The sequence below is a fragment of the Muntiacus reevesi genome, chromosome 9 (genome assembly GCF_963930625.1).
Source record: "Muntiacus reevesi chromosome 9, mMunRee1.1, whole genome shotgun sequence".
Lineage (NCBI taxonomy): Eukaryota > Metazoa > Chordata > Mammalia > Artiodactyla > Cervidae > Muntiacus > Muntiacus reevesi.
The window spans coordinates 44,275,701-44,343,045 of record NC_089257.1 but is presented as its reverse complement, the minus strand read 5'-3'; the positions used below and the strand labels follow the sequence as shown (position 1 = coordinate 44,343,045).

Genomic DNA, 67,345 nt, shown 5'->3' with positions numbered 1-67,345 from the left:
ATCCTCCAATTGAAAAACAATATTAGAAAAGAGAGGGAAAGAGAGAAAAAATGTAGAGAAAGGAACCCGTGTTGGCACAGCAAGTAAGAAGCAGAGCAGGGACTCTGCCCTGCTAATAACGGACCACACCTTGGCCCCAGGACATCAGGAAAATAGGGCTGGAAGTGGCTACGCTTGCACCACGTGGGCTGGCCCAGCGCTGCCATGAAGGGCTTTGGGAGTCCTCAAACTGTAGATCCAGGGGATTCAGGCAGCATCACAGCAGAAGATGAGGCTTGGTTGCTGTGAGTCAGGCACAACAAGCAGAATGAAAAATGAGTGTTTTCATCTGCCTGAAGCAAGCTGGGAAAATGCAAGGACTGACTCCGGGACCTGGCACTATGGAACACATTTTCAGAATGTCACACAGCCTTGTGGGCATCCTGTTGACTGCCTACCAGTCCCCTGGGTGTTTGCACCATCTAGGCCAGCAGTGTCATCTGGGTGGAGGTTACAGTGGTTTGTTCTTTTCTGGTCATCAGCTGACCAAGACTTTAGGGTCCAAACTTACTGACAACCATTTGATTGGGGATTGGCCTGGACTATAGGCAACTGGGTCTCGAGGTGAGACCATTTTCTTCCTCTACCTTTCCAAGTCACCTGAGGTTGAAAACTTGTTTTAGGCTCAAAAAAAAGTCTCAGACTCTAGCAAGGGGCCCTCACTCTGAGCTTCCATATGCTAGCCTCAGTGACCTCTTCCATTAAATGGGCACAATACTAGACAGTTCCCTCTGACAATGAGTATGGACTCAAACCCACCTCTTGGATTCACTCCAGAGAATCCTTGGAAGGATAACCACACTCTGGTCCATGGTCCCTCCTGACCTGGTGGCCCCATCCTCTGTGGGGCTTTGGAGTCTAAGAAGAGAAGACAGACAAACCTGGCACTGGGAGGCCAGGCCACAGCTTGGTTCCCAACAGGCACCAGGCCCTTGTTGTTCAGGAGAACTGGCTCAGGTTCCTTTCCCAGGCTCAATGGCTGGGAAGAGAAGCAAGTGATGAACCCAGGCCCGTTAGATCATGGTCCATCCAGGACTTGAGTTTGGCTGGGACTGGAAACAGAGGTAGGGGCAAGGCACCAGGGCTGCAGGATCCACTTCCAAGAAGTGTCTTGAGTTTTCCCTTCCATCCTTGAAGATGTCTGGATGGTTCTCCTCATGGGGTTGGCTTCTTCTCCTTCAGCCTGAGGGGTGAAGACAAGGCTTAGTTCTGGGTCTCGTCCAGTCCATGTGCCACATCTGGGGCCAACACTGCATCATGTCAGGATGCCTAGAGGTATTCTAAACAGTTATCCAGCAACTCTGGTATTGGAGGCTAACTTTCTTCTCTACTGAAAAAGGAGGACTAAGTCTCCTCTTTCTTCTCTTCTCCCATCTGCTCTGTTGAAGGGACGCCTCTAAGCTTGTGTCCAAGGAACTTTCAGAAAAGGTCAACTCATGATTCTTCCATCCACCCTCTTAGCATCTTCTATGCTTAGGGCAGTGTGTCAGGCAGTAGAAAAAAAAGATGGGTTGGACAGTTCCTGCCCCCAAGGTCTGCCACTCTACACAGTTGGGGTAAGTGGGGGAGGTTGGGGGGAACACAGACAAGGCATCAGATAAATGCAATAGAGTGAGACAGACATTAAGATGGAAGACTATATATGAAAATGAAATCAGAGCCAGCAACACCTGGATGGGGAGCAAGTTAGGAAAGCCTTTATAGCTGAATTTTAAAAGATGAGTAGAACTTATGCAGTCCTTTCAGTTCAGTTCAGTTCAGTTCAGTTGCTCAGTCGTGTCCGACTCTTTGTGACCCCATGAATCGCAGCATGCCAGGCCTCCCTGTCCATCACCAACTCCCAGAGTTTACTCAAACTCATGTCCATCAAGTCGGTGATGCCATCCAGCCATCTCATCCTCTGTCATCCCCTTCTCCTCCTGCCCACAATCCCTCCCAGCATCAGGGTCTTTTCCAATGAGTCAACTTTTTGCATGAGGTGGCCAAAGTATTGGAGTTTCAGCTTCAGCATCAGTCCTTCCAATGAACACCCAGGGCTGATCTCCTTTAGGATGGACTGGTTGGATCTCCTTGCAGTCCAAGGGACTCTCAAGAGTCTTCTTCAACACCACAGTTCGAAAGCATCAATTTTTTGGTGCTCAGCTTTCTTCACAGTCCAACTCTCACATCCATACATGACTACTGGAAAAACCATAGCCTTGACTAGATGGACCTTTGTTGGCAAAGAAATGTCTCTGCTTTTTAATATGCTATCTAGGTTGGTCATAACTTTCCTTCCAAGGAGTAAGTGTCTTTTAATTTCATGGCTGCAATCACCATCTAGCAAATACATATTCGCTGCCTGCTATGCACTACCATGCCCGGTGCATTATAGGCAGAAGAGCCAACACAAGCAAAGAAGAGCCAGGAGTGGAAACCACAACTACTCAACAGGGCTGAGTACAGGGGATGAGTGAGAGGCTGGTTGGAGGTGAGGCTGGAGAAGGAGTCAGGGGCTTCTCAGCTCATGGGGGGGCTTGCCTATCAGGTTAGGAAGCTTGGAATTTGTCTATCTTTGGGGTAATGGAGACCTACTGAGGGATTTTAGACCAAGGAGTCCCCATACTTGATGAGATTTACATTTTAGAAAGATGACTCTGACTGTTGCAGAATGGATTCTGGGTGAAAGGAGATCGCTGTGGATGTCAGAAAGTCACTGAGGAGGTCAGTGCTGTGGTTCAGGTATAAATCATGGAGGCCCGGACACTGGTGCAATGGAGATAAAGAGAAGCAGGCAGATTAAAAATCATTTAGGGGATTTCCCTGATGGACCACTGGCTGAGACTCCACACTCCCAAGGCAGGGGGACTGAGTTCAATCCCTGGTCAGGGAGGTATATTCCACATGCTACAACTAAGAGTTTGCATGCAACTAAGTCCAACTAACACCTGGTGCAGCCAAATAAATTACTTAATTAAAAAGAAGACATTCTGTAGGACTTGCTTATAGACAGGATAGGAGGGTGACAGAGTGAGAATTTCACTGCCAAACTCCTCCAGGGCCCCTTTTCCTGCTCATCATTGTGCCTCTTCTTCCCAAACTTTCCACGGTGCCCTCTCAAATGCACACTCCATGGTCAATAAGCTTCTCTATATTCTTTACACACTCCATGGTTAATATGCTTCTCTCTTTCTCTCCAACGAAGAGATCGAGCTCTGCCCCAGGGACTTCTTCCTTCCCCTGGAGCTGTCCCAGTGGAAGGGAAGCAGCTCAGCATTGGCAAGACTCCCATACACGCCTATGCTATTTTCTTCCTCTTTCTATGCATGTTAAATTCTTTTCTTTGGCATCAAGCAAATGAGCCATAGTATCCTTATGGCTCTCATCTACTAAACTCCTGATTATGTCCTCACTTGCTGAAGACCCTACTTCAGTCACCCAAACTCAGACCCTAGTCCTCATTCACAACTGCTCCACCTGTGAAGAAATTCCTTAAATTCCAGCACCCTCCTACCTTTATCCTTCTTCATTCTTTCTCACTGCTCTCTGACTTTTTTCCCATCCAAATTGAACATCAAGGTTGACCAACTGAACAATTTTCTTAACAATGGCTTTATTTCTCTGTTCCCTTTAACTTCTATTTAATCTAACCATGGAAAAGAAAATAACAACAACAACAACAACAAAAGCCAACTTTAGGGCAGAGAAAGAGTGTGAGCTTGAGTTAGACATGTTTGAACTCCAGTCCCAGTTGGCCCACTTCCTAATTCTGTAGATTTGAGAAACTCAGCCTTTCTGAGCCTTGTGTGTGGTATATATGTGTATGCAAAATAGGAAAATATGTATCAATCACTGTTCCATAAGGATAGAGAGAGCACTCTAGATATTCCAAGTAGAAGAGGATTCTTTTTTTGCATTTAAAAAATTACTTATTTTTAATTGGAGGATAATTGTTTTACAATGTTGTGCTGATTTCTGCCACACATCAACCTTAGAGGAGGATTTAACAGCAAGGAATTTGTTACAAAATTGTGGGGGAAGTCTGAAGAAGCATAAGAAGGAAAACAGAGTTACCCAGAGACCAGGAAACTACCACTGGTCTTGACTTAAAGGAACAAAAGGCAGAAAAGGTATTGCCCAAAGAACAAGGAGGTGGAACCTACAAATCTTCACTGGCTGCTAATGTAGCTAGAGTCTGTATTGCTGATGCTGCTGTAACAGCCTCCCTGTTTGCTAGGGTGGAGCCACTGCTCCTGAATTTCCTCCTGAAGAGGCCCTGCCAAAAGCAGAGTGACTCTTTCCTTCCTCCTACCTTCTTCAAGCGAGAGTTCCCACTGGCACAATCTAACTGGAACAAAGCGACAAAGGAACCTGAGAAATGTGGTTTTCAGATCTCCAGCCTTGTTGGTACAAGGGAGATTACAGAACAATGGATGTAGGGCTGAGTACCAACAGACAATATTGACCATATATATGTGTCATAACTCTTGGTTGCAAGCTATAAAACCTGGCTCAAAGTGGTGTAAACAAAAAATATTGATCAACTTATGTGACTTCAGGAAAAGGTAAACAAAGGTGTTAAATGGAAGTTATCAAGCATCTGTCTCTCTCCATCCTTTAGCTCTGCTTTTTTTACATTGGCTTCATTCTCAGGCAGGCTTATCCCTTCTGGTGGCAAGATAAGGACCAGGCTTATATTCTACCAGCACCGCTAGCCCAAAAGTTGAAGGAAAATTCCTAGAACTGAGTTTAACTGGCTCAGATTAGTCATGTGCCTATCTCTGAATTGATCATTTTGACTTGATCCTGGATAAGAGCCCAGCACTGAGATGGGTTGTCGAGTTCGAATGATTCCCATCTGAACCCCACAGATTAAGAGTGGGGAGGAGATGGGTCTTCAAAGAAAACTGATGTGCTGTTACCAATCAGAGGAGGAAAAGATGCTGCACTGGTAACAACAAAGGCAACAATAACTTGTTCGTGACAGGATAATACTCATAAGGTTTTCCATATTCTCCATCCAATCCTCCTTCCCTTCCTCAGCTAGAGACTTCAGAAATATTGATATCACTAGGTGTGAAATACCTTAATCTCTTGCCTGACTCCCACCTTATTAATTATCCTATCTACCCTATATCCTCACCCCAACCCTTCAGCCTATAAAGCTCAGGTGTCCAATTCTCTCTGAGCCCTGATCCCACCTCCTCTCATCACCTCCAGGATCTCAATTTATCTTTCATTTTTTTTCTTTCCTTTCAGATCTATCTTCTCTACTTGGTATCTTTCTGTAGTTTATACCCAGGTGGTGCTAGTGGTAAAGAACGCTGCCAATGTAGGAAATATAAGAGATGCAGGCTTGATCCCTGAGTTGGGAAGATCCTCTGGAAAAGGGCATGGTTACCCACTCCAGCATTCTTGCCTGGAGAATCCCATGGACAGAGGAGCCTGGCAGGCTATAGTCCATAGGGTCACAAAGAGTTGGACACGACTGAAGCGACTTAGTATATATGCAGGCGCACAGACCACATTCAAGTCTCTGTTATCTTTAAGGGAAAAAAAAAGATAAAACCAGAATCTTCAACTTTGTACCACTTTTCAGCTACTGTCTATTCTTTCTTCCAACTTTCTTAAAGAGGGATCTCCACTTACTTATCCTACTTCCTCATTTTCATTTGCTTAAGTACTATTGTGGCTTCTGCCTCTATTTTCTGCTAATATAGATCATACAGGGATCCATGACCTCCATATTGCCAAATTCAAAGTATACATTTTTTGACCTTGACCTGTTGGAAATCTTTGCTGCATTTGATGCTGTTGATCACGTCTTCCTCCTTGAATTTCTCCTTCTTTCCTCCCTTGGATTTCTTCCATGATATTGCTGCTGCTGCTGCTGCTAAGTCGCTTCAGTCATGTCCGACTCTGTGCGACCCCACAGATGACAGCCCACTAGGCTCCTCCGGCCCTGGGATTCTCCAGGCAAGAATACTAGAGTGGGTTGCCATTTCCTTCTCCAATGCATGAAAGTGAAAAGAGAAAGTGAAGTTGCTCAGTTGTGTCCGACTCTTCGGGACCCCATGGACTGCAGCCTACCAGGCTCCTCCACCCATCTCTCCTAATCTTCTCTTATTCTGTTTCTTCTCTGCTTTCCTCGGGGCTTCTTTTCCTCTGCTGGCTCCCAAATGCTAGCATTCCCACAGTTCAGTCCTCCATCCTTTTCTCATTCTCTACTTGGTCTTCCTAGGAATGTACTAGAACAGTCCTGTTGAAGAATGGTGTTGAGGAAGTCCTTTCTAGACCTAGCAATTGACTTTTGAGATCCACTGCATATAATATGTAGTAAGATTTTATTCATGGATTTCCCAAATGATAACAACCAATCTGAAGAAAGAGGGTTTATTGTATCAACTACAAGAAAAATTACAATATCAAAGCAATATTTACATGTATTAGTAGAAAAGGTCATCTTTGCTCCAAAAGTGTCTTTGCTGCTAATAGGGTTGCAAGATCTATTCTTCCCTATAGGTGACTTGGTTGCCAAGTCACCTATAAGTGATACAGATGTTCAGCAGGCTGATCTATTAAACCAAACAGCATAAAGTCAGTACTCCTGGTAAATAAGTCTGGATGGATTTGCTTCTCATCAGTTTTTCCTGGTAAGTTCAAGGTAAGAATTTGAAAAATGTGCTGCCTCAGAGGGACCCACATTGGTCAAAATCACACAGAGTATCTGAGATGGCTCATAAGCTACTGGTTGTTCTGGAAACCATCAGAAGGGAGATGAGATACAACATAGAAAGGATGGATGAAGGGTACAGGTTGACTCCCCACCAATCAGGAGGCTTTGCAGAAGTAGGAGAGCAGGGTTTCAGGAAAACTGTGTGTGAATCAAACTGCACTGTATGTATATCTTTTTTTTTTTTAAACAGCTTGGTTACAGCTCAAAGTTTTATTCAATAAACAAAGGATAGTACACCCCCCAGGTGTGAGGGTGAAGAGGGTGGAGATCCCAAAGGAGAGGCCCATATGTACATCTTAACTGCACTGTATGTTTGCATCTTAACTAATTAGATGCCTGTCCCCATCTTCACCATCTACCTGTGACTACCTGAAGAGACATCCCTGGATATTACAGCCATCCTGCTTAATGGGATAGGCAAGACAAGTATTCTGGTGGGCTGTCTGTAATGGGTGCTATTGCTGGATTTCTTTTTCATTTGCTCAAGCAGAAATCTGGAAGTCATCCTTTCCTTCATCCCACCTTAGCCAAGCAATCAATTAATCACTAATTGTTGAGTTCTTTCTCCTGAATATTTATTAAACCTATGCAATCCTCTCCATCCCTAATCCCACCACTATAGTCATCTCCTAGACTACATCAATTGCTTTCTAACTGGTCCTCATCCTGCCAATTTTGCTGTCTTCCTATCTATTCTCTACTTAGCAGCCAGAAGTGATCTTCTGAAATGCAAGGGTGGGACTTCCCTAGCAGTCCAGTGGTTACAACTTTGCCTTCCAATGCAGGGGGTGCAGGTTTGATCCCTGGTTGGGGAGCTAAGATCCCACATGCCTCACAGCTTATATATATATACATGTGTGTGTGTGTATATATATATATACACACACACATAAAACAGAAGCACTATTGTAACAAATTTAATAAAGACTTTAAAAATGGTTCACATCAAAAAAATCTATTAAAAAATTTACCTCTTAAAAAAAGAGGACTGACGCTGAAGCTGAAGCTCCAATACTTCTGCCACCTGAGGCTGGGAAAGATTGAAGGCAAAAGGAGAAGCGGGCAGCAAAAGGATGAGATGGTTAGACAGCATCACCGACTCAATGGACATGAATCTGAGCAGACTCCAGGAGATAGTGAACAACAGGGAAGCCTGGTGTGCTGCAGTCCACGGGGTTGCAGAGAATCGGATACAACTGAGTGCCTGAACAATGACAACGACGTAAAAAAAAAATGCAAAGGTGAATGAACATGTCCCTCCCCTGCGCCAAACCTTTTGATGATTTCCCACTGTCCTAAATTAAAGTCTCAAACCCTAAGCCTAACACCATGGTTCTCCTTAATTTGGCACCTGTCTACCTTTCCAGCTCACCTCATGCCATTCTTCTACATTATCACACCCATCCTGGCCTTCTTGTACTTCTCCTTTGACTTGGAATCATCTTCTCTTCTCCTGGATGACCTCTTTTGCACCTTATCCCCTCACCTAAGTGCCACTTCCTAGTGAAAGTCTTTCCAAATGTCCCAAAATTTAGTCCACTCACATAGTATTCTGTAGCTTTCCTTCAAAACACTCACCACAATTCTAATCATATATTTAGTATCACTTTCCTTCATTATTCAAGCTTCATGAGGGCAGGGACTGAATCTTGTCTCTTGACAAGTTCCTAGCACCAAGGACAGTGCCTCCCACACCATAATTATTTATTGAGAGAGAATTATCAAATGAATGAGGACATCTTTCTTCTTCTGAGTAACTCTCACTCATCTTTCAAAGACAAAAGTCATATGTTATACCCTCCAAGTTGGGTGACAGTCAAATCTGATTCATCTTTGGGACCCTAGGACCTAGCCTGAGGCTTGGTACGTGGTTGGTATATAATAGAAGTTTGTCAAATCATAATAAACTCTTGGCCAGGAGTTGATAATTTCCGAAGTCAAATGATGGGTATATGAGAGTTCATTATACTAGTCTGTTACCTTTCTGTATATATTTGAAAATCTCCATAACAAAACGTTAAAAACATTTATATTCACCTCAAGTCAAGTGAAAGTGTAGTCAAATATGATTTTGAGACTTCTAGTCATGTGTGTGTGTGTGTGTGTGTGTGTGTGTGTGTGTGTGTGTGTGTGTGTGTGTTCTCAGATACATGTACTGGAGAGAATTCTTTTTCATCCCAGTGAAACTTCTTAAAAGGCAAAAAAAAAGGGGGGGGGGTGAGACAATGAGTTTAGATTTTGACATTTTTAGTTTTAGGCACCCCAAAGGCATCTTCAGTCAGTTGCTCAATAATTCGCAGGTACAAGAAATTAAACCTCTGCCTTAGAGGAATGAGTCAGGGGAGGGTTTCTGGATGGTGACACTCCCTCACTGGCTTTGATGGCCTCTGGGTCACTGACCTGACCAGTGGGGACTACTCCACTATCCAGGGAGTCTGCAGTGTTGAGCTCCACCATTCCTTCCTTCACACTTTTCATGTGCATTCTCCCCTTCTTCTGGCCCTCCTGGGAATTTCTGCCAGGGAGCTATTCGTTCTTCACGTCTGCAAGGCCTTGGAGTCACAGTCTCACGTCCAGCCGCAGGGGTAGGGTGTGAAGAAACATCTGGGTTCCAGTTTGTTTCCCCCACTTACCTGTGACCGCAGACAAGTCGCTTTACCTTTCTGAACCTCAGCATCTTGTCTGCAAACTGAGGATAATCAGAGCGGCGACTTCACAGGGCTGGTGTGAGCACGAATGCGTACAAAGGGTTTAACACTGAGCCTGGCACCGTGAAAGCGGTCAATAAATACGAGCTATTATTATCACCAACGCTGTGTCCTCATCGCTTACCACCAGGACGTCAGGGAGTGTTGCCGCAAGAGCCGAGCAGGCGGCCTCCTCCAGCCCCTCCCCGCGCGGCCGCGGCCCGGGCACCACCACCGCCGCTCCCGCTCCAACCTCGTCTGAGCGTCGCCCCGCGGCGGTGCGGGCCAGGGCCCTGCGGGGCGCGCAGGGTGAGTCCGGGGTCCCCTGGCGGAGGGCGGTGCCGGGCTGGGCGGGGGTCGGCGGATGCTGGGGCCGCCCTCTGGGACCTGGGGACCCACCCGGGCGCAGGGATGGCGGCCGGCGAGGGGGCTGGGGACGCGGGGCTCCGCGAGGCCGCAGCGCGCCGTAGGGAGGGGCCCTCTGCTCGGCCGCCGAGGGGCCCAAGATGGCGCCCCTCCCCCACCCCTGCCCCGCGCGCGCCTCCGCCGCTCCGGGCGCGGCCCCGCGGCCCGCGCGCTCCTGGGCGGGGGATGTTGTGATGGAGAAGCTGCCGCCGAGCCTGAGCCCCGCAGCCTGAGCCACCTCCGCCACCTGGGCCTGGGGCCTCCCCGCGCAGGTAGGAGCTGCCCCTGACGGCGCCCAACCTGGGCTGTCGGATCCCTGTCCCCCGCGGCCCGCGGATCCTGCAGCCCGAACCTCGGGGCGGCCTGCGTCCCCCCGGCCAGGCCCCATCCCTGCGGGCGGCCCTCGCACCGCGTATTCCGACCGCCCTCCTGTCCGCTCCTTCCAAGGTCCGACTCTGCTAAGGTCCTCACGCCGTTCCCTCCCCGACCTTTACCTGCTGCCCCTCCGGAATGAATAGGGAGCGAGAATAAGGAACGGGCAGCTGGGGGCGGTCGGGGATGGGGGAGGGGGATTAGGGGGTGGGGGAGGAGTGGTCAAGGACTGGGAAGGGGACTGGGGTGAGGTGGGCCAGCAGGCCGCGTGAATTCCTGCAGGGACCCAGGCCTGAAATCTGTCAAGCCGCATTCTGTTGCCCTCGGCGACCGAGGGGTGTGCCCTGGGGCCGGCTGGCCCCAGCTCAGCCTAGAGGCCTAGCGCTGGCTGGAGCACTCATTAGAAGCAGTTTTCCCATTGTCGATTCAGAGGATATTTCGAATCTATTTTGAACCTGCCTGTGTGTTTCTTGCTTTCCCAGCCCCTTGGAGCCCCAGCTGGCTACACTCCTTAAAGCCAGAACCTCCTCTACGCTTTGATATCTTTATTTCCTCGCTTCCCATTCATTCTTAAAACCACTTCACTCCATCTTCTGTCTCTGGCACCTATGGAAACTGCTCAAGCCAAGGTCACTGGAGACGTCCATGTGGCCAAATCTAATGGCCACTTTTCCTGCACCTCCTTGCCATTTCTTGGTGTCCGTGGTGTGGGTCGACTCTTCCTGAAACATTTTCTGGGTTTCTCTCCTGCAGCCTTGTCTGCTCCTTCTCAGTCTCGTTTGCTACCTCCTCCCCTTTCTTTAGTTGCTGGTGACACTCTTGGTTCTTTCCTAGACTGTCTCCTCTCATTCTGCACTTCCTTCTCATATTTTATTCACTCTCAAGTCTCCAAATTTCAACTGTCAGAAATGGATACTTTCCAATCAGCTACCCAAGCTGGAATCCTGGGCAACATTCTAGATTAATCTCTGTCTCTCACCCTATATCTTATGTCAGCAAGTTCTGCCACATCCACTACCTAAGTATTTTTCAAATTCATTCATTTCACTCCATCTCACCCACTGTTGCCAAACTTAATCTAGGCTACACACCCCTTTTTTTCCTTGATTGCTTTGATAACATACCTTCTTGCTTACTTCCCCTTAATTCTCTGACATAATTTTTCTTTACTAAAAAAAACCTATCCAATCATTTATTCAACAAGTGTGCTTTGAGCACCTAGTATATACCAGTACTGTTAGGCACTGAAGATTAATGATGAGCAAAATACACTATGCTCTTGTTCCCATGGAGCTGATGGTCTAAGGGCAAAGTCAGATAAGAATAAAATTACAGATATAATAAATACCCTGAAGGGAAAGGTGAATGGTATCTTGAGAACACACAGGAGCACAAGCTAAACTGTACTGGAGGGTAGGGAGAGAGGACCGAGGAAGGCTAAGAACATGACATTTGAACTAAGCGGTAAAGAATGAGTAGGAGTTAAGCTGGGAGGGTAGGGAAAGGGAGTTCTGAGCAGAAGGGGAATCGTATGTAAATACCTTATGGAAGGAGAGAGCATGATGTCTTCAAGGAATCAAAAGAAGACCAGTGATGCTGGATGGCAAAGTGCCAAACGTGGAAGGAAGCTGAGCTGGATAATGTAGGGCATATTAAGAATTTTGATCATAAAGCCTTTGTCCTTGGTGTGGACTGTTGATGGTAGTAGATGTAGAACGTTAATCAAATCCAGAAATTTTTCTTGGATAAAAGATCGTTGGTACTTGGCGATAGATTGAATATGGGGAGAGATGGAGAAGGTGGTGTCAATGATGGAATTCCTACTTCTGGTTTATAGAACGGGTTGGATGATCATGTTATTCCATGAGCCAGGATCCTGAAAGGGGACCAGTTAGTGTGTGGGAGAGAAACATGAGTGAGTATGTTGCTTTGAGAGGACTTCGAGACATCCAGCTAGAGATATTGAGTAGAAAGTTGAATGTATCTGTCTGGAGCTCAGATGAAGGTTCCGAAATGGAGGTATACTTTTGGAAATCATCAGTTTGTAGGGGGCAACTGAAGTTATGGGCATGAATGAATACTTGTATTGAATATTGGGTGAGAATGAGAAAACAGCATGAGAATAAGCCATGAGAAACTCCAGCAGAGGAAGATGAGCCAGCAAAGGAGTGTAAGAAACCATCAGACAGTATCAAGAGTGTAGGAAGAAAACCAGGAGATATGGTGTGTGGAAGCCTTGGCCGAAACCTGGATGAGAGGCCATGGTGTCAGATGCTGCTGAAAGTACAACCAGGATGAGGACTCCAAGTATCTGTTGGTGTAAATGACACTGGGGTCATGTTGACCTTGGAAGGAGTTGTTACTGAGGTGTGTCGGGAGTGGAAGCAGGACTGGAAAGAGTTGAAGAGTGAGACCCAGGTGAGGAAATGGCAACTGTGAGAAAAGACGGCTCTTTCAAGAAGTTCATGGTGTCAGGTCAGGAAAGATTCTGTGTTTAAGTTGGGATAGAGTGGATCTCATTGAGGATCCATTGACTACATGGAAGAAAAAATGGATCAACAGTGGTTAAAAAAAGATTCCTAGAAAGGCATGAAAGGAATTTAAATGACAGGTGAAGCAATTGGTTTTGGAGAAAAGGAGAGAAATGAATAGATGCTGAGTCAGTACGTTTTTGGGCCTGAGGATGTTCCTCAATGAATTAGGAGTGGGGGAGGGCGGCGTTATCCTCTGAGAGGGAGGGGTGGTGAAGGGGTTGGTCCAAGGAGAGCTGTGTTCTTGTCTCAGGCAGGTCTTCGCTGATGTCTTGGCTAAAGTAAACCTTGGGATCCTGTAGTACCCATACAATAAGAAGTCAGGCTAAAAAACCATTGACCTTGAGCAGGATTCACCCCCTACCCCTGTGGTTTCCTGTCAGCCCCTTCAGGTTTAGTGGCCACTCTTATCTCCTCCCCTGAGGAGCCTGCCCGCTCCCTGCCTTGAGCCAGAATCCATGTGGCTCCTTCCATCCTTGGAGAGGTCCCAGGTGTGAGTAGCACCAGGAGGAGGGAAGAGGTTGGGTTCTGCCCCCTCTTGAAGATACTGAGCAACTGGTCATTCTTTGACCTTAAGAAATGAAGTGAAGGTGACGGCGCGCTCTTGGGACAGGCACTCAGGCTTCAGCCGTCACAGCAGAACACCCACTTCCCTCCCCCAGTGCTTTCTGCCCCCGTGAGCAGATGGGCAGGGCTGTCCTGAAGTCACCCTGACTCCTCAGAGTCCCAGCCTCACAGGGCACGTGCCCTTCTCAGACCACACCTCCAGATGCCAAGGAGGTCGGTGCCGAGTGCTGAGAAACCCGGCTTCACACACTCCTGCTTCAGAGGAGGGCCCGTCATCCCTGGGATGCTCCGAGCGTGGTGCAGTCATGGGGTCTTTCATCTCCTGAAACTCAGAGGAACAGCCTTTGAGCCAGGATGTCAGTTTAAGCCAACCTCCCCCCTTTTTCCCTAGATCTCAGACCTTGCTTGCCTGGGACCCCATACTACTTCCTTCTCAGGGACCCTTCAGCATTCTCCAGCACCCTCCCTGATTCTCCTTCCCCAGCCCATGGGACCACACAAGCCTGTCTCAGTATCTATTCCCAGTTAGTTCTGAGCTACCTAGTTCTTTGTTCCTCTTACCCCTCCATCCTGACCAGGGGCCCACCCTGCAGACACACGGCACACACTCTTTGGTCATGGAGTGTGAAGTTGAGTAAGACACAGTCTCAGATGTTCCATTGGAATGCGGTGGCGCTGGGCATGGTGAGACGCAGAGGAGGGAATGGGCATGTGAGGAGGGGAGAGGGGACCAAACAGGAAAGACTTACTGCTTAGGAGCTGCGGTGGCTAAGCCAGGTTTTGAAACCTGATCAGAGGTCCTCACAAAGGGAGACAGGATTCCAAGCGGAGGGATCAGTGTAAACAAAGAACCAGGGCTCGGTGGGTGTGACACGTTCTAGAGTCCACCATTCTTCCTGTGGCTGGGGCATAAGCTGAGGAGGAGGCAGGATGGGGAGGGGGTTCGAGGGGTCCCAAGGATTGGCTCAAGGAGGCTCTTGGTGATCTGCTAACGAGCGCAGACTTTATCCTAAAGGCAGCGGTGAGCCATCTAATTTTTTGAGCTGGAGGGTGACACAATCTGGTTTCCATTTTTGGAAGATTACTGTGGTTCTGGATAGAGGCAGAGCCGTTTATTTTTCTCATTGGTGCCAGTGGCCATGAGATTTTTCATCGCCCAGGGGAAGCCATACTGAGCAGACCAGCAGTCAGTTACGTGGGAGGCAGACACATGGACAGGAACCGTTTCTCATTTCTTTCACAGATGTGTGCATGGCATCGTGCTAGGGTCTGAGGAGCTAGAAATGATGGAGAGGTGAGCTATGGCACCCGCCTCACAAGCGGGGCACTGCACCCAGGAGATGGCCAAGCCTTGCCAGGCAGCCTAAACACCTCCCTACAGCCAGTGCTCAGGGTTGAGGGCTCTGCCAAGGAGGCAGGAAGAATTGAGGCCGTGGGTTCAGGGAGACAAAGAGCTTGGGGTGAACAGGGAGCTGAGAACTCTCAGGTGAGAAATTGAGGAGAAAGAACTGCAGTGGAAATGACTGCATTTCCACAGAGGATGCACAGAGGATGCAATGCACAGAGGAAAGCGTTCATTGGAGGCAAACAGTGGGGTCAGTTGCCTGTTGGGGGAGGTCACGTAGGAAGAGAGAACTCTGAGTGAGGCTATCGAGGAGGGGAGGAGAGTGTGATGGGGCCATCTAAGAGGGTCAGGATGCGAGAAAATTGAGTAGTTTGGTGAGGGAGGACAAATTGTGAGGGGGGCATCCAGGGAGTGAGCACATTACTCTGGGGGTCAGAGCAGGGGAGAAGCCTCGAGTGGAAGGTCAGGGAGACGGGGAGGGTGGAATGGGGCTCCGAGGGTGGGATCAATCCTTAGGGTGATGGGGTGGGAAGCCTGATAGGTGGAGAAGGTGATCCACAAAGGGCTTCTGAGGATGCAGGAGGGGGTTCAGGGGGCCAGGAGGGGTGGACTGTCACTGAGGAACTGGTGAGCCCCTCACCAGAAGGGCCAGTGGAGTTTGGTTGGGGCACCGTGAGCAGTGGCTGACTCATGGTAACGTGACCACTGTGTGTTTTCTGAAACTGGCAGAGGGGATGCTCAATGGGGCCAGGGGAGATGGGAGGGCAGACTCATACATTGATTCAACAAGTATTTGTTGAGTTCTTGCTTTGTGTCAGCACTGAGCTAAGCTGTAGGCATACTGCATTGAATAAAAAAAAGGCAAAATCCTCACCACCATGGAACTCAAATTAGAGTCACGAGAAGACAGTCATTAAACCAAGTAAATAATAAATTAGCTTGTCAGACAGTACTGGTGCTGGGGAGTTTGGGGACGGCTGGGAGGGGGCATGGTGGTCTACAGTTTTAGGGTATTCAGGGAAGGCCTCCCTGAAAAGGTGACATTTAGGCAAAGACGTAAGGGGCTGATGGTCCAGATCAAAGGCTCTTGCAGTGACCCAGAAGCACTATAGGTGCTGGCAGAGGAGCTGGTACCCGAGGCGAGATACTTTATAGAGACAGTCCCCAAAATGCAACTTCAACTGGTCAAAGGAGCCTTGAATTGGAGCTTGAGGCCCTTGTTTTGTGACCTGAGGGCTCAGGACCTTGCCCTGGGGTCTTGGTCTGCAGTTCATTCTCTCTTGTCTTCCCAGTCCCTCATACGGGGTGGAGTTGGGGCCCATTTGAGCCCAGTGATTTATGATGAGAGCACAGAGCTCGGGGAGCTCACAGTGCTGGGGCTGTGGGTAGCGGTGTGGCAGGAGGCAGGGAGCAGGCAGTGTCCAGTGTCTAGAACACAGGAGCTAGCGCCTCACCAGCCGCACTCCTGGTACAGTAAGCCCCAGTTGGATGAGTTGGGGGTGGGGATGCACAGAGAGCCATTGTTATGGAGTCTCTGCCATTGGGAGCGAGGGCAAAGCAGGGGCTGGCTGTGCTAGCCCTGGAAGCTCGGGGCTGGGGGTTTGGGGAGGGGGTGGACCTGGTCTGGGCCCGGCTGCTGCAGGTGGCGGTGGAGTGGGTGTGGTGGGGATGACGGACAGGGTGGAGCCCAGTTACTCTCCCGGGATGACAGCTCACAGGACACAGTGGTATGTGCTGGCCTACTGAGCGCAGGGAGCTGAGGAGGTGCAGGGCACGGGCCTGGCGCTGAAGCAGGGGTGTTGCTCTGCTGACCTGGAGGCTCAGCGTGGTCTCCTCTTCCCACTTGCAGGATCTGCTGAGGCCATGTCTGTTCCATCATCCCTGAGCCAGTCGGCCATCAATGCCAACAGCCACGGAGGCCCCGCACTGAGCCTGCCCCTGCCCCTGCACGCTGCCCACAACCAGCTGCTCAACGCCAAGCTGCAGGCCACGGCCGTGGGACCCAAGGATCTGCGCAGCGCCATGGGGGAGGGTGGTGGGCCCGAGGCGGGCCCCGCCAACGCCAAGTGGCTAAAGGAGGGCCAGAACCAGCTCCGGCGGGCCGCCACAGCCCACCGCGACCAGAACCGCAATGTGACCTTGACCCTGGCTGAGGAGGCCAGCCAGGAACCCGAGATGGCACCCCTGGGCCCCAAAGGCCTGATGCACCTGTACTCTGAGCTGGAGCTCTCCGCCCACAATGCGGCCAACAGAGGGCCGCGAGGACCCGGCCTGATCATGAGCACCCGAGAGCAGGGCCCGGACGAGGGAGAGGAGAAGGCGGCGGGGGAGGCCGAGGAGGATGATGAGGAAGAGGAGGAGGAAGAGGAGGAGGACTTATCTTCTCCCCCAGGGCTGCCGGAGCCCCTGGAGAGTGCGGAGGTGCCCCCTGGGCCCCAGGCCCTGGCAGACGGCCCCCGAGAGCACAGCAAGAGCGCCAGCCTCCTGTTTGGCATGCGGAACAGCGCAGCCAGCGACGAGGACTCGAGCTGGGCCACCTTATCCCAGGGCAGCCCCTCTTATGGCTCCCCGGAGGACACAGGTATCTTGTGCAGCTTGACGTGGGGAACGTGGGAGGGGGAGAGGGCAGAGGATGGGTCCCTCCGTACAGTGGCCGGGGTCCTCCTGGGTGGGGGTCACTGAGCCCGTGTCCTCAGTCCTCAGCAGGCCATGCCCTGCTTTTCCAGAAAGAAATGTCCCTACATACTGAGAGTGCTTGAATAAGAGGATAGACCTTTCCGTCACACACCCCCGATGAATGATGGACTGGTCTGTTTATGAGGCACTTACCAAGTACTGGCTTTCTGCTCAGTATTATGGTATTAAATCTGCACGCCAATAGGAGGTAGATATCATTAGTATGCCCATAGTACAGGTGATAAAAAATGGGCCTGGAGAGATTTCGTCCTCTCCCAAGGTCACACACGGGCTTCCCTGGTGGTTCAGATGGTAAAGAATCCTCCTGCAATGCGGAAGACCTGGGTTCCATCCCTGGGTTGGGAAGATTCACTGGAGAAGGGAATGGCTACCCACTCCAGTATTATGGCCTGGAGAATTCCATAGACAGAGGAGCCTGTCAGGCTACAGTCCATGGGTCACAAAGCGACGGACACAACCGAGCGACTTCCACTTTCAAGGTCACCCACAGTGTGAGGTCACAGTAGAACTGGGATCGAAACCAGGTCTAAGTGCAGACCTGAGCTCTTGGCCCTTATGCTGTCACCAATGCCTACAGCTGGACAAACCTAGGTGCCCTCCAGGCAGTTTTGAACAGGCGGCAGCTCCCCACAGAGGTCTATTTGGAAGGATTGGAGTGTTATGTACAGAGTACCACACTGGATGTTGCAAGAGTAATGTTTTGTCAGGAACAGGATATTGACTAAAAGGAAACAAAGGAAGAATAAGAGAATGCTTTGTTGGGATGGGGGGATAGATATTAGGACTCCAAGAATTGATCCTTCAGTGGGTCCCATTTAAAGAAGTTGAGTCTCTGCATTTGCTAGTGTTACATGGAGATGCAGATAGAGCTGAGGAGCAAAGGGCAGAGATAATGGGCTGCAGCCACAAGCCTGTGCTGGATGGTAGTGTAAGGAAAGACTCTTCTCACTCCAGGCAGCAGGCACCTTACCCCAGACTGGGGAACCTTGGCAGGGAGCAGGCAGTTCAGATGAGCGAAGGGCAGCATGCCATCCCCTTTCAAAAAACTTACTAGGGACATTTTCAGTCATATACGAAAATAGCAGAATAATGAACCTGACTTATTACTCATGACCCTGTTTCAACAATTATCAACACATGGCTAACCTTGTTGCATCCATACCCCCACCTGCTACTCCTGGGCCCCAACCTAGGCTATTTTGAAGCAAATAGATCTGTAAATGTCCACTCATGCATTTCTTTAAAAAAAAAAAATTCTTGATTGATTGATTTTTGGCTGCACTTGGTCCTAGCTGCTGCGGTGGGCGTTCTCTAGTTGAGGCAAGTGGGGGCTACTCTCTTGTTACGGTGCTCCTTCTCATTGCTGTGGCCTCTTTTGTTGTGGAGCACGGGCTCTTGGGCGCTCAGGCTTTAGTAGTTGTGGCACATGGGCCTAGTTGCCCTGTGGTATGTGGAATCTTCTCAGACCAGGGATCGAACCCGTGTCCCCTGCAGTGGCTGGTGGATTCTTAACCACTGGACCACCAGAGAAGTCTCCCAACTTGTGCATGTCTAAAATATGAAACACTTTTTAAAAATCCGGGGACTTCTCTGGTGGTGCAGTGGTTAAGGCTCTGTGTTTCCTTTCCAGGGGGGCACAGTTTCCATCCCTAGTTGGGAACCAAGATCCTACATGCATGCTCCTGTCCGCCCCCCACCCCCGTCAAAAAAATCCGAACTACTAAAATCACGCGCACAGAAATTTAACAGTACTTCCTCAATATCACTGAATATTTAGTCAGTGTTGACATTTCCCAGTTGTCTAATGAATGTGCTCCCTGCCCTTTTAAAATTTGATTCATTTCATCAGTATCCAAATAGGAACAGACCTTTTGATGGTACGTCTCACAGTTTCTTTTGATCTGTACCTTATCCCTCCATTTCTATTTTTGCTCGAAGTTTTGTTGTTTCAATTGAAGCCACTGTGTTATGTTGCCCTGGGTTTTCCATGTTGTGGATTTGAACAAGTTCCACTTCCCCTAGATTTCCCATAAACTGGCAGTGAGTTCTAGAGCCTTCATCAAATTCAGAGTTTTTGTTTGTGTTTGTATTTTGTTTGAAAGAACACTTCACAGGTGGTATTGAGTACTTCTACCAAAGACAAAATCTAATTGCCTGTCTTTAGAGGGATGTTAGCGACCGTCAGTGATCATTGCCCAGATCCCCTTTATAGGGAACTGCTGCTACTCCACTCCAGCTGGTTACTCATAGGGTTAGGTATGGGTAAATGTCGTCTCAGTGGAGCCAGTTCTTCAAGGGAAACTGAAAACTAGATGTCGATGTGAAACATACCAATTTCTAAGTGTTAGCAACCAAGTTTGTTTTTTAAAAAAGTACCACACAGGCCAGACAAAGTCTGTCTGAGGCTTACACCAGTCTGCAGGCAGCTTGTTTGCAACCTCTGCCTTAGGGGGTGTCAATCAGGGGCCAAACAATGGAGATCCTGGTTGCTCTGGAGTCCCTGGATGGTCACTATGGTGGTCGCTCCTATGAGCCTTCTGAGAGTGGGAGGACAGAACTGCTCAAGAGCTAGGAAGAGTGTGCCGGGTGTGGGCGGTGACCTCAGCAAGGGAGCTGGTGTGGTGAGAGGATGGGCAAAGATCAAGGTCTGCTGGAGGCAGTGGAGATCGTGAATCTCAGAATAGGCTGCATCACTGCCTACTCTCTTATGACTATTGCTATGACCAGGAAGACCACAGAGGACGTCTGGTCTCCTGTAGGAACGTGGTAGAACTGAGCAAACATTATTTTCTCTTTCCCACCCTAGAATCTCCACAAGGTTGTTAATTGAATGCCGAAGTATATGAATGAATGGATGGATGGATGAATGATGAGTGAATGATGAATGAATGAACTTTCCTACCTGCGTTGGGTTCATACTCAGTGCCAGGTCTTGTCCTAAATGCTGAGAATACATACTACAAGACAGATATTCCTGCCCTCATAGCACTCAGTCTAGTATTTTGACAGAAGTAAATAGGTAGTTTGAGCCCTGGGGTTGAGGAGGTGCAGGAAGAGCATGATAATAGACAGGAGGTGGGTCAGTTTTGAGAAGGGACCTTTACACTGATGCCCAGTAGGTGGTGCCAGGTGAAGTTTGAGGGAATGGAGGCTGGGATCAGAGAGGATAAGGGGCATGTCCCAGGCAGGGAGAGAGACCAGGGGTGTGGGGAGTGGTCAGAGGTAAGGCTGAGAGGCAGGCAAATAGGGGCTCATAAGGTCCTACAAACCTGGTGGAGGAATTTGGTTCTGTCCTGGGGGCAAAGAGAAAACAATTAGCGTATTCAACTGGAGAAGGTTGTTAGCATTTTGGAACAGTCATTTGGGCTGTAGCATGCAGTTCAGATTCAGTTTAGTTCAGTTCAGTCACTCAGTCGTGTCTGACTCTTTGCAACCCCATGAATCGCACCACGCCAGGCCTCCCTGTCCATTACAAACTCCCAGTTTACCCAAACTCATGCCCATCGAGTCGGTGATGCCATCCAGCCATCTCATCCTCTGTCATCCCCTTCTCCTGCCCATAATCCCTCCCAGCATCAGGGTTTTTCCCAGTGAGTCAACTCTTCGCATGAGGTGGTCAAAGTATTGGAGTTTCAGCTTCAGCATCAGTTCTTCCAATGAACACCCAGGACTTATCTCCTTCAGGATGGACTGGTTGGATCACCTTGCAATCCAAGGGACTCTCAAGAGTCTTCTCCAACACCACATTTCAAAAGCATCAATTTTTCGGCGCTCAGCTTTCTTCACAGTCCAACTCTCACATCCATACATGACCACTGCATTTCAGTGCATTGGAAAGGGCTAAATAGGAAGAGGGAGACCAACTTGGGAGGCTGTTGCAGTGACCTAGCTGGACTTTGGGAGTGAGTAGGGGTGGGGAAAGGGAGAGCAGGTGACTACATCTGGCTTAGCCAAGGAGGCCTGTGTGGGTGAGTGAATGATACATGAACCTTTGAGTGCGTGGGGTAGTGCCTGAATGAACTGGTGCAGGAGTGAAAGTGTGCATTTCTAAATAAATGTGTGTTTGTGGAAGCAAGGACCGGGGTGGGGCTGTGCTCAGAGGGAGATGTGCCAAGCTCCAGAAGGGCCTCCCAGATGGTCCGGGGGGAGAGCGGCCCCTCCAGGACAGATCGGAAGGATGAAGCTCTTTGAGGCAGGAAGGTGCCGACTGACAGGGATGGCAGATGGATTGGTGTGTGTGACTCAGTCAGGAGATGGTGACCTGGTCCTCAGGTTCAGGGGTATAAGACCGTTCAGGAAGAAGAGTGTGGCTCTGGGGGATACAGTTGCCCTGGGTGTGGTGTTCTTGGAAGGTTTGGCGGGAAAGCCCTGAAGATGGTGGAGGGTCTCTGGGGAAAAGCGGGCATTCTAATTCCCTAGGGTCTGAGGGGAGAGGAGGCCGGGGGGAGGGAGGCAGTAACGGGTACCTGGAGGCTGCATGGGCAAGAAGAGCCCCTCCTCTGTGAGGCCACTTCATTGGAAGCTGAGGGCGGTGAGGCGCCTTGCCAGGGTGACTCTCGCATCAGGTACACAGTCACCTTGGTGTGGCCACGCCCACTTCCAGCCCTCCTCGCCTGATTGCCCAGCAGCCTGGGTCTGGGGACTGACTGCCTGTCCCTCAGTGCTGCCTCTTGGACCAGTCAGGATTCCTGGTTTCCCTGGTAACGGGAAGCACGTCAGCAGTCTGGGCGCTCCCAGCCGGTCCTGGTGCTGCGGTTGCCGAGGAGACGCTGCAGCCTAGCTGGGCCCTGGCAGGTGAGGGGGGTTGGTTCTGGGAAACCCCAAGCCCAGTCTCAAGCTTGCTGGGGCCCAGCCCCTGAAGCCCACTCTCCCACTTGAACTGCTTGGCAGATTCTGGGCAGGGGCGGGATCCCTGGGAGCCTGGAAGCCACACCCTGTTCGCACGGAGAGCTCTAGGCTTTGCAGGGCCCCAGGTGGCCGGGGTGTTCCCACGAGGTTGAGCCTCCTGTCATCCCTAAGGCTGGGCTTGACTGTGGCACTGAGGTGACTGCTGCGGGGGGGTGGGATGGAGATTCAGGATTGGGGGAGGGGATCTAGGATCAGAAAGAAGAGATGTGAGCAGGGAATGCTGGGGTCTCACAAGCCGTACCCTCCATCCCCACTCCAAGGGGATTCCCTCCCCTTGTGGTCCTGGCCCCTCCATGGAGAGCTCCAGGTGGGGGAGGATCCTGCCTGGCAGGCGCACTGCCCTGGTGAGAAGTGGGTGGGATGAGCTGCTCTCTGCAGCCCAGCACCAGGCTGTGAGCCCAGCTGGCCGGGCTGGAGGGGCTGTGAGGAGGCAGGGTGGAGCAGGAGGGGCTGGGAAGGAGCGCCATGTTCTCCCAGGACTTCTTCCTGGCAATCCTCCTGCAGGACAGTAGCCCAGGTGAGGGACAGCACCATGTGGGGCGGGGCTGACCGGGAGCACAGACGTGGTGGAGGCGGGAGCTGGGCTGCGGGGCTGAAATGGTGTGGCTCTGCTCGGGGAGGGGAGGGTATGTCACAGGTGTGTGGTGTGCATGTGTGCATGAAATGTCTGCACGTGTGTGTGGCAAGAGTCAAGGTGTCTGTGGTATCTGCACACATGTGGCAGAGGTTGACACATGTTGCGTGTCTGAACTTGCATTCACTGTGGGTGTGGTACCCACACATGTTTTGGGGGCATTGTGGAAGTGGTCTCTGCACGCATGTGTGGCAGGGTCTAGAATATACATCTGTGTGTGCACACGCCTTTGTGGATGGTGGCTGCATTAGTGGGTGGATGGAGTTGGCGTGTGTGTGTGTGTGTGTGTGTCCCTGCACATGTGTGTGCACCTGAACGCAATCCCGGCCATCTGTGTGGGTGTCTCCTGTGTGTGCACACCCTTGTGTTTGTGGGGGCTACACAGGTGTGTAGCAGAGCTTGTATATGTTGTGTGTCTGTGTGCAAGTGTGTGTGCAGGCGCTGGTAAGTGTGTGCACTTGAGATATGGATATGTATGACAGGTCATTTGGGGTCACTCAACCTCCTTGCCCTCTCTCCGCCTCCCTCCTTCCCTCTATGTGGCCACATTAGCCAGGAGCAGGGCCCAGGAGGAGACCTGAGTCACATCCCCTGCTAGTGGCCCCCCATGCTGTGACTCCAGACTTCAGGCTCTAGGCAGAAGCAGGAATCTTGTGTTGGAGCCCTTCCCTCACCCCTTCTCCACCACTGGGTCTCAGGAGGGGACTGGGCATAGCACCCACGATTCTCCTTAGGTAGGCAGACACTCACCAAGACCCCCCCCCCCATCCGGCAGATTCCTTTTGGAACCCCAACGCCTTCGAGACGGATTCCGACCTGCCGGCTGGATGGATGAGGGTCCAGGACACCTCAGGGACCTACTACTGGCACATCCCAACGGGGACCACTCAGTGGGAGCCCCCGGGCCGGGCCTCACCATCACAGGGGAGCAGCCCCCGAGAGGAGTCCCAGGTGAAGCCCACAGGCCTGATGGTTCTGACCTGGGGTGGAGGGGGTTGCTGCTGGAGCAAGATGAGCCAGCCACTCCTTGCTCCCATCCCTGTTCCTAGCTCACCTGGACCGGCTTCACTCACGGAGAACGCTTTGAGGATGGAGAATTTTGGAAAGTGAGTGAGGGGACCTCCTTCACGATGGGGGAGCTGGAGAGAGGTCATCGTTTGGGTCCTAATTTCTCTTTCCCCTTCCTCAGGACGAGCCCAGTGAGGAGGCCCCGATGGATTTGGGGCTGAAGGACCCCGAGGAGGGGATGTTGCCTTTCCCAGCTCAGAGCCTCAGGTGAGTGGGCTGGCAGTGGGATGGGTCTGCCTGGAAGGGGCCTTGGGACAGCTCCCTCTTCGGGGACCTGTACCAAGTGTTACCATCTGCCTCCAGCCCGGAGCCATTGCCCCAAGAGGAGGAGAAACTGCCCCCACGGAATGCCAACCCAGGGATCAAGGTGTGTTCAAGGCAATGCCCCTTCCCAAGTTGGGCCCCCGTGACCAAGAGAGTCCTCGGGTCTGATTCTGGGGTCTTTCTGGTCTTACAGCTCCCCAGGTCCTGAGGTTTTGCACTTTCAGCACAGACCCTTGTGTCTGAGCAGGAGGCACTTCAATTTACAATTCAGGCAGCCCTGTGGCTTGGCAGGGGGTCCTTCCTGGCTGGGCTCAGGTGCTTCCTGCCTAGGGGTCTCCTCTGAGACCATCAGGCCTCCTGCCATCCTGTCCTGTTTGTAGAGCCTCTAATGTCCTCCCACCTGCCGTGCTCTGAGTCGGGAACTCCTCTGGTCTCAGCAGAGTGCCCTGTGTCCTGGCTGGGGGCTCTTCTGGGTTTCGACCAGACCCTCTAACTCCCACCCCCTCTTTTGTGTCTGGCAGTGTTTCGCCGTGCGCTCCCTAGGCTGGGTGGAGATGACCGAGGAGGAGCTGGCCCCTGGCCGCAGCAGCGTGGCAGTCAACAATTGCATCCGTCAACTCTCCTACCACAAAAATAATCTGCACGACCCCATGTCTGGGGGCTGGGGGGAGGTGAGCTGGCAGGGTGGCAGGGCGGCGGTGAAGTGCAGAAACTGGGAGAGCTGGGAGAACCAAGCTGCCCCTCTGCCAGGGCTGGGGAGGGAGGTGCAGACCCACCAGGCAACAGTCTGCGAGATGGAAGTGTGACTCTTGATTGGGAGATGGTTATTTAACAGCGATGGGGTTGATGATAAAAGGAGTCACGTTGAACATGACAGATGTGAGCTTTGTTAGAGTGAAGCCTGCAGGGTAGCTGGTCCCTCACCAAAGCGAGGGTCCCAGACCAGTGGCTCACGGGCCTCAAGCTGGAAGTGGCAAAGATCAGCCACCTTCCCGGCTGGGGCACCGCTAAGCATCTGCTTCCTGGGCCTTCAGGGAAAGGACCTGCTGCTGCAGCTGGAAGATGAGACACTGAAGCTGGTGGAGCCACACAGTCAGGCCCTGCTGCACGCCCAGCCCATCGTCAGCATCCGTGTGTGGGGCGTCGGGCGGGACAGCGGAAGGTGGGAGCAGGGCCGGGGCTCTGGGGTGGGGGCTCAGCCAGCAGTCAGAGCGAGGCTCTCCTCCCTAACTCTTTTGTTTGACTCTCTTGTGCTGCCGGACCCAGAGAGAGGTACTATGCCTAATTTACCCTGACTGTTCCTCTCCCCACCCTGGACAAGATGCAGCAAAGCGCCCAAGTCTCCCTAGGCTGTGCTCGCCCACCCTCCCCGACCTCGGCATGCTTGCCTGTCTATCCTCCTGCCAGAGGGCAGTGCCCGCAGGACAGCGACCCGAGGGCAGACGGATGTGGAGGGCGTGGGTGGGCGGGAGTGAGGCTCGGGACTGAAAGTCACTGGGAGACACTGAGGCGCCCCTACCCCGACAGGGACTTTGCCTACGTAGCTCGCGATAAGCTGACCCAGATGCTCAAGTGCCACGTGTTTCGCTGTGAGGCACCCGCCAAGAACATCGCCACCAGCCTGCATGAGATCTGCTCTAAGGCACGGCCCCCTTCGCACCCTGGAGTAGCTGCCACCTTTGCTCTACAAGGACGTGGGTGGGGTCTTTGAGTGGGGAGAGGGTGGGCTCCAGGGTTACGAAACCCTGACTGACCCGCCCTCCCTCTTCCCCCATCCCCTCCGTTCCTCAGATCATGGCCGAAAGGCGCAATGCCCGCTGCTTGGTAAACGGACTCTCCCTGGACCACTCGAAACTTGTGGACGTCCCTTTCCAAGGTCAGTGTCACAACCCCGCCAGGTCTGTCTCAGTTTTGTTGGCAAAGTTGGGGGGACCCAAGAAGAGGCACAAGTTCCTGGGCAGAGTAAAAATAGTTCCTGGGCAGAGTCTCCATAGTAAAAGGGAGACTCAGCACTTAACCTGGTGGTCCAGGGGTTAAGACTTCATACTTCTAATGAGGGGGGTGTGAATTAGACCCCTGGTCAGGGAACTAAGATCCTGCATGCCATGCAGAGTGGCCAGAAAAAAAAAAAGAAAAGTGGAGATTCAATTCTTGGAGTCAAATAAGTGGAGGGACTTTGGTTAAAGGGAGGCAGGGGAGGGGTGGAGGTGGGGCCTTGGCTGTTCAGCTTATGTCCTGGTGGTGGGGACTGGGAAGACAAGATCTGTCCCTGTGATCCTCTTCTTTCCTCCTGCAGTGGAATTCCCAGCACCTAAGAATGAATTGGTACAAAAGTTCCAAGTCTATTACCTGGGGAACGTGCCTGTTGCTAAACCTGTTGGTATGTGTGTCCTTTGTCACCCAGGGGCCACCACCTTGATCTCAAAGCCCTTCCCCCACCCTCTGCCTCCCAGTACCTCTTTTACCAGACCTTCCTCATGCTTGATGTTGCCCTGCTCTTCAGAGCGCATCCCACCTTCTGTGCCTCTGTCCCAGCTTCTCTCTGTGTCCTGGCTTCCCTGAGTGTGAACCAGTGAACCAGGCATATAGGGAGACCCATTCTTGAATCCCCTGGTAAAGCTTTGGTTAGGTTGGGAGGTAGGTCTTCAGTGACTAAAACGCCAGAGCATGCAGGAGCTGTATTTGGTATTACAGCACCAATTATGGACTGTGATCATCTAGAAAGGAAGCAGTGAGCATATTTATCAACATGCTTTGTGTTGGTAAAGTACTGCCTTATATGTCACTTAATTCTTGAGGGTCCTGAGTTTTGGATTATGATGATAGCCATTTTATAGTTAAGCAAACTGAGGGTAGAGACTGTTAAGTTCACTCTGATATTTCTAGTACTTTTACAATACCTGTTATTTACTTGTTCATCCACTTAGCAAATAACTATGAGGCCTACCATCTACCAGGTCCTGAGAGAACAATGGCCCCAGCCCTGCTTTCATGGAGGTTAGAGGAGATTACGGTAGAAAAAAAGACAATTAAATCAAACAGTCACACAAATGTATAATTACAATTTGAGTCATTTTACTGAAAGAAAGTAGCAAGATGCTGTGGAACTGTGTAACAGAGGAGCTTCATTTAGTCTGGGAAGTCAGAAAAGATTTGAGAAAGTGACATTTGAACTGAGGTCAAAAGTAAATAGGATCTAATGTGCCCAAATGGGATGGAGACAGGAATAAAGTTGGGAAAGATCACTCCAGACAGAGTGAAGATTGGTGTGAAGATCCATCATGAAAAGACAAATGTTAGTATTTCAAAGGCATTGAGAAAAGCAGTGCCAGGTGAGGCCAGGAGCTCAACAGCGGTCAGACCCTGCAGGACCTCATAGGCCATGTTTATGATTTGTTCTTCATCCTCAAGTGTTAAGAAGCTATCAGAGAGTTTTCTGGAGTGCACTTGGAATAATCATTTTAATTTTGTGAAGGCTTCCCTGGTGGCTCAGCTGGTAAAGAACTCTCCAGCCAAGGCGGGAGATGCTGGAGATATAGGTTTGATCCCTAGGTTGGGAAGATCCCCTGGAGAAGGAAATGGCAACCCACTCCAGTATTCTGGCCTGGAAAATTCCATGGATTGAGGAGCCTGGTGGCTACAGTCCCTGGGGTCATAGAGTTGGATACGACTAAGCACACATGCACGCACATGGAGAAGGATGTTCAGCAGGTGGAGGCGGACGTGGGGACCTCAGGAGGACCTTGCAGTCGCTGTGGCTGGTGTTGAGAGTATCTTGCACTGTACTGGGGCTGAAGAGGAGTGTGTGGATTCAAAAGGTTATTAGATGATTGAAGTCAACATGCCTTGGTTGGATGTGGGGTGAGGGACAGAGGCCTTAAGGTTGACCCCTGGCTTCCTGGCTTTTGGCACTAACTGGATAGTGGTGCCATTCTCTAAAGGTAGTAGGTACTGGAAGAGGCCAGTTTTGGTTTGGAGATTTGAACTCAATTTTAGGCATGCTCAGTTTGGTGTGTCTTTGGGAAGGTGCGTAGCAAACTCAAATTGGCAGCTGGATTCATAGAGGAGAGGACTGGGCTAGAGATACAAATGTGGGCATCGTTGGGTTAGAGAGGTTATCAAAGCCATGAGTCTGAAGAAGATTGACCCTGGAACGTGGGCAGCCACTGTGAGAAGGGATATTAGGCTAGGCCTGGCTGTGAGCCCCTTCAACATTTAGTGGACAGGGGAGGAGCAAGTGTGAGGTCAGAGGAAAAGAGAAGGCTTCAAGAAATGGTCAGGTGTCCTGCCAAAAGTCACTCGGGAAGAACTCAACAGTATTTGGTGAATGGATAAACAAACACACAAACAAAAGAATGCTCAGGTGAGAGCCCAAGAGATGCTGGACTGAGGACTCTAACCCTGGTCATCTTCAGTTCTCTGCTCTTCCCGTTACACCATGCTGACCGATGATCAGCACCATTATATTCAGTGAGGGAACCCTTCTTAGGGTGGGGATTGAGCTGGGGTGGAAGGAAGGTCTGGATTTGCAGAGAGGAGTAGACTGGATTCAGAGGCACTGCCACAGCTGTGGATCTGGAGGTGAGAAGATGCGCGTAGGAGAGCAGGAAGGCCTTGTGACTCCGCCCTCCCCTTTGTGCTGCTTCCTCCTCCCTTTCACCCTCAAGTTCATGACTCTTCCAGTTGTTGCATCACTCCCTTATCTACCTGCCATTCACGTAGCCTCTCAGTACGGTAAAGAAACTGTCTGCAGCCCCTGATGGATCCTCTGCTGTCCATCAGCTTAGTAGGTCTGCTCTGTAGAAGCCAAGAGTTTCACACGGTAGTCCCTAAACTCACTTTATCATGCTTTATTTATGCTCCACTTTTAACCTGTGCAAGTTTAACATTGACCTCTCCTGAAGCTGCAATATTCACTCGTTAATCATCCATCCATCAATAAATGACTACCTAGTGCTTGATTTGTGCCAGGCACTGGTCTAGGTTCTTGGTATATGTTAATGAACAAAACTGCCTTTAAACCAAGATTCCTGCCTTTAAGTAGCTGTCATTCTTTTCAGAATAGATGGGCAATAAGTAAATTATATAGTATGTTGGAAGGCTACAGTTGAGACCTGAAGCGAAGAGCCTACTCATCAGAAAAGACTATGATGCTGGGAAAGATTGAGGGCAGCAGGAGAAGGAGGCAACAGAGGATGAGATGGTTGGATAGCATCACCAACTCAATGGACATCAGTTTGAGCAAACTCCGGGAGATAGTGAAGGACTTAGCAACTGAACAAGAATAACGGGGGTTGGGAGTTTGGGGCTGGGATCAGGGTGTAGGTTTCAGTCCTGAGCTGTTACCAAATACTACAGAGTCTTTCCAGGTCACCTAGTTCCACTGTTGGCCCCACCTCCATGGTGATCCTCCCCACTCTGGGGCCAGGTGCCACCTCCACAGCTCCATCTGCTTATTAGGCAGTCTGACTTTGATGTCTGGTCTCCACATGACTGGCATCAGTGTCATTCACATCTGAACCGTCTGCGGGCTGCCCTCACCCACCCACTCCTTCTGTGTCATCACCTTTCTGTAGCTTCTGGGTTGCTGGGTTATTATACCAGTTTGGGTACATTTGCCCATTTGCCTTTCTCAGACATCTGGAATTCCTTGTCGATAAGCCCTGTGCTAGGACTGGGGACACAAACAATGAAGCTTGATTTCTGTCTTTGAGATGGCCATAGCCTGGTGTAAAGAAGTTCCTAGCAGTTACAAGATGTGCCAAGAGTTGTCTCAGCAGCTCCCTGTCTGCCTGCAGCAGGGAAGGCTTCCCAACTGGAGGGCCTAGGTGAACCCTGATGCATGAGAACTGGGAGTTTTGCAGACAGTCAAGAGGGGAGGAGCCCTCTGGAGGGAGGCTTTCCCTCAGTCACAGTCTGTCCCTCGAGGGCATTCTCTTCTTTTACTTTGTATTTCCCATCTGCCTAGCTGGGCATTTGCCAAGATTAGATGTTAATAACGCTACATAAATCATTTGATGCTCAGGGGGCAGTAAAATATGAAGCTTGACAGGTCAGATGAGGCCAGTTTTTGGAGGACTTCATGCTTAGGAGAGAAGTTTGGCTTTGATCCAGTCAGAGGTAAGATGAGCAAGGCCAAGGTGAGGGAGGACTTTGGGGGAAGGCATGTTTTCTGCCCTCAAAGGGTCCACGTGTTCTGTTCCTGGTGAGAGCCCAGAGGCACTGACAGGGGCAAGCGGACCACCGTGTGTGCTTTTGCATTGGCATCAGTCACTTTAATGTCTTCACTGCAACCATACACAGATGACACAACCAGCTCATGAATAGTGCAGGGAGCAGAACCTATGCCCCATGCCATGTGCTCCTGCCCTGGTTCTCTGCTGAGTACCAGTGGCAGTGGGATGCATGGATGCATGGGTGGAAATGTTATGGGTGGAAGTGTTTAATGACAGTTAACATTGGGAGGTAATGGAAACATTGTTACAAGGGCAAATTGATTGATCTAAAAGCCAGGAACCTTGGATTCCTTGGCTTTTGCATAAATCATAGAAATTACTGAGTGCGGAAAGATATTGACAGCCCCTCTGGTTCTGACTATAGACAAGGGGCAGGGGAAAGGCCTGGCTAAGAACCCAGGCTCTGGAATCAGACTGCCTGTCTTCAGATCCTCATTTCTCAGTTGTGACCTAAGGTCAATTATCTGATTTCTCAATATAAGCTTCAGTTTCCTTAGCTGTAAAATGGTGATAAAGGGATCTATTGTGAGATTGTGTATGATAGTGCACTCTAATGTCATAACATGGTGTGACACATGAGACAACATTGCTCAAATGGAAGTCTTAAAAAAAAAAAGCCAAAAGCAAAGCTTGCATCCTGGGGTTTTAAGGACTGGCGAGAACTGGCCTATAGGGGCTGATTTAGGAGTGTATAAAGCACTGAATGTGGAGAGCAAGGTGTGGGGAGGATAGAGCTTTGGGGGTCAGTCTGCTTAGAAGGCTGGAGGAAGAGACAGAGTCAGTGAAGCAAAGCAAGCTTAGGATTCAAGATGGAAGAGACTAGAAAAGTGCCAGGTCACTGAAACCGTGGAGGAGTGCACCAAAGAAGGGTATCTGTGCCACCTAGTCCAGGGCTGTGGGCAGGTGAAGTAGGGGATGGGGCAGAGACCCCGGGCTTGGCTGGGCAGAGCCGGACAGCCTAGCGTAGAGCTGGGGTGTCCTCTGTCCACCACCAGCAGTGCCATGTTCATGTCCTTATCTTTCAGGGGTAGACGTGATAAATGGGGCCCTGGAATCCGTCCTGTCCTCCAGTAGCCGTGAGCAGTGGACCCCAAGTCACGTCAGCGTGGCCCCTGCCACCCTCACCATCTTACACCAGCAGGTAAAGATGTGGGTGGAGCAGGTATGGCAGGGCCCTGCCGTGGAGGGGAAGGCCGGCAATGAGGGGAAGGGCCGCCAGGAAGATGGACGCACCCAGTGGAAGAGGGTTCGGCCATCCTTTTCTAACTGGTGCCCCTCCCCGCAGACGGAGGCAGTGCTGGGGGAGTGCCGGGTGCGCTTCCTGTCCTTCCTGGCCGTGGGCAGAGACGTCCACACGTTTGCATTCATCATGGCTGCCGGCCCAGCCTCCTTCTGCTGCCACATGTTCTGGTGCGAGCCCAATGCTGCCAGCCTCTCGGAGGCCGTGCAGGCTGCGTGCATGGTAAGCGGGGAGGGTGGTGGAGCGGTGGCGCCCAGCCCACTTGGGGCAGGCTGCGGCGTGACTGCGCCTCCTGCCTCTGCAGCTCCGCTACCAGAAGTGTCTGGACGCTCGCTCCCAGGCCTCCACCTCCTGCCTCCCAGCGCCCCCAGCCGAGTCCGTTGCCCGGCGTGTGGGGTGGACCGTCCGCCGGGGCGTTCAGTCGCTGTGGGGCTCCCTCAAGCCTAAACGGCTGGGGGCCCACACCCCCTGAAGCCGTCCATGCTCCCTCCACCTGCTTGCATTGGGCCCCAGGGAACTCAAGGGTGTGGGGTGGGGAGGGGCCCTGCAGGCTATTATTGGACTTCAGGTCCCCCACCCAAGAGCTGCCCTCCCCAGTAGCTGGGGTTCCTCACCTGGGGGCTGGGAAGGGAGATCTAATTCTGCAAGTGACAATATTGGATTGAGAGAAGAGGAGCAGGAAGAGGAAGCAAGGCCAGCCCCAGCTCTCCATCCCCACGTTTCAGGTGGAGCAGGAGGAACTGGTTGAGGCCAGGCCCCATCTTCATAGGATCCTGCTGGGGCAGAAGTTGGGGGGGGGACTGGTCCAGGCATGGGTCCTCTCCCCTCTGCCCTGCGGGCACCTCTGCTGTACTGATATCACTAATAAAGTCTGCCCTGCTGAGCTGTGTGCTTTTCTGTGCCCGCAACACACCATCACTCCAAGAACCCTCCTCCTTCCATTAGGATCTTGTTCCTGGGGCCCCCTTGCCCTCCCCACCTCAAAAAAAGAAACTGGGACAGTCACAGCAGGGTCTCGAGTCCAAGTCCCTGGTATTTATTTTAACAGCCTGGCAGCCAGGCAGCAGCAGCAGTACAGGGTTCCCGGCTGACCAGCACAGGCCTGGGGCGACAGCTTCTGTCCGCTCTGCCCAGGTCAGTGCCAACTTAGACCCCTGCTCCCTGGCCGCAGAAAGACAGCAGCCTCAGAGCAGCCAACCCCCCTCCCGTATTTTGCTGAACCAGCTCCAGGAAAGGAGGTCTTGTTTTCGAGATGTGCTTGGACCCAGAGAATGGCCCTTCCACCAGACGTTCTTCTCACAGTGGTCCTCTGGGGTTTTCACTTCTTTCCTTCCACAAGCACTCTCCCGCTTCTGGGCCCCAGGGGTGTTAGCACAGCACGGGCCTGGACCACAGGCCCTGGACATTGGGGAGGCTCGCATCCGGCACCAGGTGGCGACACAGGGCAGGGCTGTCTGCGCGGGCGGAGAGCTGCGCGCACAGGGTGGCGAGGCGGCAGGTCGCGCCGCAGGGCTCCGAGGGCGGGTGGCCCTTATGGTAGAGAAACCAGAAGGTCTGGAAGAGCTGTGTGTCCCTCCGCATGCGGTACACCAGGTCGTGCCAGGCGGTGGGCAGCGCGTTGGGCAGCCCGTAGGTTTCCCGAGCCCGATAGAGGAGATGCCAGTGCGGCGTGGCTCCGGGCTTGTTAGCCTCCGTCAGGTTCAGGATGTAGGTCTCGTGGTCCAGGACCACGTGAGAACTCCCGGAGTAGTTGCCGTCTATTTGGTAGACGCGGTACCCTGCAAGGAGGGAGGGCTGACTGGACACGGAGACGGCAGGGCCACTCCAGCAGGGAGGCGCAGCTTGTCCCCCGGGGGGCCCTGGCTCCAGCTCGCCTTCCTCTCTCCCAACCACCTCCTTCATCCCAACAGTTTGCTTCCGCCTCACTCACCAGGATTCAGGCCGATGTAGGTGGTGGCACTGGGCGCCAGGAAGGCTACAGACAGCGGCCGGCTGAGGGTCTCTTCGTCATAGAAGACCTCAAACTCATCCACGTGGGTGTGACCGAAGAACTGACCAGCCAAGGTGTTCTCATACCTGGCCAGAAGACACGAATCACATTCAGAAGATTCTAGTGAGGGGGAGAAGAGGATCTGACAGGAGAGGGTGCTTTCTTTGTCCATCCAGTTCAAGGATGTAGCCTCCCCACCCCATGGGGCAGTGGGGGATGGTGAGATGCCCGAGGGAATTTCTGACCTTTAGACTCTTGAAAACCACTCCTGCCTGTAACACACCTCCCTCCTACCTCTCCACAATTCTGTAATAATTCCAGCTCCAGCTCTTCAGGCAGTGCCCTGGGGGAATGTGGCCAATTATGTGCACCTGTGGGGAGGGTTAAGGAAGGTTTTCAGGAGAAGAGGGGTCCAGGCAGCTCTAGCTAGGATAGCAGGTGTTCATGTCTCCAACAAGGGCTGGCATTCCTGGCCAGAGAGAGGGGGAGCAAGTGAAAGGACTTTCTAAGGGTGACAGTTGAGCTGAATCCCCAGGGAACACTGTTGTTGTGAGTGCCAGAAAAACAGAGCTTCTCTGCCTACTAGTACTCCAGCACCAGACAGGAGTCTGCTTGGGAAGGGCCTGCTCTTCCCTCCCACCCCCTGGCACCTGCCCACCGGCTGGGTTCCCACCACCCTCTCACTTTGTCTCCCCGGTCCTCAGCGGCCTGAAGCTCCTCCACCAGCCACTGGAGCTGTCCAGCAGGATCTGTGGAGTTGATCAAGAGCCAGAAGTTCTCACGGGAACAAAAATTCATGTTGAGAGAGATGAGGCGGAGGCCAGGGCGTGGGGAAAGGGCATAGAACCCTCCAAATCTGAAACAAAGTGAATACAGGTCAGCATGCATTCATATGGCCCCAGGTGCCTAGTCCTGTGCAGGAACCTGGGTGAAGGAAAGAGGCACCCAGGATGATCCCTACTCTCATGCTCACATTCTGGTTGAAGGTCAGACAGCACTGACTAGAGGGCCTGTGAGACCGGAGAGTGGCTCAGAGGACTAGAGGCTCTAGGAGCTCAGAAGAGACAGAAAGTGGCCTAGAACAGGAAGTCAAGGTCGTACAGAGAGAAGAGGGCCCGGACCTGCCTAGGTGAGCTGGAAAAATTGGGATGTTAAAGGGGGAAGGCATCTTAGAGAGGGCCAACATGAGCAAACACATAGACTGCCATGCAGAAGGGGAGCTGCTAGCCCTTTGAAGGAGGGTGCCTGGAGATAAGGGTGGAAATGGAAAGTGGGGTCAGACTGGGAGGGGAGTGAAGCGAGCTGAGGGCTCAGGCAGAGCACTCACGCATGATGCCAGTTCCCGACTCCCTTCGCTTTCATCCATCTTTCTCCTCCCTCCCTGGGTTTCCGTGGGTCTCAAATACCTGAGGGTGTAAAGGGCTTCAGCCGGCAGCCAGGGCTCCCATGCCTTGGCCATCGCCTCATAGAGCCATTGGGAAGACTGGTTGCCCTTTATGAAGGGGGGAGGGAAGCCATTGACAGGTGTGCTCTCGTGGTTGCCCACAGCAGGGTACACCGGCACAGGCCCCAGGAACTTCTTCACAAGGGCTGTGACAGTGGTCAGCGCCCGCAGCTGGTCCTGACGAGACTGCTGCCAGACGTTGTGAGCAGGGATGTCGCCTGTCCAGTACACCATATCAAAAGGGCCGGCGGGGCCCAGCCCAGCCAACAGGCTCTCCAGGGTTCGCAGGGGCAGGTCACACTTGCTGTACTCGCCCCAGTACCCAGCACCGGGCTGGGAGGCAGGCGGTGGGCCAGAATCCCGGCGGCAGCACAGTGGGTTCTCACAGTTGGGGTCTGTTCCCTCCAGGTAGTCGTGATCCCAGTGCAGGTCAGTGAGGAAGAGGACGCGGCTGACAGGGGAACCTGGGGCCGGGGGCTTGGGCGGCTGGGGGGGCGGCTTTGGCACGGCTGGCAGAGAGATGTTCCAAGAGGAGAAGATGTCCCAGTGCCCGCAGGAAGAGCCCAGCAGCAGACCACAGGCCTCCGCCGGGCTCAGCACTGAGCGTGTCCACACCTCCACCATGTCGTCCTCGAAGAGATGGACAGCTGATTGGCACACAGCAGGCGGCGCGATCTTCAGCAGTATGCACAGCTTGATGGCCACGGAGCCCACCCAGGCCACACTGCCCTGAGTCTGCCATGGGAAAACCAGTGGTGAGGTGTCAGAGACAGAGTAGAGGGAACAGGCCGACCCTGGATATGATAGACCCTTTGGGCTTCCATACCCACAGTGGGGCTGGAACAGACTCCACCATGGTGAAGAGATAGCAGTTCACACCTGTCTCCCACAGACATCGCCCTGTGACTCAAGCAGCACCAGGCCAGCACTTCCTTTTAAGCTCAGTGGCAGTTCAGGCCTTTGCTTGCCCGGCTGACTTTCTCAGACACTGTCTGCTGAGGGCCCTGAAATCTGGACTGGACAGAATGACAGACTGACTAGGATTTGGGGACACACGCGAGGACAGGACCTTGATTTCCCAAGGAAACCTCCTCCCCCTCCCCCCCCCCAACCAGTGCTCATCATAACCCCATGAGGGACAGTCAAGGCAGCCCAGACCCAACTAGTCCCACATCTCTGGATATTTCTTAATTCAGGTTCCCTTTTGGGTAATGGCTAGCCCTAGGCTAGGTGTGGTGCTAGGTGTAAGGTGGAAGGGATTCAGTCAGGCACACCAAACTGGGAGGCCTGCCCTCACCAGCTGCTGGCCTTCCTACAAGTGACTTCAGCTCTGGGGCCTCTATTCATTTGTAAAGCAGAGAGAACACTAATGAAACCACTAGCAGGCTACATTTAACCTGTATAAAAGGGCTAGCACAGTGCCCAGCATTAAACTTGCACTGTTTCCTTACTTCACAAGGTCACAGTGGAGGTGGAGTGGTGGTGTGCAGTCAAAGGGTAAATTCAGCACAGTCTTGTGGAAGACAGTCTCTCCGTCAGTGATGCTCTTGGAAACCCCAGAGCACCGGCCTTAGCCCCAGCCCCTACCCCCAGCTAAGCCTTTCTGGCCTGTCTCCCAGCAGCCCCTGTAGCGCTCACCCTCAGCCCGAAGTCGATGGCGGTGAACAGTCCTTTGCAGGTTGGGCAGGTGAGGTTCCACCAGCCAAAGGCCTCCCGGAGCTGGGGCGCTATGCGAATGAACTTGGCGGGATGGCCTTGGGCAGGAAGAGGGTGGGCCTCCACAGGGGACCAGAGAACCAGGGAGTCGGGCAGCGCCAGCGCCAGCGCCAAGGCCAACCACAGGAGCCTCAGGCAGGGGGCCCCCAAGGACCTGTCCGATGCCCGCTCCCGGCCCGACTTGGGGCGGCCCTGGCCGGGAGACACTCCAGGGCGGGGCATCGCCCGGCTTCTTAGATCAGGCTGGTTCGCCTGCCCGGCCCCGGCTAGAGTAGGCCCCAGTAGGCTCTCGGGATCCCAGGCGGTGCCAGGGACACCGATTACCCCCCCGCGCAGTCGGCTGACTGCTCGGAGAGAAGCCACAAAGCAGCTCCACCCCTTCCTCTTTCTGGGTTCCGCAGCAGCTGATCGCGGTGGCTGGAAGCCAGGGCGCAGCTAGGGAGGCGGAGTAGACGCGGAGTGGGCGGGGCGCGCCTGGGACCTGCCCAGGCTCCCGCCTGCGATCCCACCCCGGCCGGGACTGCGGCGGGAGGCCGCTGTCGCCGCCCAGCCCTTGCTGGAGCCCATCTAGTGTGGCTGCTGAGAGGCTCCTTCGAGGCCCCTTAGGCAACTCCTCTCACTCAAATTCCTGGAATAGCTAACTGCCAGGCCCACCGGGCTTTAAACTCGAAGCGGAGAGGGCAAGAGCTGGTGGTGGTGGCGGGGATGCCACCAGTGAGGCAGGGATGCTTACTCTGTGTCTGTTACCCCTCCGCCCAGAAGGTGCCAATCCTCAATTTCCTGTGTTCTGCCACTAGTCCCTACACCCGTGAGTCGCCCTGTCTTTAGTCGCCCAATCTCAGACTTCTCTAAGTGGAAGGGACCCTAGGCTTACCCATGCCTTCATTATATGTTTGAGGAAACGCAGGCTCAGAGATGGTAAAGTGGCTAGTTGAGTTGAGTCAGTCGCTCAGTCGTGTCCGACTCATTTTCAGTAACATGGATGCATCTAGAGATTATTATACTAAATGAAGTAGCTCAGAAAGACATGACAATCTGTGGCTAAGAACAGATTAAAGACCATACACCCAGGAACATGAGTTAGAACTGGGGTCTTCCACCTTCCTGTATCCTTCATGTTGAAAGCGATCATTTACCGAGTGCTATAGGATGTCCAGGCACTGAAACAGGCATTTTATAACGACTAATCCTCAGTTCTAGCAACAACTCTAGAAAGTTAGTATAATACTGTTATTATCTCCATTTTACAGATGGGGAAACTGAGGCACAGGGTAGTTAAGTGGCAGAATAGTGATTAAAACCTGAACTGTATCTCAGTGCTTCTCCAGATCCACAGAACTATCAAGTTCCTGTCAGTTCTTGCCTTTGAGAAATTTTTCTTTTAAAAAAAATTCATTTATTTCTATTTTTGGTTGTGCTGGGCTTATTTAGTTGTGGCAAGTTGGGGCTACTCTTTGATGTGGTGCTCAGGCTCTAGGCCCACCGGCTTCAGTAGTTGCAGCACACAGATTCGGTAGTTTTGGCTCACGGACTCTAGAGTGTAGGTTCGGTAGTTGTGGCCCTTTAGCCTAGTTGCTCTGCTGCATGTGGAATCCTTCTGGACCAGGGATTGAACATAGCAGGTGGATTCCTATCCACTGTACCACCAGCGAAGTCTTGAGAATTTTTTTCCAAGTGACCCTTGCCCCCAAGTTCTATGAGCATCATATCAGATAGAGTAATTATAGTACAGTAGGAAATATATTTGGTCTTTAGTCCAGTTTCTGGCACAGAGCTCCTGAAACTTTTTGAATTTTCTGATAGGAGTGTCTTTTGTTATTTTTACAAGCCCTTTTCAATCACACCTGAATTTATGTTAATTAGGTGAATTAAGGTGGGGCCCCTAATTAGCCTCAGGATGGGGCTGATCACTGGGAAGAACTAGTGATCAGAGTGAGATGTTTTGGTCTCACTCTCAGTCTCCAGGTTGGGAAAGAGGGCTGGGGATTGAGCTCTATAAAAACTCTCAGAGCGCTTCTGGGTTGGTGAACAATCGAGGTGTTGAGAGGATGGTATACCTGCAGAGGGCATGGAAGTTCTGTGGCGGTCCCCCTCACATGCTTTGCTCTGTGCATCTCTTTCATTTGGCCATTCCTCCATTGTACCCTCAGTATTAATCAGAACATGTAAGAAGGTATTTTGCTGAGCTCTGGAAACTGTTCTAGCAAATTATCAAACCTGAGTAGAGGGTCATAGAATCCTAGAATTTACAGCTGGTTGGTCATAAGTATAAGTGGCAATCTGAGACATTTTGTAAGCAGGTAGGGAAGGGGGTCCCCAGAAGGAAAGAATCAGATATAGCTTTTAGACGTAAGAGAAGCCATTTTGGGCCTAAGCCATTTTGTGATCTAGTCTGACACAACGTCTGCCCTTGAACGGGCTTGTGCGGTATGCTCGGTTGTGTCCAACTGTTTGTGACCCCATGGACTGTAGGCCACCAGGCTCTTCTGTCCGTGGGGATTCTCCAGGCAAGAACGGTGGAATGGATTGTCATTTCCTTCTCCAGGGGATCTTCTTGACCCAGGGATTGACTGCATGTCTCCTGCATTGACAGGCGGATTCTTTATCTGCTGAGCCACCTGGGAAGCCTCCAATAAAGATCTTAAGGGAAAAAAAAGAACAAGACTTTTCAAGCAAGAGAAGTAACCAAAGCAAGGGTAATAAATCAGTTGTAAAGACTCCCAGTTCTGTTTCAATGGTAAATGTTAGCCTGAAGCACTTTCTTGAGCTGTTTTTCAGAATTTAAACCCTTTCTCTGAGTGAGTACCCAATTCCTAGATGAACTGGAACCTAAAGGATGCTGCTGCTGACTTTTTCTGACCCTTGGGACTTCAATCAACTAAAGCTGGAACTCTGTCATGCTCTGCTTCTATTCCCTGCAGAATTCTCCTGCTCAAGCCCCTTCTTGTATATGTATGCATCCTTAGCTTAAAACTTCCCCAACTTTGCTGTTTAGGGAGATACTACTTTGGGAATGATTCCTGATGTTCATCTTACTTGTTACAAGTAATAATTTTTTTTCCCTCCTAATCTCTGTCTCCTTTGCATCTTTTGGCTTGACACCCACAAAGAGCTGAACTGAGTTTTCTGGTAACATTGTGACTGGCTATGTTGCAGGAAGGGAGCTGTTGGAGGAAACAGGCATACTGACAAAACAAGAAGGGGTGGGGAAGGGGTGGGAAGGGGTGGAGAGCAGCAGGATAAGGGAACCCAGGAGAACTGCTCTGCCACGTGACCCGCCATCTCATTTTATGGCAATTGGGTTACTTTCCAGGTTGTCTCTGCCCTATCATTCTCACTCAGGGTCTTTTCTGGTGGCATGCACACCCCTGAGCCAAGATGGATTCCACTGAGAAGAATTCTGGGAGACTGGTAGGACATTTGGACTGGAGTCTCTTCTCTCCCTTTGACCTTTCTTGAGTTCTTCTAATGGGTGGTAGCTTGTTAGTTCTGCATTCCTTACCAGGACCTCTTGTTGTTAAGATAACTCCTGCAAGTGGCTACTATCTTGCCTGGCCAGGGCAGGTGATTTCAGTCAGTGTTTCCCTAACATCTGGAGTGGGGACAAGCTTGTGGGACTGACCCGTTTAATTTGTGGGATCTGATCCTAACTCCAGGTAGATCGTACCATAATTTACTTGAATTTTAAAATTAGTTGGTGTTGGAGAATTGGTTGGTGTCAGAGAAAACTCTTCCAGAATTGGTGTCAGAAGTACAATTTGCTAGCTGGGCCCTAGCTCGTGGAATCTTGTGATACCGGAAGAGATAGAATGGAAGAGCAGGGGACGAGGAACCTTGATGAGGTTCCTGGACAAGGAACCTTGATGAGGAACTAGGGGACGAGGGTGGCCACATAGTCACCCATGGTATGAGAGAGCAGCTGTGCTGTAATCCATTACCAAAGGTAAATTTTACCAATGGAATTTAGAGAGAGATCCAACTCCTGGGGCATTGTTCACTAGAATCTCGAGGAAATGGAAACTAGTAAGAAAAAAAGCAAACTACACAATCTCTTGGTTATTGATATCTGTAGTAGCTAAACAAAAATAAGAGAGAGTGTTGGATTGGTTTGAGCTTCAGCTAATGGCCCCAAAGCCACCGGCAAAGGGAAAATATTATGTGGGGATAACAGAGAGTAAGACTCTGGTCACCAAGGAGACAAAGCCAAGAAACTACTAAAACCAGGGAATATAATGTGAAGGAATTGCTTTATTTTAGAGATTAGTATCATCAACTTCTTAAATAGCCTTCAATGAAATGCATTGTGAGAATGACTAATTTGGGGATAGTATTTTTTAAATGCTACAGAATGGAAGAGTATGTTTAGGTTCATACAGGACCTGTAGCTTACTATGGAACAATCCCCAGTGGTTATGCATGATCCAGACACACAGTAAGTTGTTCCTGAGGAAATGGCTGGCCTGCTGGATTGGATAAAAACCACTGTAATGCTTGTTTACCCTGATAAGTTTAACTATTCAGCAACCCCCATTAAATGTCAAATGGAACACTTCAGATAAAGAAGCTGATCTGCTTCATGTGCAGGCCATGTGGAATGGATTTTACGATGACCAGGATATTCACTCCCTTGATCTTGAGTGACCTCGGCCTGCAGCAGCTTAAAGTGGGCCTTTGGTTCCCAGCTAGAGATTGAGGTCGGGTCACAGTGGTAAGAGCACTGAATCCTAACCACTAGACCAGTGATCAGTGACAAGGCCCTGGCTCTTCAGCTTTGCAGAGAAGAATTCCCACAAAAATGGAAAGTAGTGAAACCAGTAAAGTATTTATTAGGGGGGAAAAAGTACAGTACATGAGGATAGACACCTGAGAGGACCTGCAGAGAGAGTCTCTGAGTTGCACCCTCGTGACAGTTTGAATTACTTTTATGGGGCATTTCTTCTGGGTTTCCTTTGGCCAATCATTTTGATTTGACTGGTTCTGAGTCCGTATTTGGTTTACCTAAGGAGTCTCCCATATGTGCATGTTCATCTCTTAGCAAAGATGGATTCTAGTAAAGAGACTTATGGGTAATTGGCATTACTTACTATGAAGTGACATCCCCTCCCTTTTTGACCTCCAAGGAGCCTTTCTGTGCATATGTAGTTGGGGAGGTCTCCTTGACTTCGAGAATGAGGAATATATTGTCTTTTATCTCTTACCTGGGCAGGGCCCAGATTCCTCCATCATCCTGTTTTCATGGAGTTTCTGTCCACAGAAGATAAGGTATTCAGCCAGCAGCCCTGCCTCACCCTGACTACGCCCAGTACCCAGGACACGGTAAATGCTATGGTTAAGCAGGCTTCTTTTTCATGGACACCACTGTTGCATGGACGCCCCATGTAACTTTACTGCTACATAATCAATCACCAGTCCGAGAATTCTTATTGGATCCGTTGTCTTCCCTTCTCATCCATCTTACAGATGCTAATAAAAACCTTATATTAATTAGCAGGAGAATGGGGAGATGTGGATGGGAGAATCGAGGGACTCATCCCAACAGGATGGATATCTTTAGATGGTTATCAAGAAAGGGAGTTCAAGTAGCCCCATTTCTCCTTACCTGTTTCTGCTCTGAGTTTCTGTCCTTACTAACAGGGGACACTGATGACCCTTAGGGCCCGCATTCTAGCTGTTCTCCAAGAACTTATTTTCAAAGGTCTTGTAAGCAAAAAATGTTATATATATATATATATATCATTCCAGATCTACAAGGTTCATGTATCGCAGTTGCCTGCATAGTTAAGAAGCAGATCTAAAGAATAATTTCAATGAGTCCAGATTCTTGTATCTTCCCATACATGGAAAAGAATGAAAATAACTTGAAATACCTGTTCTTTGTGATTAGCAGCAACTTTTGATGTTCAACCAAATGTTTGTTTTCCCAGCAAAAACCTCATATATATTCTTATTCTTCCCTAACCTCTTTGGAGCAGTTCCTCAGAACTTTTGAGATGCTGACTCCTGCTCTCAGTTTAGTCAGTTCAGTCGCTCAGTCGTGTCCCACTCTTTGCGACCCCATGGACTGCAGCACACCAAGCTTCCCTGTCGGTCACCAACTCCCGGAGCTTACTCAAACTCATGTCCATCTAATCAGTGATGCCATCCAACCATCTCATCCTCTGTCTCCCCCGTCTCCTCCTGCCTTCAGTTTTTCCCAGCATCAGGGTCTTTTCCTGTGAGTCAGTTCTTCGCATCAGTTGGCCAAAGTATTGGAGTTTCAGCTTCAGCATCAGTCCTTCCAATGAACACCTAGGACTGATCTCCTTTAGGATGGACTGGCTGGATCTCCTTGCAGTCCAAGGGACTCTCAAGAGTATCCTCCCACACCTCAGTTCAAAAGCATCAATTCTTTGGTGCTCAGCTTTCTTTATAGTCCAACTCTCACATCCATACATGACCACTGGAAAAACCATAGCCTTGACTAGATGGACATTTGTTGGCAAAGTAATGTCTCTGCTTTTTAATACGCTGTCTAGGTTGGTCATAGCCTTTTTTCTAAGGAGCAAGCATCTTTTAATTTCATGGCTGCAGTCACCATCTGCAGTGATTTTGGAGCTCAAAAAAATAGTCTCTCACTGTTTCCATTGTTTCCCGGTCTATTTGCCATGAAGTAATTGAACCAGATGCCATGATCTTAGTTTTCTGAAAGTTGAGTTTTAATCCAAATTTTTCACTTTTTCAGTTTCATCAAGAGGCTCTTTAGTTCTCAGAAAGATCCCCAATTAAACTTAACTCACAAATTTAACATTGTGTGTTTTTCTTTCAGTTGACAATCTTTATCTTTCACTTGTGTCTCATCTCCTTAATAACATCATTTTTGATCACTCCCTGCTTTTTCATTTGCCCAGTCCCCTTTTTCACAATGATTTCACATATATTGTTGCTTTTGATAGAACCATCACTTGCTACATATTTAACGTCCTTATTCTTATGGACACGTGATCGAAAACCTCTCTTCCCCTGATATGGATGACATTGTTCTCCAGAAATCAAATTCAGAGAAAGAGATTAACATGCAAAAGATTTGGGAATTCCCTGGTCATCCAAGGGTTAAGATTCTGCCCTTTCACTGTTGTGGGCCTGAGTTGAGTCCCTGGTGGGGGAAAGAAGATCCCATGGCTAAAACAAAAACAAAAATGAAACAAACAAACAAAATAATGCAAGAGGCTTGTTAGGAGATGCTCTGTGGAAAGAAAGGGAGGGTAGCAGCATTGGGCAGAGGGACAAGTTGAACTGTGATGCTGTCTCCACAGAGGCTTCAGTAGATTTCATGGGAGTTTTGAAGCTGAGATGACCCTTCAGAGTTGTTCTGAAATAGGACGAGGGGCTTGCTTCATTTGGGGAAATCCCAGTAGCTAATCCCAGAATAGTAACCGATACCCCTCATTTTCCTCTTCTGTACCTTCTAGATTTCCTTCACCCCTAGCTAGCACCTCTGTTGATTTCAGTGGCTTACCTGATGGTGTGACCCAGACTTTTCTCTTCAGGAATCTGAGCCCCAGTATCCATGCTGTCCTAAGTCAGAACTGCTGCACTTGTCATGACCATCAAAATAGAGCAAAGCAGGGGAGTATCAAGAGGCTCCCAAATGAATCAGCTAGTGCCAAACATATCCCCCTATGTCTCCTTTGGTAACAGCTATCCTATCTCCCTTTATTTATTTATGATCACGCTGCACAGCTTACAGGATCTTAGCTCCCCAACCAGGGATTGAACCTGTACTCTCTGCGATGAAAGCATAGAGCCCTAACCACTGGACAGACAGGAAATTGCCCCTTCCATCCTGCCTCCCCTTGTTCCTGTGACAGGATTAGAGTTGAGAATTTTAAGTTGTTTTTTTTAAATGCTATTTATTTACTAATTTTTGGCAATGCTGTGCCTTTGTTGCTGCACGCAAGCTTCCTCTAGTTGCAGTGAGCAGGGACTACTCTCTAGATGAGGTGCACGGGCTTCTCATTGTGGATCACGGGCTCTGGGGCAACCCCTCAGTAGTTGTGGTGTATAGGACTAGTCTGTGCCGCCCCCCAACCCCACCCCGCACCCGCCCCTGGCATATGAGATCTTCCCTGACCAGGGATCAAACCCATGTCCCCTGCCTTGACAGGTAGATTCACTGGACCACCAGGGTAGTTGGGGTTCCAGTTTTGAACAGTGATTGGCAGAGGGATAATATGGGTTGGGACTGTGAACGTCCTAGTTAATTTGGGAAGTCTTATCCCATTTGGGGTGCCTATGTTCCATTGTATTAGGAAACTTACTCAAATTCTGTCCAGATAACTAGAAATAATAATTTTTGGGCTACCTGTGAAACTGGAAATTAAATCTGTTGTCAGCAACCAAGAACTGATGGGGAAAGGTCTCCCTCTTGTGGAATTTCTAGAAAGTACAAGAGACCTTGAACAAATGGCATCTTCTGACAGGCAGTTCCAACCAGGTGTGCACAGACCCCTCCAGGGCAGAGGAGTGGCTAAGGGGTGGGTTTTTAGAATCAGCTTCCTGTGTTAGAATCCTGGCTCTGCCACTCGCTAACTGTGTGACCCTGCAAAGCATGTCACCTTCTAAACTTCCATTTCTTCCTTCCTGTGTGACATGGAAATAATAGTACAGAATTTTGGTAAAGATTCAATGAGATAAAGCATTGTTGTTCAGTTGCTCAGTCACGTCCAACTTTTTGCAACCCCATGGACTGCAGCACACCAGGCTTTCCTGTCCATCACCAAATCCTGGAGCTTGCTCAAATTCATGTCCATCGAGTCAGTGATGCCATCCAACCATCTCATTCTCTGTTGTCTCCTTCTTCTCCTGCCTTCAGTCCTTCCCAGCATCAGGGTATTTTCTAATGAGTCAGCTCTTTGCATCAGGTGGCCGAAGTGTTGGGGTTTTCAGCTTCAGCATCAGTCCTTCCAATGAATATTCAGGATTGATTTCCTTTAGGATTGACTGGTTGGATCTTCTTGCAGTCCAAGGGACTCTCAAGAGTCTTCTCCAACACCACAGTTCAAAAGCATCAATTCTTAGGCACTCAACCTTCTTTAAACCCACTCCGGTACTCTTGCCTGGAAAATCCCATGGACAGAGGAGCCTGGTAGGCTGCAGTCCATGGCGTCGCTAAGAGTCAGATGCGACTTAGCGACTTCACTTTCATTTTTCACTTTCATGCATTGGAGAAGGAAATGACAACCCACTCCAGTGTTCTTGCCTGGAGAATCCCAGGGACGGGGGAGCCTGGTGGGCTGCCATCTATGGGGTCGCACAGAGCCAGACACGACTGAAGCGACTTAGCAGCAGCAGCTGCAACAGCCTTCTTTATGGTCCAACCCTCACATCCATACATGATTACTGGAAAAACCATAGCTTTGACTAGATGGACCTTTGTTGGCAAAGCGATGTCTCTGCTTTTTAATATGTTGTCTGGGTTTGTCAGTACTAAACAAACTAGAGATAAAGAGTAGTTGGAATAATATGTAATGTCTGCATCTGCCATTTATACTGGCGATCCTTGGTGTAATTTAATGATGTCTGACTACTGTCCTCCCTGGCTTTCCACACCCTATTCACGGTGTTCACTGTCAGGTGAAAGGAACTCGGGTTGCAGTGAGGTGAAGGCCAGAAGAAAGAATGCGAGAAACAAATGCCCGCCCCCGCTGAGATATAGGTAGCATTTATTTAACAGACAGTAACAAACAGCTCCTTTTATTGTCAGGCAGTCGTACATTCATTCACTCAAAACACACACACACACTGATTTGTCAAAACAAAACCCTCATTGAATTCAGCCTCCCTAGAAAAGCCTTACTGTATAGTCATCTATTGTTATTCATGCAGCTTCCTGGGGCCTCAATCTCCCCACCCCTGAACTTCTCATCAAAGGATTCATTCAATACAAACAATTCTCCTCTGAAAGGAGAGGGATAAATTCTGCATCTAAGAAAAATATAATTAGAAAATTTTATATATTGTTATACTATTGTCTGTTGGTATCCACAGGGGATTGGTTTGGCAGAAACCAAAATCCACAGGTGCTTAAAATCCCTTATTTAAAATGGCATCCCACAAAGAGTACAGTTGGCCCTCCTCTCCTCGGATTTGTCATCTGTGGATTCAACCAACCTCTCAGTTGATTGAATCCATGAATGTCCAACTCACAGATAGGGAGGGCCGACTGTATTCAGTTCAGTTCAGTCTCTCAGTCGTGTTCGACTCTTTGTGACCCCATGGACCGCAGCACGCCAGGCCTCCCTGTCCATCCATCACCAACTCCTGGAGTCCACCCAAACCCATGTCCATTGAGGTGGTGATGCCATCCAACCATCTCATCCTCTGTTGTCCCCTTCTCCTCCTGCCTTCAATCTTTCCCAGCATCAGGGTCTTTTCCAGTGAGTCAGCTCTTCACATCAGGTGGTCAAAGTATTGGAGTTTCAGCTTCAACATCAGTCCTTCCAATGAACACCCAGGACTGATCTCCTTTAGGATGGACTGGTTGGATCTCCTTGCAGTCCAAGTGACTCTCAAGAGTCTTCTCCAACACCACAGTTCAAAAGCATCAGTTCTTCGGTTCTCAGCTTTCTTTATAGTCCAACTCTCACATCCATACATGACCACTGGAAAAACCATAGCCTTGACTAGATTGACCTTTGTTGGCAAAGTAATGTCTCTGCTTTTTAATGTGCTGTCTAGGGTGGTCATAACTTTCCTTCCAAGGAGTAAGTGTCTTTTAATTTCATGGCTGCAGTCACCATCTGCAGTGATTTTGGAGCGTGTTAGTAACCGAGCAATCATAATCAATCACATGAGCGCTTCAGCTGCTGAGAGGAGTCGTGGGAGCATAGAGGAGAGTCACCTGCCCTCATGGAGAAAGAGATTTGTTTGCCTAGATGTAGGAGGACCGATGCCCCCACACAGGGAACCTCTTGCACAGTCTTCTGGAGGGAGAGGGCTGGGCAGGTTTTGGAAACTGAGAGAGAGGATGGGAGCCCTGAGCGGGAGTCGGAGTTGGAGAGTGCCAAGAGCTGAAGCTGCTGAGGCTGGCACCAGCAGGACTAGGAGGATCACGTTAAAGAGTTTAGTGTTAATCCTCAAAGGACCGGGTGTATTTATTATTAATTCTCTTCCTTCATTCATCCAGCCAGCCAGTCATTAAGGTAATAAACACTTTCAGAAGTCTGCTCTGTGCTGGGTGTTGTGCCAGGAACCATGAAACCCAGAGATGACTAGGACATCAGCATCTTCCTCAGACAGCTCCTGGGTCTGTGGGAAGAAACAGACATGAAAGCACAGGCCTTACAATAGAGATATTTCAGTGAAACTTCATGGTCCAGTAGAGGTCAAAGGAAGAAGTGATTCCTGTTGACTAGACAGTAAGGGTTGGTGGGGATGAGAACTGTTTTTTCCAGAAGAGGTCAGTCTTGAAATAAGAGTATTTGCCTGGAGGACACGATTGGCAAGTGGTTTCCTCTTTCTTCTCAGTGCTTGAGATGCAGCACCTTTCAGGGCTTACACAACATGCTCTTAGCTTTCTCAGGGCCTCTGCGTATGCTGTTCTCTCTGCCTAAAAGGATCTTCTCTCTCCTTTCACTTAGTTAAGTTCGACTCATTCTTTAGCAGAATTGTGATTTCCTTGGAGACATTTCTCCTGGTCTATTTTTTCTCTTTTCCTTCTTTTTCCTTCTCTCCCCTCTCCTTTCTCTCCTTCTTTTCTTTTTCCTCTACCATAGGTCCCATTACAGCTATAAATTTATGTTTATTTATGTGCTTTTTTGATTCACGCCTGTCTTCTCCTGTAGACTGTAAGCTTCATGAGGGCAGGAACTGTGTCTGATTTTGTGAGCTTCCCTGGTGCCTCAGATGGTTAAGAATCTGTCTGCAATGTGGGAGACCTGGGTTTGACCCCTGGGTCAGGAAGATCCCCTGGAGAATGGAATGGCAACCTACTCCAGTATTCTTGCCTGGAGAATTCCAAGGGCAAAGGAGCCTGGCAGGCTACACAGTCCACGGGGTCGTAAAGATCTGGACACGACTGAGCCACTACCACTAATACACATCCCCAGTACTCACCACAGAGTCTGGCAATGTCTCTATAAGAATGGTTGCTTAAATAAATTAGAAGTGAGAGTGTAACAAAAAGACCAAAGGTATGAAATATTATATAACGAGGGGAATTTTTCAAAAGTTTAGGTGAAGAGTAGATGAAATTTGAGAGGAGATGCAAGAGAGGTGGGTGGGCAGGGAGATCTTGAAGAATTTAGTTATCATCTAAACAACTGAGTCATTAAAAAGATTTTTTAATGGGGGTATGGAGATGCAATGAGGTAGGGCCAGGGAGATCAACTGGCAAAGAATGGTGATAGGGGGACTTCTGTGGTGGTCCGGTGGCTGAGAGTCTGCCTGCCAATGCAGAGGACATTGTTTCGATCCCTGGTCCAGGACGATCCCACATGCCTGTGGACAATCCCACATGCCTCGGAGAATCTAAGCCCATGTGGGCCACAACTGTTGAGCCCATATGCCACAACAATAGAAGCTCCCAGCTTACTTTGTGAGAAAGCCCACACCCAAAATACTATGTAGATAAATAAATAAATAATTGAAAAATAAATAATGGTGCTAGATCAAGTTAGAGATGATGAATTTTGAAAAGTGGGATGGAAGTGGGGTGTTCCTCAGAGCATATGGAGAGAAGAGATATTTGGAAAGCGGCCTCAAAATAAATAACTGTAGGCTGTGGGGAGAGGACTCTTGACACCATGCAAGTAGCCACCTCAGAGCCACAAGAAAACAAGTGAAAACAGTGAATAGTCGAAGACACCAGGGTTTCTGGCTTGGAAGATAGGCGGATGGAGCACATGTGAAAGTGTCAGGCTGGGACAAGAAAAGAGACGCAGCTTTCTCTGAGGCTGAAGGTGGTGTACTTCAAACTCTTGTAGGGGGAGGAGGAGGAGAGAAAGGGAAGGGATTTCAAAGTCCCTGTGATCTCTGTCAGCTAGGAATTGAGGTCACACAGGTCTCGGTCTGTACTGCCTCCTTCCCCACCTGTCTAACAGCTTATCCTTCAAGTTTCGGCTCAGCCACTCCAACACTCACTGGGCACCCCTCCCCATGCTCCTCCCATAACACACCCATCAGACACCCAATTACCGATGTCTGCCCTACTGGAGCAAAGTGTGGTCGTCAGGGAGCTTACGGTTCGCCACTTTGTCCCCACTTCCTGGAATGGCACTCACTGTTCACTTGTTTCCCAGAAAGGAGTGGGACTGGGACTGGGGTATGGAGGAGACTGTTGACAAAAGAGATGAGCAGAATGACAAAGAATTTAAGGAGGAACAACCAACCTTCTTGTCAAGCAAGACTGGAAATTCAGGTCAAAAGGTACAAACTTCCAATCATGAGATAAAGTACTGAGGATGTCATGTACAGCATGATGAGTGTAGCTAACACTGCTGTCTGGGATATTTGGAGTTGTTAAGAGTAGATCCTAAGAGTTCTCACTGCAAGGGGAAAATTTTTTTTTTTTAATTTCTCTTTTTTAGTATCTCTATGAGATGATGGATGTTAACTAAATTTATTTTGGTATTCATTTCACAGTATATGTAAGTCAAGTCTTTATGCTGTACATCTTAAACTTACACAGAGCTATACACAGAGTTATATTTCAATTATATTTCAATAAAACTGAAAAAAAAAGACAAACAATCTAAAACCTGAGAAAACATGAAATCTTATACTACTGCACAGATAGATAACCAAGTCAAACCGCCTGGATAGACTAAATGGGAACGAAATTTGTTGTTTGATCAGATCAATCTGATTGACAGTCCCTTTTAGAAAGTTAGAATTTAACCATCCCAGTTGCTCATTAGTCTTGTGATGAGCCAAATGATTTTTAATGATATTTTAAACATATTTTTTCTTGCATCTTATCTAATAATTTTATCAATATTCTTCATTTTGCTCCAAAGGAAAAAAAATTTTTTTCAACCTGGTTTCTTGGAAGCCTAGATCCCTTGAAATAAAACTTTGACCCTTCCTTAAAATTAGCTTGTTTGAGAAGTTGCTTTAACAAAGCCGTTGCTTGGCTTTGTGTAATACCACCCACACTTTTCTGTTACACCGTTGTAGGGACCACACCCCAGTAAGGTGTTTCAGAGACTGTCTTGGAGATGAAAGAGTGAATAGAGAAGATTTCAATGTTTTTAAAGCCCAGGTTTTTAAAAAAGTGAAAAGGTAATATGAACACATGTTAAAAATTGTTTTCAAGTACCTTAAAGGGTGCACTTTTAAAAAAAAGGTTGCTTTCTTCCTACCCCACACTCTTGAGCCTTTTTCTGGAGAGAACGATGACTACTCCTCTTTGTGTTGGTAGAATGTTTCAATCATAATATGTGTATGTGTGTCTACGTGGGTAACAGAAAGTTGAAAGTGACTTCTGATATCTCAGTATTTTGACAAGTGCCCTAGCCTTAGAAAATACACATACCCAAAGGATTACTTAAAAGTTACTTGAACAGATCTTTTGACCCTTACTCTAATATCCACTTTCAGCCTACATAAAAGTAGTCTGAAATTCTATGAAAGTTAAAGCATAAGGCACCAGTGCTATCAGATGCAGGGTGGGGGTGGGGGAGATGTTCCAAGAAAACCACTCAGAATGATTGGGAACCTGGTACCTTTCTTGGAGAAAAAGACTTGGGAGAGTTGCAGAAACATATAGCCAGGGCAATCCCAATGAAGTTACCAGGGCAAAGTATGGTGAGACAGTTCTTGGAAGAGCTTGATGTGTGACACAGTGTCTGCTGCCTTCTTTCCAGCTATGTTTTTCAAGCAGGGAGGCTGGCTGAGTGACCCTCAATGTTAGAGTAAGGAGGAGGCAGCAGTGCAGTAGTCTGCATGCTCATAACTTGTTGTGGTGAAGTCAAGTGGATGCCGTGGAAGAGAATGAAATGTGAAGGAGTCTTGTCCAAAGGGGTACTTGGTACTGGCATTTAAAGACTGTAGATTGTGAAGAGGAACTGAGATGAGGACTCAGAAGATCATCTGGATAGCCTACTTCCTGCCTGTTTTTTCTGCCACATCCTAGGCCAGGGAACAGTACAGGGTTGATATCCCTACTGGGCCTCTGGAATCAGCAAATGTCCCCAGGAGACAGCCAGATATCTATGCAGAAGATGTGAAGAGCTCAGTTACAACAGGCTAGTGCTACATGAAAAAACTCATGACCAAACACACTCTGTGGACTCTAGAGGAGCCAGCAGGAGGTGAAACAGGTGGATGGAGTATGAAAGAGGTATTCACGTCTCTTTTCATCCTACAAGTTCCCAGGACACAGAACTGGTCTGAGCTGAAAGTGCAAGGGTAATGAGGAAAGCTCTGAATTGGAAATGTTTTGGATTTTGATTTAGGCAGAACAGAATCATTTTAATACATCAAAGTGAGTTTAAGTTGCCAATCTGAGACATTTTCTATCTGAAGGTAACCAGAACTCTATGAGATCTACTTGAGACATCATGGGGAGGGTGGTGTGAAAGGGCATTCAGGACAGCATGTTTGAAGGCTGTGGTTGGAAAGAAAGGAGAGACTTGACTGTATTCCACTGAGTTTGTAACTGAAAGTGGGGTCCAGCTGCTAATTGCTTGAAAGCCAATAAAGAGGTAAGGTTGGTGGAAAGTAAAGTTTGCTTTATTTTGGATGCCTGCAACCTAGGGCGAGAGGGGGCAGACTTCTGTCCAAAGGCTGACTCTCTCCCACCGACAACCAGTGGGCAAGAGGTTTTATAGACAGAGAGAAGGGGCTAATGCAGAAACAGCACAGTCAGCTCTGACAGTCATTTAGAAATTGGTCACTGATGGTCTGAAATTGGTCACTGATGGTCTGACCAGCGTCATCTTGATTGTTCTAGGTACAGTCAATCTTCAGTTCCAGGTTCAGTGTGTTCCCACTTCCTTGAGGCCAATTCTCTGTAATTGGGTCAGCTTATTACATGGGCTTCCCTGGTGGCTCAGCTGGTAAAGTGTCTGCCTGCAATGTGGGAGAGTGGGGTTCAATCCCCGGGTCAGGAAGATCCCCTGGAGGAGGAAATGGCAACCCACTCCAGTACTCTTGCCTGGAAAATTTCCACGGACTGAGAAGCCTGGTAGGTTACAGTCCATGGGGTCACAAAGAGTCGGACACGACTAAGCGACTTCACTTTCTATTACATGGCCACAGATTGGTCATCTTGTAGTTAACTTCTTCCACCTGGTGGGCATTTCAGTACCTACAAGACAGCTCACAGGATATGACTCAGGATGTTATCTATAGCACTTGAGAAGGAACCAGAGGTCCTTGACTTTGGTCAATGAATAAACCATTATTGTTTGGTCTCCTTTGACTGCTTTCCTTTGGACCGCCTGTCAGCAGTCACACGATGTTGACTGATGTTCCCCCAGTTATTCTTGGGAGAAGGCTCTCTATCCACTGTGTTTACTTGTTACTAATGATGAAGTTTACCTGTGTGTGTCCTGAGACAGTGCTGCACCCCAACCACATTGCCTGATGGAGATATTTTTAACTCCACTGAAGCATGTGATCAGGCCTTTGACACCATGGGTGGAGTGCGATGCCAGAGGGATCATCATGTACTGGTATGGGGTTGAATAGGGGTGGAATCCACCGCACAAGCAGTGGATCATTTACATTCATTAGCATCTCTACTATCCATAGAAGTAAAGCACTGGTGGCACTTTTCAGCCAGAAAACAGGAATTTACCTAGAAAACCAACAGGTATAGTTGTGAAGACATGTGCACGTGAGTGGTGAGCCTGGATGCACCCTCCTCTCCATCCCCACCACTGCAATGACTCTCTGACTTCACCAATACCTTAAACCTGTCATTATTTCTCTCCCTTTTATCCACCTGTCCTGGCTTCACATCCTTTCTATATCATATTCTGTAATCTAACACTACACTGATTCTCCACAGATACCCGCAGCTCCCTTGCTTCTCTTTCCTCTGTCATTTTCATCTGGCTTTTCTAATGCTGAATACTAGTGGCTGAAATCATTACAGAAAATTCTATAGGTGAGAAGATATATATGATGATAAATTCATAATCCACAGCTTCACATAAGCTGTCAGTGCTGCCTGGCAATTTTTCTGCTTTTCTCTAGTTGGCTTGTCCTAATTTTTCTATAATAACTGTTTCATAACTTTGTTAATCTTTTTTAAAAAATTCAAGTATGGTTGATTTAGCAATATTGTGTTAGATTCTGGTGTACGGCAAAATAATTCAGTTACATATATATTCTGTTTCATGTAGATTATTACAAGATTTTGAATATAGTTCAATATACTATAAGATTTTGAATATAGTTCAGTATATTCTTTGTGCTATATAGTAGGTCTTTGTTGTTTATATAATTAATATATAGTAGTTTGTATTTGCTAACGCCAAATTCCTAGTTTGTCCATCTCCCCTCTTTTCCTCTTTGGTAACTATAGGTTTGTTCTCTATGTCTATGAGTCTGTTTCTGTCTTATAAGGCATTTGAATCGCACTTTAGATTCCACATATAAGTGATATCATATGGTATTTATTTTTCTCTTTCTGACTTACTTCACTTAGTATGATTATCTCTGCATCCATTCGTGTTGCTGCAAATGCCATTGTTTCATTCTTTTTTATGGCTTAGTGGTATTCCATTGTGTATATACACCACGTCTTCTTTATCCATTCATCTGTTGATGGGAATTTAGGTTGTTTCCATATCTTGGCTACTGCGAATCATGCTGCTATGAACATAGGGGTGCATGTATTAATATTTTTACGAATTACAGTTTTGCCTGGATATATGCCCAGGAGTGGGATTGCTGGATCATACGGTAATTCTACTTTTAGTTTTCTGAGGAAATTCTATACTATTCTCCATAGTGGCTGAACCCACTTATATTCCTACCGACAGTGTAGGAGAGTTCCCTTTTTTTCCACATCCTCTCCAGAATTTATTGTTTGTGGACTTTAATCTTCTCATATCTCTGATTCCTCTGCCCCCATATCACAAAGTTGCATTTAAGAATTTTGCCTTCTATTTAACAAATTATTTAGGAGCAGTCACAAGGAAACACCCTTGTTTTTGATGTAACAAATGAGGTCTACTCACATCTGTAGCCATCCTCTCCCTCTCCCTTCTGTTGTGTCCTAACAACCACAGCAAATATTTATGTAGCACTTACTGTGTGCATCACTTTTACACTTTTTTACAGATGATGAAACTTGGGTGCAGGGAGGTTAAGGAGCTTGCTTAAGATCATACAGCAAGCAAGTGATAGAGCCCAGTTCTGAAAAGAGGAAGTGTTTCTCCCTCTAACAAAGGCCAGTGCTTTTTTAAATGGTTCTGAGGCTTTTGAACCAGGGATTAAATTGCCAACATCCTTTGGATGATCAAAAAAGCAAGAGAGTTCCAAAAAAACATCTACTTCTGCTTTATTGACTATGCCAAGGTCTTTGACTGTGTAGATCACAACAAACTGTGGAAAATTGTTAAAGAGATGGGAATACCATACCACCTTACCTGCCTCCTGAGAAATCTGTATGCAGGTCAAGAAGCAACAGTTAGAACTGGACATGGAACAACAGACTGGTTCCAAATAGGGAAAGGAGTGTGTCAAGGTTGTATACTGTCACCTTGCTTATTTAACTTACATGCAGAGTAGAAATGCTGGACTGGATGAAGCACAAACTGGAAAAAAGATTGTTGGGAGAAATATCAACAACCTCAGATACACAGATGACACCACCCTGATGGCAGAAAGTGAAGAACTAAAGAACCTCTTGATGAAATTGAAAGAGGAGCGTGAAGATGTTGGCTTAAAATTCAACATTTAGAAAACTAAGATCATGGTATCTGGTCCAATCATTTCATGTCAAATAGGTGGAGAAATAATGGAAACAGTGACAGATTTTATTTTCTTGGGCTCCAGAATCACTGCAGCCATGAAATTAAAAGATGCTTGCTCCTTTGAAGAAAAGCTATGGCCAACCTAGACAGCATATTAAAAAGCAGAGACATTACTTTGACAACAAAGGTCCATCTAGTCAAGGCTATGGTTTTTCCAGTAGTCATGTAAGGGATATGAGAGTTGGACTATAAAGAAAGCTGAGCATCAAAGAACTGATGCTTTAGAACTGTGGTGTTGGAGAAGACTCTTGAGAGCCCCTTGGACTGCAAGGAGATCCAACCAGTCAATGCTAAAGGAAACCAGTCCTGAATATTCATTGGAAGGACTGATGCTGAAGCTGAAACTCCAATACTTTGGCCACCTGATGTGAAGAACAGACTCACTAGGAAAGACCCTGATGCTGGGAAAGATTGAAGGCAGGAGGATAAGGGGATGACAGAGGATGAGACGGTTGGATGGCATCACTGACTTGATGGACATGAGTTTGAGTAAGCTCCAGGAGTTGGTGATGGACAGGGAAGCCTGGTGTGCTACAGTCCATGGGGTTGCAAAGAGGCGGATACGACTGAGTGACTGAACTGAACTGAAATCTAATCTTATCTATAGACTTAACCACCACAGACTATGGGAGAGTGATTCAGAGGACAATAACAGTTTCAGCCACACTCTCATGCTCTTCCTGTTTTTGAACCCAGGTTTATGTTCCAGACAAACAGTGAGGCAAAACAAACTGAAATGTTGGATTTTAGAGCATAGAAAGGTTTATTGTAAGGGCTGAGCAAGGAGAACTGTGGTTCATGTTCAAAAAGCCTGAACTCCTCATGGGTTTCAGGGAAGAAGTTTTATTTACTTATTTTTTTATCTATTTATTTAGATCTTTAGTTGTGGCATATGGGATCTATTTCTCTGATTAGGGGTTGAATCTGGGCCCCCTGTATTAGAAGCATGGTGTCTTAGCCACAGGACCACAGGGAAGTCCCAGGAGGAAGTTATTATAGGCACAATTTGGGGGAAGAGCTGCAGGGTTTGTAATCCTCCTCTGGTTGACTGGTGTGAAGTAACTGTGTGGTGTTCCAGGAATCTCAGTCATCAGCCTTCTGGTTCCAACCATCTGGAGTCCATGAGCTTGAGCTCAACCTGAAGTTACCATCCTCCCTTGGGGGCAGGGGCACTTATTCCTTCAGATGAATTCAGAGATGTGCATCAGGTTGCTATGCATACCCTCTGAAGAGCAGCCAGGACCAGGCCCCACTGCACTACTGTTGTTTTTTTCTGCATTCCTCCACTCTCCTAATTAGTAACTGCTTGAATCTCTCCTTTGGAAGGCCTAGGAGGCTAAAGTCTGCTTGCTACACACAAGAAACGAGGAACACAGCAAGGCTTTTGTGCCTGAGAGGTCCCCACAGAGTCTAGCTCACTGTCAATCCTCCTTTTTCTTTGATTCTCCTCAATCTTGCAGAAACAGGTGTTGGACAAGAAAGGGAATGACATTTTGGATAGACAGGTTAATCATAAACTTGGCAGGGGAACTAGGTTCTAGGGGGACTCGGTTTCATTTCCTCTCTGATATCTTCAACTCCTTCTCCTCAACCTGAAAGCCCAACTGATGCTCCCATCTTTAAAAATTAAAATGATGCAAACCCAGACAAAACAAACGCAGTCCCTCTCTGGACCTAACCTGATCTCCGGCCATCCTTATTCTGATTTCTCAAACAGGGAGCATCTCAAGAGAACTCACCGTGCGTGCTGTCTCCACTTTCTCACTTATTTGTCCTTCAAGACACTCCAATCTCATTTAGACCCCACCAGTCTACCAAAACAGTTAATGCATGTGACCTCCACATTAATGGAGCTAATGGATACTTTCAGTCCTTCTTTTCTGGATCTGCCAGCAGAATTGGACACTTTTTTTTTGGCCACATGATGTGTGGGATCTTAGTACCGTGACCAGGGATTGAATCCATGCCCCTTGCATTGGGAGCACAGAGTCTTAACCACTGAACTGCCAAGGAAGTCCCATAATTGGTCACATTTGAGCCCTCTGTCTTCAAGGACTATCTTCTCTCTGTTTCTCCATCACCGCAGTTTTCACTTTCCTCCTTTTCCCCTCCTTGTCTGATCCTCCTCAGCCCCTTGCTGTTGCTTCTCCTCTCACTCCTTCCTGAGTCCTCACGACTCTGACTTCTTGTTCTTGCACAAGAAGCTGGCTGAACAGAAAGATCTACAAACACAAGGTGACACGTGCTCGTCACCCATATTCGGATTTTACCTGAGGGGTCAAAGGACCTTGGTTCTACAAGCTCCTTGCTAATCAAGCCTAGCATCAGTGGAGACTTAAAGATGCAAGAAAAGTAACCTGGGCTGATGTCAAAATCATGGTTCTGCTCCCAGCTTCAAATAGAACTAAAAACTTTAGATCTTGTTTTGACACTTGGTCCCCTGTCTTACCCTTTTCTAGGATGACCCTGTTGGCTCTATGGGGGTTCCTTGGTGGCTTAGACAGTAAAGAATCTGCCTGTAATTGGGAGACCTGGGTTCGATCCCTGGGTTGGGAAGATCCCCTGGAGAAGGGAATGGCTACCCACTCCAGTATTCTTGCCTGGAGAATCCCTTGAACAGAGAAGCCTGGTGAACTACAGTCAATGGGATCACAATGAGTTGAACACTTTCACTTTCCCACTTCCTGGCTTTATACTATTTCTCCTTAGACCACCAAATCCTGACAAAACCAACCTTCAGTACAGTTGCTTTTTGCCTTGAGCGGTGGCAGGGGACACTTTCTCTTGAGCAAGGCAGTTAATTTCAGCCTCTGTCACCTAGAAGTATAAGAAAGTCCACTGTCTAATGTAAGGACACATCCTATAACAGGGTATTTTGCCTGCCTGCCTCAGAACTGTACCTCTTGGTATTTACCTTATCTTTCTTGTCTTTCTTGAATCCAAGCCAAGAAGGTAGTAAACTATTCCCTGTTTTCTTCCTTTTCAGTTCTTTCTTTAAAAAAATATCTTTTATCTATTCCTCCTTGTGACACTGAGAGGTTCCCAGGAGCCAATAATTGACTTTCTTTTGCTTTTTACCTGCTGCAGAACTCCAGCTAGAAGCAGGTTTCCTGCTTTAACTTTCCTTTGTTAAAGCAGACACCTTAACATGATTCACACAAAGATACTTGGGAGTCGCTGTGGCCAAAAACCTGTGGGCCCCATCTCAGTACAGAGCTGGCTGCTTGCTCAGACCTAGGCAGCTGTGCAGGGTGGACAGCACAGGTGACCTTCTAGAACTTGTCAGGCCTGTGACATTCTTTCTGTTGAAATCCAGTTTATCTCTCTCACCATTGCTTTGGATGCAAAATGGTGGAGTTCTAATTTTTGTTTGCTTCATTCAGAAATTTAATATACAAAACCTGGAGAGGATTGCAAATTCACATTCTAGAGCCGGGCTCTATAATCTTTAAAAAAAAATTTGTTTTTAATTAAAGTATAGTTGCTTTGGGCTTCTCGGGTGGCACTAGTAAAGAGCCTTCCTGCCAATGCAGAAGACTTGGGAGAGACGCAGATTGCATCCCTGGATCTGGAAGATCCCCTGGAGGAGGGCGCGGCAACCACTCCAGTATTCTGACCAGGAGAATCCTATGGACAGAGCAGCCTGGTGGGCTATGGTCCATAAGGTGGCAAAGAGTCGGACACCACTGAAGCTGCTTAGGACACACACACACACACAGAGTTGCTTTACAATGTTGCATTAGGATCTGCTGACACAGTGAATAGCAAAGTGAGTCAGCTATATGTATACATATATCCCCTCTTCTTTGGATTTCCTTCCCATTTAGGTCACCACAGAATGCTGAGCAGAGCTCCTGGTGCTATATAGCAGATCCTCATCAGTTATCTGTTTTATTCGTAGTAGTGTATATGTCAGTCCCAATCTCCCAATTCATCCCATCCCCTCCTTTCCCCCTGGGTTGTTGTTTAGTCACTCAGTCATGTCCGACAATCAGCCCATCAGGCTTCTCTGTCCATGGGATTCTCTAGGCAAGAATACTGGAATGGGTTGCCATTTCCTTCTGCAGGGGATCTTCCTGACTCAGAGACTGAACCTGCATCTCCTGCATTGGCAGGTGGGTTCTTTACCACTGAGCCACCAGGGAAGCCCTTCCCCCTTGGTATCCACACGTTTCTTCTCGATGTCTGTCTGATCCCTTAGCTTAAGGATGGGGCTTTGCTTCTTTGTGTTTGGCCAGGCAGATTTCTATCATTGTAGTATGAAGACATAAATGAAGAGCATGTGGATGGGAAGTCAATGATTTGAGGCAAGTTAAAAAAAATAGCGCTGTGGAACACTGTGATTCAGGAAGCACAGTGATGTGCTTCTATTTCTGTCCTCGTATATTAGTCAGGATAAGTAACGCTATGTGCTTTAAGAAACAATCCTAAAATATCAGTGACTTCACGCAGGTTGTCATTGTCCAGTGTGGGTCTGTGGTAAAAGAGATGTGAGGTGGACCCAGGTAGATAGAGGTTCAATCATATTCAACTCATGACTCCTGAAGTTGCTGTAAATGCTGAAATCCAGACGTCAAATGGGGTGGGAAGCGGTGGCAGGGTGGGGGTGGAGGCAGGGGAGAGGATCACGCAGAGGATCCAGGCTTGGAGGTGATTTTCATGCACCAAGTCTGGAAATAGTACCCATCTTTACTGCCCAGATTCCCTTGGCAGTAAGAGAGACAAGGAGGCTGGGGGAATCTAGCTTGGCTGCAGGCCAAGGAAGGAGAGAACAGGGCTCTTGGAGAGCACGATGTGGAGCTCCTCCGTGCCAGGTCTGATTAAACTTATCTGGATATTCCCTCTGTGCTCACCCACCTGCACAGTGTCTGGCCTACATAACCTCAGAGAATTGTCTGAATTTTTGAATTTGAGAGCTTGAGCTTAGATAAGAATTCAAGCTTCCTATGTTTAACTACTTGTACTTACCTGATCCAGACTGTATAAGTCTGGTCACTGTGTGCAGGGGAGGGGGAGGTCAGTGTGGGCTAAGTGATCAAGAAAGGCTTCAGAGGGAAACTTCCCTGGTACTGCAGTGGTTAAGACTGCCTGCTTCCAACACAGGGGACGAGGGTTTGATCTCTGATCATGAGATCCCTCTCGCTACTTGGAGTAGTTAGAAAAAAAAGACTTCAGAGGAAACCAGTACCTGAACCGGGTCTTATGGAATTTGGATAGACCAAGCAGAGGCGCCACAGTGTTTGCTTCCCTGGTTGCTCGGAGGGTAAAGAACCTGCCTGCAATGTGGGAGACCTGGGCTTGATCCCTGGGGTGGGAAGGTCTCTTGGAGAAGGAAATGGCAACCCACTCCAGTATTCTTGCCTCGAGAATCCCACAGACAGAGGAGCCTGGTGGGCCACAGTCCATAGGGTTGCAGAGTCAGACATGACTGAGCGACCAACACACACAAGCAGAGGGTCAGCACCCTCCAGGCAAGTTTGCAAACCTAGATTTGGACTCAGACAGTGACTGTATTTATTTACTGCAACTTATATTTTTAAAGACATTCTCTTATCTATCTATTTGGCTGTGCTGGATCTTAGCTGTGGCATGCAGGATCTTCATCTTCATTGGGGCGTGAAGGATCTTCAGTTATGACATGTGGGATTTATTTCCTTGACCAGGGATTGAACCTGGGCCCCCTGCATTGGGAGCACTGAACCACCGGGTAAGTCCCTATATTTTTTATTAATTAAAATAATTTTTATTAATTTTTAAAAAGGTAACAGATTCACACAGTTAAAAATTCAAAAGGGACAAAAGGATACAGAGTTAAAAAAAATAAATCTTCTCCTTATTCTGTTCTCTTTCCCTGAGGCAAACATTATTACCAATTTCTTTGTTATCTTTCCAGAGATTATCTTCAAATATAAAAACAAATATCTGGGACTGTCCATCTTTTAACAATTTCACCATAACAAAGCCTTACTTTTGCTACTCTGATAGGATAAAAAATATTTCAGAGTTGTTTTAATTTGTACTTTGTACTTTTATGAGTAAAATTGAGCATCTTTTTGTATTTAGGGCCAGTTGTATATTCTTTTATCTGAACACTTTTCCTTTGCCCATTTTCCTGTTGGATTATTACTACTATTCTGTTAGTATTAGTATTATTTATTTCTTGGAAATTCTTCTATATTGGAGAAATTAAGCCTTTGTCACCATTAAAAGTTTCGATTTTTTCCAGTTTGATTTTTTTGTCTTTTTTCTTTTGCTTACAGTGGTTTTTTGTAATAGAGTTTCTGTTTTACATTGTGAAAACTTTAATCTTTTCTTTTAGGTATGATTTTTGGGACCTACTTAGTAAGATCTTTCATACCCCAGGATTCATTTTAGAAAAATCCTGTGCTTTTTCTGAAGAGAGAAAATAGGGATTGTAGCACAGAGATCCTGATACAGGTTTGGAGTGACCCAAAGTGTTAGGCAGCCTCAGGCACTAGAAGAGACAGCAAACTTTGGGCAAGGCCCTCCAAAGCAGGGATCCCCCGAGTCGTGGGGTTGGGGCAGGGACCTTGTTTGTAGGAATCAAAAGGTCTTGTCTAAAGACCCGATGCTAGGAAAGATTGAGGGCAAAAGGAGAAGGGGGCAGCAGAGGATGAGATGGTTGGCTGGCATCATCAACTCAATGGACATGAGTCTGAGCAAGCTCCAGGAGAGAGAGAGAACAGAGGAGCCTGGTGTGCTGCAGTCCACGGGGTCACAAAGAGTCGGACACCACTTAGCTACTGAACAACAACAATAACAAAAACCAAGGCCATATTAGAAAGCAGAGATTCACTTCTGATCAAGAAAACAATGAAGATACGGGGAATCGAACAGTCCACAAAGTGATGAGGAAGATCTGCTGCCTATTTGGGATTCTTCTTTTGGTCAACCTGACCCAGTGCAAGACAGTCCAGCATCCCCTGAGGGCCAGGTGATTTCTGCCACATCTTCGGCCTCACATAGTTTTTCTCTGTTGATTCCAGATTTACATATACAGTTTCTATTGCTGAGCTCAGACATCTCTAACTTAACTGTGTCTAAGATGGAACTTCTGATCTTGTTTCCTGCATTTGGCTGTGCTTCAGTCTTCATTATTTATAACGAAGAATAAACTTGAGTCATCTTTGGCTTCTTATCTCTGTTTATCTCTAACTTTTATTCATCACCAAGTCATGTCTATTTCTTCTCCAAAGTCTGTCCTAAAACCTGCTGCAGCTAAGAACTTCTGCAGCTCCTCTCTTAGCCAAAGCCACTACCATCTCTTGCTTAGATTTCTTCAGGCTATCCTAACAGGGGCCCCACTTCCACCCCTGCCCCCAATCCCAGATTTCCCACAAGCTGTTCTCTCCCAGTCTTTCTACTCCCTTCTGCCTATTTCCACTTGGTGCTCAGCTGCAGGACTGTGGAGCACTCAGAACACCCTCTGGCCATTTCTGTGGATTTGTACCTTCACAGAGGTACTGGGGCTCAAATACCTTCAAGTCCTTTGACCTTTAGGCAAACTCCTACGTGTGCTTCAAATCTCGGCCCAAATGCCTCTTCTGTGCTGCTGTCCACTGCACCCCAGCTCCCTAACCCCTCCTTATGTGATCCCATGTAGAAGCTCCTTTAATGTTTGTTTGAATAAATATATGGACCTGAGTAGTATGAGGACTGAGGAGAGGAGGGCCTGAATTGTACTGGGATCTGGAAGGGAGATGGGGAGAACCAGGAAGACAGAGGTACAGTCATTTTGAGAAAGAACTGGGGAACAGCTTCGGGCAAAACAGGCCGTATGAGCTAAAGAACAAAGGTTCTGGGGGCTGGAGCCCCAGAGACAAAAGCCAGGCTTGCAGCCGTAAAAGACTAACTTTATCTCTGTTACACGAGTATACCTTGTTGCCACAAGACAAGAAGCTCAACTATACATTTTGACCTTATGTTTCTTGTGCTTTTTGCAGAAAGTGGTCATACAATTCTTTCCCCTCACAGAAGCATTCCTTATTCCCAATAGCCACCATTGAGTCCCCTGCTGCTGATGGAAAAAATTGACAATTTCTGGAAATTATCAGTGATCACAAGATAAATCTTCCCTTTTTTGGAAAAAAAGTAAAAAAAAAATTTTTAAGTGTTTTTTTTTTTTTTTGATGTGGACATTTTTTAAAGTCTTTATTGAATTTGTTACAATATTGCTTCTGTTTTATGTTTTGAGTTTTTGGCCTTGAGACATGTGGAATCTTAGCTCCCTGACCAGGGGTTGAACCCACACTCTCCCTGCACTGAAAGGCAATGTCTTAACCATTGGACCACTAGAGAAGTCCCCAAACCTTCTCTTTCATTGTAAAGGCAACTTGCCCTTTCAACTTGGGGAACTGGCATTCCTCCTCCTCCCCCCACCCCCCCTGGCATTTTTTTCTGGTGCACAAGCGATCTAGTTTAGTAAAAAGACTTGCTTGCTAAGAATCTTGTGGAAGTGCTACTTATTTCTATGGCATTTCTGTCCAAGAATCTGAGAAGGCCCAGTGACACCAGGGCCTGGGGTGGGTGTCAGGCCTGGTGGGAGGCTGGGTCTGAGGAGTGCTCAGCTCTTGTGTGACAGGACTGCAATGGGACAGACGCCCTGTTTGTGAGGGAGATGGGCTGAGGGAACTCAGAGAGTGACCTAGTGTTGGAGGGCGAGCGGTTCTGAGCCCCCAGTGGGGGAAAGTGGGCTGCCCTGCTCTGGACGGAATCTGGTCTTTTCAGGTCAGAGTTTCTGGGATGGGATCAAATGCCTCAGCAAAGCCTACTGTCCTCATGAGACCCGGGCATGGCCATGGCCGTGTCTGATGTAGGGACCCAGAAGCACAGGCAGAACAAGATGGGAAGCCCTGGTGACCAGAAGCCTCTGTCTCAGCCTCTCTGGAGACTAGTGGGAGGCGAAAGGCAGATGAGGGAACCAGACGGGACATGCTCGGCTCTTGGGGGGCCAAGAGCGCCCCAATACCACTCTATATCCCCACTGGAAGATTCCCCTGGAGGAGGGCATGGCAACCCACTCCAGTATTCTTGCCTGGAGAATCCCATGGACAGAGGAGTCTGGTGGGCTACAGCCCATAGAGTCACTCAGATTCAGACACGACTGAAGCGATGTAGTAAGAGTAGTATATGGCCACTGGGCTCTGAGTAAGGGTCTCTAGTTACTGAGGGGCAGAGGGCCCCGAATGAGGGGACTCAAGGTCACTGACAGGCCCTGGTCACTGGGGCTTGACAGGGGGTCCCTGGCCTCTGGGAGTCATAAGCTGTAGGTCCTGGTCGTTAAGTGGACTGAGAGAGAGGCTTTAGTAACTATGGGGCTTGAGTGAAGGGTTCTAACCATTGAGGCCCAAGTGAAGGTTTCTGGTCATTATGGGGCCTGAGAAGGAGGCCCTGGTCACTGCGGGGGGGCAGGATTGGGGGCTGAGTGAGGGGCCTGATCGCTGAGGATTTGTACTGGTGCTATGGCCACTAAAGGAACTGGGCGGGGAGCCTCTGATGACTAAAGTCTGAGGGAGGGGTCCTGGTCACTGGGGGCTTAAGGGGGAGGCCACTCTATTAATCCTGAGCTGAGGCGCATGGGGGAGGCTTCCAGATGCCCCTAATCTGTCCAGCATGTTCCTGGCCTGACCAGCATGGCTTGCAACAGCCAGCAGATGGCACTGCGGCCTCACGTGTGGCCTGAACTCAGCCTTGTGGGGGCCTCGTGCAGGCATTCCTTGCGGGCGGCGGGGCTGGGGGGAGAAGCTCAGGGGAGACGGGCTCAGGTGCAGCCTCCTCCACCAGCTTGAGGAGCTGTGGGGGGTGAGCGGAGGAGGCGGGGAGTCAGGTGAACTCTGGCCAGCCTCCCTGGGGTGATGGCCCAAGGCATATTCCCTGGAAGCCGAGATTCTGTGCTGTGGGTTAGGAGTTCTGGGTCTGTTTCATAGAGGAGCCAGGACAGGTTTGACCAACAGCTCCGGAGCTCAGAACAAACTCTACTCCAAATCTGGCTACACACGTTCCCCTCTAGATTGGTTCAGCCGTCCTGTCCGCAGATCCAAGACACACCAAGATCCAACCTGAACACTAGAGAGGTTGTTTCCTAGGGCATTTGGTGTCCTGTGAAACCCAGAAAGAAATAGAGCCTGCACCTTGTCATGGTCAGAACTTGTCAGAGCCCAGAACTCATTGATACCATACCTCAGAGGGCCGGGTCACCTTCCAGAACCGTGTCACACTCCAGCGCCTTGTCATACCCCAGATACAGCCACAGAGCAGGGCTCTACCATCTCACAGATAAAGGCACATCCCAGGGCCCTGTAACCCTTCAAGCATAGAACAACCTGGGACCTGAGCCATCAGTCTTTATACACTGGCACTTCCCAAGGTCCTGTCACAGCCCGTGCTTGGCCCTGAGGTGTGGTAGTATCTGCCATGTGACAGCTGAGCTGTGACATATGGGGTACATGACCAAACTCTGAAATGTGCCTGGAGTTGAGTGATGACAGGGCCCTGGGCTGTGACTTTACTCAGAGAGTGCAGAAACTGGTTTCAAAAGCTGCACCTGTGAGTCTGGCTGTTATCACCAAGAATTCATGATTAGTATCTGTAACTATCATGGCGACAACTGCTGAGGAGGATACGGAATGTCTGAAGCACTGCTTCACCAACTATCTATGATAGAAGACCACTTTCATTTCTTAAATTTCCCTTTTGAATCCATTGCAAACTGACACTTTTGTAAAGTACAATTATATTGCTAGAAAAATGAAATAGAAAAAAGTCATACAAAGAGTTATATTATGCTTTCCCACTGTATTTCTGACATAATGCCTGAGAGATATTGGAATCCATACTCATATGTCATGTAAATAATATGAAACTGTATATTTTTCAAAGTTTTATTTTAGCTTTGGGGAATCTTTTGTTAAGATGTTAAAGGAATAAAAAGTTGGAAAAGAAAAAAAATCATATAATATATAAACCCATATTAAAAAAAAGACATTTTATTTTGGAATAATTATAGATCTATAGAAAAGTTGCAAAGAGAATAGAGTGACTTGCTGTATAGTCTTCACTCAGTTTCCCCAATGCTAACATCTTAGATAACTGAAGCATATTTGTGAAAACTAACAAATTCACATTGCACCGTAACTAAACTATGGACTCTCTTTGGAGTTCAGCAGTTTTCTGGCTAATGTACTTTTTCTGTTTCAGGATCCAATCCAGGATATCACAGTGTATTTAGCATACTTTTTATGATTAGGTTCAAATGACCTATAATTATTCTGTCAAATTGCTATGTTTCTAAGCACTTGCTCTTTTCTCTCCCTCTCTCTTTTTTTTAACTTTTTCTTTTATACTGGAACATAGCTAATTAACAATGTGATGGTTCCAGGTGCTCAGCAGAGTGGCTCAGCCATGCATACACATGTATCCATTCTCCTCCAAACTCCTCTCCCACGCAGGCTGCCACATAACATTGAGCAGAGTTCCCTGTCTAAGCATTTACTCTGAAT

At 48.6% G+C, this 67,345-nt stretch overlaps 2 protein-coding genes across 3 annotated transcripts; one reads left to right on the top strand and one right to left on the bottom strand.

The window, feature by feature from the left end:
* Nucleotides 1–9,621: 9,621 nt before the first annotated feature.
* APBB1 (amyloid beta precursor protein binding family B member 1) lies at nt 9,622–32,584 on the top strand. Of its 2 annotated transcripts, none has more exons than XM_065944608.1 (14): nt 9,622–9,750; nt 16,511–17,242; nt 23,676–23,851; nt 23,950–24,006; nt 24,090–24,175; nt 24,272–24,335; nt 24,754–24,903; nt 25,267–25,394; nt 25,760–25,874; nt 26,024–26,108; nt 26,529–26,612; nt 31,494–31,609; nt 31,754–31,930; nt 32,013–32,584. In XM_065944608.1, the coding sequence occupies exons 2-14, from the start codon at nt 16,525–16,527 to the stop codon at nt 32,178–32,180; spliced, it is 2,124 nt and encodes a 707-aa protein (XP_065800680.1). In that variant the 5' UTR covers nt 9,622–9,750; nt 16,511–16,524; the 3' UTR covers nt 32,181–32,584. The 2 variants fall into 2 exon arrangements, with proteins under 2 accessions (XP_065800680.1, XP_065800679.1); XM_065944607.1 differs by lacking the exon at nt 9,622–9,750 and adding an exon at nt 9,834–10,118.
* Nucleotides 32,585–32,723: 139 nt separating this feature from the next.
* On the bottom strand, nt 32,724–37,245 carry SMPD1 (sphingomyelin phosphodiesterase 1). The gene is made up of 6 exons (XM_065945120.1): nt 36,781–37,245; nt 35,105–35,877; nt 34,383–34,554; nt 33,993–34,069; nt 33,639–33,784; nt 32,724–33,486 (listed from the first exon to the last, which is right to left on the bottom strand). Exons 1-6 carry the CDS (start codon nt 37,078–37,080, stop codon nt 33,077–33,079), a joined length of 1,878 nt encoding a protein of 625 aa, XP_065801192.1. The 5' UTR covers nt 37,081–37,245; the 3' UTR covers nt 32,724–33,076.
* Between the last annotated feature and the right edge of the window lie 30,100 nt (nt 37,246–67,345).

What these genes read in the sequence shown, in the direction of transcription:
- APBB1 (XM_065944608.1), top strand. Translation starts at nt 16,525, where the DNA reads ATGTCTGTTCCATCATCCCTGAGCCAGTCGGCCATCAATGCCAACAGC. An exon ending in TGTGGACGTCCCTTTCCAAG is followed by an intron (nt 26,109 to 26,528) that starts GTCAGTGTCACA and finishes TTCCTCCTGCAG; the next exon opens with TGGAATTCCCAGCACCTAAG. An exon ending in TCACCATCTTACACCAGCAG is followed by an intron (nt 31,610 to 31,753) that starts GTAAAGATGTGG and finishes CCCTCCCCGCAG; the next exon opens with ACGGAGGCAGTGCTGGGGGA.
- SMPD1 (XM_065945120.1), bottom strand. Translation starts at nt 37,080, where the DNA reads ATGCCCCGCCCTGGAGTGTCTCCCGGCCAGGGCCGCCCCAAGTCGGGC. An exon ending in CTGAGGACCGGGGAGACAAA is followed by an intron (nt 34,070 to 34,382) that starts GTGAGAGGGTGG and finishes CCCTCCCCACAG; the next exon opens with GTGCACATAATTGGCCACAT. An exon ending in TATTACAGAATTGTGGAGAG is followed by an intron (nt 33,785 to 33,992) that starts GTAGGAGGGAGG and finishes TCTTCTGGCCAG; the next exon opens with GTATGAGAACACCTTGGCTG.